This window comes from Chiloscyllium plagiosum, unplaced genomic scaffold (genome assembly GCF_037043375.1).
Source record: "Chiloscyllium plagiosum isolate Xiang-an unplaced genomic scaffold, Cpla_swu_hap1 HiC_scaffold_8, whole genome shotgun sequence".
NCBI lineage: Eukaryota > Metazoa > Chordata > Chondrichthyes > Orectolobiformes > Hemiscylliidae > Chiloscyllium > Chiloscyllium plagiosum.
Genome location: NW_028270146.1, coordinates 27,875,951 through 27,948,039, shown reverse-complemented (window position 1 = coordinate 27,948,039; position 72,089 = coordinate 27,875,951). Strand labels below are relative to the sequence as shown.

At 42.4% G+C, this 72,089-nt stretch overlaps 1 long non-coding RNA gene across 3 annotated transcripts; it reads right to left on the bottom strand.

The window, feature by feature from the left end:
• Positions 1–39,141: 39,141 nt before the first annotated feature.
• LOC122553417 (uncharacterized) lies at positions 39,142–67,746 on the bottom strand. Of its 3 annotated transcripts, none has more exons than XR_015757847.1 (6): positions 67,312–67,746; positions 49,540–49,630; positions 46,591–46,654; positions 45,647–45,723; positions 41,708–41,779; positions 39,142–41,127 (listed from the first exon to the last, which is right to left on the bottom strand). It is a non-coding gene; the product is annotated as an uncharacterized LOC122553417 (long non-coding RNA). The 3 variants fall into 3 exon arrangements; XR_015757849.1 differs by having other exon boundaries at positions 67,681–67,713; XR_015757848.1 differs by lacking the exon at positions 49,540–49,630.
• Between the last annotated feature and the right edge of the window lie 4,343 nt (positions 67,747–72,089).

The window sequence follows — 72,089 nt, the reverse complement described above, 5'->3', positions numbered from 1 at the left end:
CGGTGAAGGAAAAATGGCAACCCTATTTTGTCTGGTTTATATGTGACTCCAGTCCTGCATGATAAATGGCTGACTTTAATATTCTCTAAGGTAGTCCGTCAAGCTGCTTTTTTGTTAAATATTTGCTGCAGAATCTCAGCTTTTGATAAGAACCTAAATATTGCATGTAAATGACTTGCCTTAATTGAACCTAAAATTCCCTCCAGTCTAATATCTGACCTTAGGTCGGATAACTGTTTCACATGGTAATCAAATGTTGAACTTCACTTGTGTTTTGGAAGCAGAAATTTTTAACATTTTGCAAGTTACTATTGTGAAAACTTATTTGATAATGAAGTATGAAGAACACTAGCAAGAGTTTTATAAAGAAGCTGAAATTTGGAGATAGAATCAGGAAAATGCTGAAAATATTTAGGAGCATTTTCAGAGAGAAAAACAAAGTTAACGCTTCCGGCTTCAACAGATCTTTTTGAAAAATTTAATGAATGATTTAACTATTTTACAAGTGTACATGGAACACAATTAGCTAAAGTATTTGATAATTTCTAGAGCAGAACTTCCTAAAGAAGGCATAGCTCTATTTTCAAACCATGTATAATTCTGGCAGGGTGCTTAGTATTGGCTATTGACCTGTTTTCCAACCTTACTGCATTTCTTTTGTTTCCTCAACATTGCATCTAACATGATCATGAGTCCGACTATGGAAAACATATTATAGATTGGTTTGTATTCTCATGAGAATCAAATATTGAGAAAGTGATCTAATTCACCTGCTTAAAATGTTAAAATATTAATAGGGCAGGTATTACTAAGATCAACAATATAGGATGTTAATTTAAAGTTCGAGCTAAGTTATTTATGAGGAAAATCAGGAGCGTTTTTGAACAAAACAAACTTGGAATTTTCCCTCTCTCAGAAATAAATGCTACACACACTGGGATAATTTAACCTGTCAAAGTCGAATTCAAAGGTTGTTTTTTGGGTGTATGGCTATCAAAGAATATGAAGCTAAGGTAGAAAAACTGATTTGAGGTGTAGATCTAATGGAATCAAAACAGGCTTAAGGGGTTTCCATTCCTACTCCTTTTCTGTCTAGCTATAACACAGCACACCAGAGCTGTTATTGACACACTTCAACATTCAGAAATAGTCCAATGGGAATATCACTGCTGAAGCCTGATACATTGAAACTGGCTGCGAAGCTCAGAACATTTCCCCTAAGTCACAGTTTCAATCCTGAACTCTAACACAAGTGTACAGAAGTTCAATGTGGACAGTTAATAACTTGCTGATGCACAAATTGCTGCAGAATGATACATCATGAGAAATCCTATGATTTGTAATCAGGCCTCAAGAAGAAATTGTGTTCATTCTTTCCTGTGTTTTTTTATACTCACCAGTTTCAAAACACAGCAGCTTGTCTTGTCCATTCTGATTGTACTTTTTGCTGACATTGTTTTGTTATGCTATCTAACAAATATAAAGTGATATAATTATTCTGAAAAAATAGATTACAGCAGGAATTCTTGGAAGTGTAATGCATTATATAAAGTGTTGAATACTCGGTAGGTAAGTAAGATGCATAAAGCTAATACAGCGAACAAATTTAGCAATGTACGAATGCAAGCACTACAGTAAATAGTAAAAGTCTGCCTTGTGAATTAAATAATAATATTTATTCCATAAGTTCCCCCCTGACTACTGATCTTCATAGAACTGGAATTACATGATTCAATTCCTTCCTATCCAAAGACATTCATAGCATTTCCAGCCAGATAATGTTGCCATCACTCCCAGGACCTCCCTGTATAGCTGCCACTGTGATCCCGAAAGATCAAAGCTTGCTCTCTCCTACTTTTTTATCAATATGCCATCCACGAGGAGACTGAGGTCAGTAAACTGGTAGAATAAAAGAAATGAAGTATTACTGGTTCTGATTACCAAAAGCAGATTTAAAAAAAAATACAAGTAACATCTGGACCATGGAATTTGAAATTGAGTCCTGTCATAAAATCATAGAATCCTTACAGTATGGAAGCAGGCAATGTGGCCCATCCAGTCCACATCAAACATAACAGCATAAGACATAGGAGCAGAAGTTAGACCATTCAGACCATCAAGTGTGTTCTGCCATTCAATCATGGCTGATAAGTTTCTCAACTCCATTCCCCCGCTTCCTCCCTGTAACCCCTGATCCCTTTGATACTCAAGAACCTATCTATCTCAGTCTTAAATGTACTCAATGACCTGGCCTCCACAGCCTTCTGTGGCAATGAATTCCATAGATTCACCATTCTCTGACTGAAAAAGTCTCTCCTTATTTCCGTTCTAAAAGGTATTCCTTTACTCTAAGGCTGTGCCCTTGGGTCCTACTCTCTCCTACCAATGAAAACATGTTTCCAACATCTACTCTGTTCAGGCCATTCAGTATTTTGTAGGTTTCAGTTAGGTCCCGCTCTTCCTTCTAAACTCCATTGCATATAGACCCAAAGTCTTCCCACCAAAGTGCATGACCTCAGACTTTCCCACCTTGTACTCCATCTGCCACTTCTTTGCCCGCTCTCCTAACCTGTCCAAATCCTTCTGCAGAGAGAAAGAGAGCACTGCAGATGCTGGAGATGAAAGTCAAAAAGTGTGATGCTAGAAAAGCACAGCCGGTCAGGCAGCATCTAAGGAGCAGGAGAGCTTATGCTCGAAACGCCGACTCTCCTGTTCCTCAGATGCTGCCTGACCGGCTGTGCTTTTCCAGCACCACATCTTTTCACTCAAATCCTTCTGGAGCCTCCCCAATGTTACCTGTCCCTCCGCTTATTTTTGTATCATATGCAAATTTAACTAGAATGCTCTCAGTTCCTTCATCTAGATAATTACTGTATAAAGTGAAAAGTTGTGGTCCCAACACTGACCCTTGTAGATCACTTGTCACTGGCTGCCATCCTGAGAAGGACCCTTTTATCCCTACTCTCTGCTTTCTGCCAGACAACCAAACCTCTATCCACTTGTCACGTTAACGATTTTCCAGTTCTCTGGGACCCTCCCTGATTCTAGTGATTCCTAAAACGATCACCACTAACGCCTCCACCATCTCTTCAGCTATCTCACTTAGAACTCCTGGATGTAGTCCATCTGGCCCAGGTGATTTATCCACCTTCAGACCATTCAGTTTTTCTAGCACCTTCTCCTTGGTGATGGCCACCATACTCAGCTCATCCCTCTGACTCTCTCGAATTTTTGGAATATTACTTGTGTCTTCCACTAAGAAGGCCAACGCGAAGTAATTATTCACTTCCTCAGCCATTTCTTTGTTCCCCACTAGTATCTCTTCAGTGTCATTTTCCAGCTGTCCAATATCTACTTTTGCCTCTCTTTTGCCCTATATATATCGAAAGAAACTCTTACAGTCTTCCTTTATATTATTGGCTAGCTTTCCCTCATGTTTAATCTTCTCCTTCCTTGTAATTTTTGTTGCCCTCTGTTGGTCTTTGTAAGCTTTGTAATCCTCTGGTTTCCCACGGTCATTTGCCACACTATGTGCTTTCTCTTTTGCTTTTATGCTATCCTTGACTTCCTGTGTCAGCCATGGTTGCCTCATCCTCCCTGTACCATGCTTCTTTCCCCTTGGGATGAATCCCTGCTATGTTTCCTGAATTACTCCCAGATACTCCTTTCATTGCTGTTCCACTGTCTGTCCTGCTAGGATCATTTCCCAGTCAACTCTGCCCAGGTCTTCCCTCATGCCTCTGTAGTTGCCTTTATTCAGTAGTAATACTATTACCTTTGATTCTATCTTCTCCCTCTCAGATTACAGAGTAAATTCAATCATATTATGATCACTGCCTCCAAAGAGTTCCTTCCCCTGAAGCTCCCTTATCAAGTCTGCCTCACTGCACAATACTAAATCCAGAATTGCCTGTTCCCTCACTGTAACTTTGCCTTTCCTACACATCTTTTCTATCTCCTGGTGTATCTTGTGCCCCAGATCCTGACTACTGTTTGGAGGCCTGTACATAACTCCAACAATGGCTTTTTTTTAACCTTTGCGGTTCCTCAATTCTACTCACACAGATTCTACACCATTTGACTCTACTTTGTTTCTTACCATTGATTTAATTTCTTATTAATAAGGTAACCCCACCCCCCTCTGCCCACCTGCCTACCTTTTTGATAGGATGTATGCCCTTGAATATTCAGCTCCCAATCCTGATCCCCTTGCAGCCACGTCTCCGTGACGCCCACCACGTCATACCTAGCAATTTTGATCTGGGCCACAGGCTCATTTACCTTGTTCCTTATATGGCATGCATTCAGATGATACCTTCAGTCCTGTATTAACCGTCCGTCTTTTCATCATCATTCATTGGTCTAGCACTCTTGAAGTTTGACTGCTAACCCTTTCCATACACTCTGTCCTATTTGTGTCTGTGCTGGGGATTTTAATAATCTTTCCTGAGTTCTGCACTCTTACCTCCTATTTTAACTCGGGTTGTCTAATTTCCCATAGATGCCCCCCTTACCTCCGTCCAAGGCCCCAAAGGATCCTTCGACATCGGACAGAGATTTACCTGCACTTTTGCACACATCATCTACTGAGTCTCTTGTTCCTGATGTGGTCTGCACTACATTGGGTAGGCAGGATGCCAACTTGAGGAACGTTTCAGAGAACATCTCTGGGACACATGCATGAAACAACCCCACCGCCCCATGGCCGAACACTTTAACTTCCCATCCCACTTCCCCAAGGACATGAAAGTCTTGGACCTCCTCAACCGCTAAACCCTAACCACCTGATGCCTGGAGAAAGAATGCCTCATCTTCTGTCTTGGGACCCTCCAACCACATGGGATCAACATGGATTTCACCAGTTTCATTTCCGCTCCCCCCACCTTACCCCAGATCCAAACGTCCAACTCAGCACCGCCCTCTTAAACTGTCCTACCTGTCCATCTTCCTTCCCACCTATCCACTCCAACCTCCTCTTTGACCTATCACCTTTACCCTCATCTTCATCTACCTGTCGCATTCCCAGCTACCTTCGCTCCACCCCCACCCTCCTCCCATTTATCTCTCAGACATCTTGGCCCACAAGCCTCATTCCTGCTGAAGGGCTTATGTCCGAAATGTCGATTCTCCTGCTCCTCGGATGTTGCCTGACCAGCACCACACTCTTCGACTCTGATCTCCAGCATCTGCAGTCCTCACTTTCTCCTTATGCAAGTTGTAACTAATAAATACTTTGTAGCCAATAAATTAACAAGTTTCTTGCTTGTTATCTTCTCACTGCCCCAGATTGTTGTCTGCCATGGGGATCTGCTCACTCTTTGAAGATGAGTGGCTAATTGAACCAAGTTAAGACTGCTTTTCACCTCTGCTGGCATTTTACTGTCATTGAGAGGGACTGCTGCTATCGCTAAAGCTGATAACCTCTCTGACTTTATAGCCACTTCATGACCCACGAAGGGCACCCCCATAGTGGCAAAGGCTGTCCTCTCCACTTGAGGGTGCACAAACTCTAATGGTTCCTGCCTACCTGCCTGTCTGGCCCCAGCACAACAAGCTCGGGCTTCACAGACACTTCAAAGTGGTGGGAGTGAGCTGCTTCTGAGAGTAACTGGTGGGAGTGACTGGTGGAAGTGAACTGGTGCCCTCAATTGGACAGCGTCACTTGTTTAATTAGCAATTGCCAGTAAGCATTTGGCAAGGCTTTTCTGCATTCAGGATGCATTTTATGTCCCAGTTGTGGAAACATGTGAGCTTTTGTTAAATCCCAGTCTCTATCGACTGTAGACATTTCAGCTCACCTTATTCTGCAGCTAGTCTTACTTGGCTGTCAGAAGATAATCAACATATTTCAATTTTTTTAAAAATGAGATTTCTTTATAAGTCTTTTTAATATACTACACTATGAGCATGTAAAGATAACAAAGTGCAGAACAGCAATTTTAAATATTTAGTATCAAGCAGAGACTTTTTTTGATTATCTTTTCAAAGAAATAATAAGAAAAAAAATCATCTGAAGCTAAATTTGCAACATCTGTTGTGGGAGCTATAACAATGTAGATTTCATGAAGAGATTGTAATCCTTAGAGTGAGAGTTATTTTCTGCAGTGCCAAAACCAAGGAAAAGCTGGAGCTGTAACATTACTGAAGCCTTTTGTTAATTAATCCTAAAAACCTGTGAAAACAAAAAAGTTTCAGCTATCTTGATAACTTTACAGCATGCACATCATAAGACCTAACCTGTTTTTATCCCCCAAATTAATAATCTTCATCAACTGCTGTTACATTCAATTAATTTTTGAATAAACTATAATAGTCTTCGCTTGTGCACAGATCAGGTTGAATCTGGGCATTGGACTATACATTAAAGATTATAATCAATCATATTGATGGTAACCATTGGGGATTATCACGATTGCTCTTTTAGACATTTAAGGAAAGTAGTTTTGAGCCTTCTTAACAGACAGATTTAAAATTCATTCGCCTCTACTAATAGGTTCAGACCAAGTCCCCTGCATTCATCAACAGTATCGGGGCAAGTCTTTTATCTTCATTAACAGCACTGACTCTACTTCTTTGTCTTCATTAACAGGACTGGACCAACTACCTTATCTTCAATAGCAGTACCGGGCTAGTTCCTCCACATTTGTTGATTGTCACAGGAGTGAAGTGGTGGATAAGAGTAACTGAACTGTGTTGTTCATGCAGGTGAAATATTGACAATTGATTAAACTAGCGTGACGTTTAGGTACAATTAGTGGATCGATAACTGCAGCAGGCAAACATACATCTTTATACTTACACTTGCATGAAGAAGTTTAAGCCTCAGACTGAGGGGCTGTGCAGGTAAGGCCAAGGGGATTTCTGATTCTAGCAAAGCTAAGTATAGACCAATAAATATACAGTTACACTCTTTTTGCCATTTCATTCTGATTGTTTCTGTTCTGATGAAAAGTAGTATTACAATCATGTAACTAAAAGCATAGACTATCTTATATTTTTAATACTAATCTGCATATTATAGAAACTTTGAAGAAAAAAATCTTCACTTTGTTGAGCCCATGATTTACAAACACAAAGCTTTACTGAATTGTTGGCTGTTAAGCTGACAGTGATCAAAGCAGACAACCAGTGCTCCTGGAAAATACTCCATTCATGAGCATTCCTCCTGTCAGCTAAGTTGATAATACGCTGAAATTTGAGGTCAGCCAGTTTATTCTATTTAACCAATAACTGGATAACATAAATGTGAAAAGATTCTTTTTCTCAAAAATTCACTTTTCAAAAGTGAGCTGGGAATGTATCATATTAAAGGGATGTTGATTTTACATTTAATTGTATGCATTAAATTGAATGCTCCATAAATTTTATCTTCCCCCTTTTGCTAGGATCAATTAAATATTTCTGAAACACATTTTATCTTTCCTAAATAAAGTGGCTGTAAATTCATTCCTGTCATACCAAAGCCTAAGACTGTTTTAGAGATGCTCAATGCCACAGATAGACTGATGCAGTGTTCTGTGATGTGTGGCAATTCTGGGTAAATGAAAGGACATGGTGCATTGAACAAAATGAGAGATTGGTGCTGAAGTGAGCAGGAGATGGACTCATATAGCATGGAAACAGACCTTTTGGACTAACTTATTGGCGTGACCAGACATCCCAATCTGACCGAGTCCAGTTTGCCAACATTTATCCCTCTAAACCGTTCTTATTCAGATACCCATCCAGATGCCTTTTAAATGTTGTAATTGTACCAGCCTCCACTACTTCCTCTGGCAGCTCGTTCCATACACACACCACCCTCTGCATGAAAAAGTTACCCCTCAGTTCCCTTTAAATCTTTTCCTCTCATCTTAAACTTATGCCCTCTAGTTTGGACTCTCCACGTCAGGAAAAAGACCTTGTATGTTCAACCTATCTATGCCCCTCATGATGTTATAAACCTCTACAAGGTCACCTCTCAGCCTCTAATGCTCCAGGCTAAATAGCCCCAACCTATTCAGCCTCTCCCTATAGGTCAACTTTTCAAGTACTAACTCTTTACTAATATTAATTTCCTTTATTTTCTCATTTACGTAAGTCCTTTAGTTACCTAGTATTTCTGGAAGATTTTATGTATCTTCTTCTGTGAAGACAGGCATAAAATACCTGTATATATTCTCCAATAATTTCCTGTTCTCCATTATAAAGTCTCCTGTTCCCATATGTAATGGACATTTGTCCTTGTTAATTGTTTCCTTTTCACATACCTAAAGAAGCTTTCACAAATCATTTTCTGTTCCTTGCTAATTTTCAATCATATTCCCTTTATCTTTTGTTTGGTTTAATGTCACACAATGAGTTTGAGTTCAAGACAAAGTGTTTGAGGTGAAGGAAAAGTCAAGAACTGTCTTCAGATTCAGACTTCAAAGTTACACTAACTACCATACATAAATACCAAATACTGCCAAACATGATAACCATAGATATAGCAGGCTTTGACTGATAGTTACATTATTAAAGATGGAACTAACTTCATGTGTTCATTTCCAAGTGTTAACGTGTGTCTTACAAAGAAAATATTCTGTCTCTATTACTCTCTGCGGTTTATGCTCAGTGATGTGTAGCTCAGCAAAATTATTGCAAAGTTGAACCAGGATCTTACAGCCCTTACACAGCACATTTATCTTCCTTACCCAGTATCTTAATCCTGCTTTGCTTGGTTCTAAATTGATCACAATCCTCACTTAATCTGGCTACCATCTACTGTAATCTTTAAGATCTCTTGGCAACCACAGTAGATTTACTTTTCAGTTTGAGTGTTTATTGCTGAAAGAAATGCATATCTTTTGTAGACTGTGGAGGATTTTTTAAAAAAACAATTAGCCATTGACTGCCTACTATCAAATTTTTATTGTATTTTTCCAAACCACTCACCAATTCGCCCTTTCTACATTTCTAATTTCCTTTTTTTTAGATCTCAGACACAAATTTCTAAATGTCCTATATCGCATTCAAACTTATTGCAAGATTCTATCATATAATGATCACTATTACCCAAAGTTCCTTTTTACGAGAGCAAACTTAATAATTAGCTCTTTCTCAACTCAGTCCACCGTTATGATTGGATTCTCCACATTATGCATCTCTCATGTCCAACTGAGCTACTCCAGTTTGTTGATGCATAAATAATTCCCACAATATTTGATGTGCCTTGTGTTGTTTCAAACTGATTCCACTTCTTGATCTTTGATAATCTAATATTCTCTTACCACACTGATCTCATCACTTAGTAAGAGTGCTAAACATCTTTTCTTTTTCCAAATCTCTCCTTAATACTGAATATCCTTGGATAATTAGGGCAGCACATTGGCTCAGTGGTTAGCACTGCTGCCTCACAGCACCAGGCACCCGATTTTGAACATAGAACAATACAGTGCAGAACAGGCCCTTCAGCTCTCGATGTTACACCAACCTGTGAACTAATCTATGCATATTACCTTACACTATCCTATCATCATCCATATGCTTATCCAAGGACTGTTTAAATGCCTACATTGGCAAGCAGAGCATTCCATGCCCTTACCACTCTCTGAGTAAAGAACCTGCCTCTGACATCTGTCTTAAATCTATCACCCTTCAATTTCCAGCTATGCGCCCCTCGTATAAGCAGATGTCACCACCCTAGGAAAAAGATTCTCACTGTCCACCCTATCTAATCGTCTGGTCATCTTGTATGTCTCTATTAAATCGCCTCATAGCCTTCTTCTCTTCAATGAGAACAGATCCAGTTTTTCCAAGTTTCTCTGCAACTTGCAATATTCTTCCACACTGTCCACTACTCCACCAACTTTAGTATCATCTGCAAACTTACTAACACATCCACTTATGCCTGCGTCCAAGTCATTTATAAAACTAATAAACGGAACTGGTCCCAAAAGAGATCCTTGTGACACACTACTAGTAACGCAACTCCAGGCTGAATATTTTTCATCAAACACCACTCGTTGCCTTCTTACACAAAGCCAGTTTCTAATCCAAACTGCTAAATCACCTTCAATCCCATGCCTCAGCATTTTCTCCAGTAGTCTACCACGTGGAACCTTATCAAAGGCATTGCTGAAGTCCATGTACACCACATCAACTGCCCTGCCCTCATCCACATGCTTGGCCACCTTCTCAGAAAACTCACTGAGGTTTGTAAGATATGACCTGCCCTTGACGAAACCATGTTGACTGCCTCTAATCAAATTGTTGCTTGCTAGATGATTATAAATCCTATCTCTTGTAAGCTTTTCCAAAACTTTTCCGACAACAGACGTAAGACTCACTAGTCTATAATTACCTGGGTTATCTCTACTGCCCTTCTTGAACAAGGGCACAACATTTGCAATTCTCCAGTCCTCTGGTACTAAACCTGAAGACAATGATGACTCAAAGATCAAAGCCAAAGGCTTGGTCATCTCCTCCTCAACTTCCCAGAGAATCATCAGATAAATCCTATCTGACCCAGGGGCCTTATCTACTTTCACACCTTCTAGAATTGATAACACCTCCTCCTTACTAACCTCAATCCTTTCAGGTCTAATAGCCCGTATCTCAACTCAGTCTTCTCCTCTACAATATTCTCCTTTTCCTAAGTGAAAAGAGATGAGAAATATTCATTTAATGCCTCTCCAATCTCCACGGGGTTCACACATAACTTCTTACTTCCATCTTTGACTGGCCCTATTCCTATCCTCGTCATCCTTTTATTCCTCACATATCTATAGAAAGCTTTTTTTTAGATTACTTACAGTGTGGAAACAGGCTCTTCAGCCCAACAAGTCTGCTCTGACCTCTGAAGAGCAACCCACCCAGACCCATTCCCCTACATTTACCCCTTCACCTAACACTACGGGCAGTTTAGCATGGCCAATTCACCTAACCTACACATTTTTGGACTGTAGGAGGAAACGGAGCACCCGGACAAAACCCACGCAGACACAGGGAGAATGTGCAAACTCCACACAGACAATTGCCTGAGGTGGGATTGAACCTGGATCTCTGGTGCTGTGAGGCAGCAGTGCTAACCACTGTGCCACCGTGCCGCCCCCTTTTTTAAATTACATTTAAGCTTTTGGGTTCTCCTTTATTCCACCTGCTAAAGACTGCTCATGTCCCCTCCTTGCCCTTCTTAACTCTTTCTTTAAATCCTTCCTAGCTCCTTTGTAACTCTCCATCTCCTCATCTGAAGCATCTCGCCTCAACATCACATAAGTCACTTTCTTTTTTAACAAAAGATACAACTTCTTTGGTAAAACCACAGTTCCCTTACCCTCTCACTTCCTCCTTGCCTGACAAGGACATTACTATCAAAGACACATAATATCTGTTCCTTAAACCAGCTCCGTACTGCTATTGTCCCCATCCCCTGCATTTTGCTGCCCCATTCTCTGCCTCTTAAGTCTTGCCTAATTGCATTATAAATGCCCTTTCCCCATCTTTAACTCTTGCCCTGTGGCATGTACCTATCCCTTTCCATTGTTAAACTAAATGTAACCGAATTATGGTCACTCTCTCCAAAGTGCTCACCTACAATTAAATCAAACACCTGGCCTGGTTCATTCCCAGGTACCAGATCCAGTGTGGCCTCCCCTCTTGTCGGCCCCTCGACATACTGTGTCAGGGAACCCTCCTGCACACATTGGACAAAAAGTGATCTGCAATGTACTAGAGTTATATCATTTCCAGTCAATGTTGGGGAAATTAAAGTCACCCATAATGACCACATTGTTCCTTTCACTCCTGCCCAGAATCGATTTGCCAATCCTCTCCTCCACATCCCTGGAACTTTGTGGAGGCCTATAAAAAAACTCCCAGCAGTGTGACTTCTCCTCTCCTGTTTCTAACCTCAGACCATACCACCTCAGTAGACAAGCTCTTGTCAAAAGTTCTTTCGGCCACCTCCCTCTCTTTTACCACATTCCATGATCTTAATGAAAGATCTAAACCCTGGAACCTGCAACATCCATTCCTGACCCTGCTTTGTCCATGTCTCAGTAATGGCCACAACAACGAAGCCCCTGGTACTTATCCATGCTATAAGCTCACCTACCTTATTCCGGATACTCCTAACGTTGAAGTAGACACACTTCAAACAGCTTGCTGTCTGCCAGCACACTCCTGTCACGGTGAAATCCAGTCCATGTCCTCCCTACTTTCATTCTCCTCTGTACTGGAACTACAACACAGGTTCCCATCCCTCTGCTGAGATAGTTTAAACCCCCCTGAATAGCACTAGCAAAGTTCCCCCCCAGGATATTAGTACCCCTCTGGTTCAAGTGAAGACCGTCCTGTTTGTAGAGGTCCCACCTTCCCCAGAATGAGCCCCAATTATTCCAACCTCGGGTGACTGTCTGTGTGAAGTTTGCACATTCTCCCCATTTCTGCAAGGGTTTCCTCCCACAGATCAAAGATATGCAAGTTAGGTGGATTGGCAATGCTAACTTGCACATAGTGTCCAGTGATGTACAGGCCAGGTGAACGAGCCATGGGAAAGGGTAGGGATAGAGTCGGGGGTTGTGCTTCTGGGCGAGATGCTCTTCGGAAGGTCGGTATGGGCTGAATGACCTGCTTCCACAATGTAAGGACTTTATGAATCAGTTTCCAATCTAGTTCATTCTGCCATAGCCATATCTCCATAATGGCAATGAAATCATACTTATTTACTGCACTTTCTGCTTTTAAATCAATATTTTCATGAATTCTACATGCATTCTGATCATGCTTTTCCATTATTACGTTTTTCCATCTGTTATAACCCAAACATAAATATCCTCTCCATTTTTAATATATCCATCACATCATGTGCTCCCTTTGTAATGACAGGTGTCAAATATTTAATTAATGCCTTAACAGTGTCATCTGCCTTTCCATAAAGATTTCTCTCTGGATCTTTAATACACCGAACATTTTCCCTAGCAAAGTAATTACAGTGCACTGTATTTGTTTATAAAGTATTTTGGAGTCTAATGCTCCCTGATAATCTATGCCCTCGAGTCATTGATCCCTCAATTCAAGTTCCTTCCTGTCTCCCCTATCTGTGCCCCTCAAATTTTTTACAGCTCAATCATGACCCCTCATCTGATCCAAGTAAAACAACCCATTAACTAAAACTCTCTAGCCCAGACAACATCAAGTCTCCTTTGCACTCTCCTCAAGTGCAATCACATATATTTGCTCACCGACCTGTTGGGGAGCAGGCCCTCATTTTTCAAGTTTGATTATATACACTCTTAACACAGTAAATAAACTGGGCTGTTTGTGCATGATATTGAAACACTTCACTTCTCTTCTCATTCACCCTTCTGCTCATAAGATGTAGTAGCAGAAGTAAGTCATTCAGGCCTTTGAGTCTGCTCTGCCATTCAATGAGATCATGACTGATCTAATCACCCCCAATTCCATTTTTGTGGCTTTTTCTATAACCCTTGATTCCATTATTGATTAAAATGTGACTACCTCAGCCTTGAATATACTTAACACCCTCGCTGCAAAGTCTTCTGTGGCAAAGAAGTCTGCAGATTAACTACTCTCTGAGAGAAGAAATTCCTTCTCGTCTGCCTTAAATGTATGACCCCTCATTCTGAAATTATGCCCTTTGCTCTAGACTCACCCACAAGAGGAAACAACCTCTCCACATCTTCCCTGTCAAGTGCCCTAAGAACCTCTTATTACCATAAAGTAGTGACTCATACAGAGCTGAGTTCATTTTGAAACTATTCAATACCTTACACAGTAGTGAACAGAGAGTGAGAGAAGGGGATAGGCTGATTGATATTCAGCAGTAGGTTTTAGTCAGGAGCCAGGCAATAAAACTGAAATTAAAAAAACAAAAAATGCTGTGAAATGAAAACAAGTCCATGAACATGTCACTATTTCCAGAATTTTCTGGGTTTTTTTTGGATTTCCAGAATCCATGTTTGAATAAAATGAAACTCCTTGGCTGATTCTCTCCATCACTTGCCTGATGATACTGAACCAGTTGGATTTTTCTTTCTGCTGTTACTTAATTTATGATAGAGCTGTATTCGCATTGGAGGCTAAGGTGAACTCTCCCTTGAAGTTTCGAATTACGCTTGTCTGCTTTTTGGATGGCTATGTCTGTCAAATCTTTTGATGACTGGCATCATTACTTGATGGGTGGAGGAAGGGAACTGCAGAATTTGTAGGCATCACAGAATATCCTGTAATTATGGCTGCCCGGTAAAGGGTTGCAACAGCTATTTATATAGTCATTGCCCTGCACAGTGAGGATGGAAAGAGGGAAGTGGTCACGCGATGTCTGAAAACATATATTAATGCAGTAAAATTAAAAATGTCCAACAGATTGAAAGGAGGATTATGTATTTTGGACTCCGAGGAACTCTCTCCACAGTGTAACGATACTTTACATCTGACAAGGAGCTAAGTGACGGATATGAATCACAGTTTCCATTACATTTCTGTTATGATTTGGAGGAGCCGGTGTTGGACTGGAGTGGACAAAGTTAAAAATCACACAACACCAGGTTATAGGAGAAAGTGAGGACTGCAGATGCTGGAGTGCCAGAGTTGAAAAATGTCATGCTGGAAAAACACAGCAGGCCAGGCCACACCACACTTTTCAACTCTGGTCTCCAGCATCTGCAGTCCTCATTTTCTCCATATTTTAAGAAGCTGCCATGCTAAAGCTGCATATAGTTCCATATACCAGGAATGTGGTTTGCATAGAGCATATAAGCACATATTGGCACTGGAGCGTGTCCAGTGGAGATTCACACAGATGATCCCTGGACTGGTAGGTCTAACATATGAGGAATGGCTGAGGATCCTGAGATTGTATTCATTGGAGTTTAGAAGATTAAGGGGAGATCTAATAGAAACTTACAAGATAATACATGGCTTGGAAAGGGTGGATGCTAGGAAATTGTTCCCGTTAGGTGAGGAGACTAGGACCCGTGGACACAGCCTTAGAATTAGAGGGGGTAAATTCAGAACAGAAATGCAGAGACATTTCTTCAGCCAGAGAGTGGTGGGCCTGTGGAATTCATTGCCACAGAGTGAAGTGGAGGCTGGGACGCTAAATGTCTTCAAGGCAGAAATTGATAAATTCTTGATGTCACAAGGAATTAAGGGCTATGGGGAGAATGCGGGTAAGTGGAGTTGAAATGCCCATCAGCCATGATTGAATGGCGGAGTGGACTCGATGGGCCGAATGGCCTTACTTCCGCTTCTATGTCTTATGGTCTTATGGTCTTAAGTTGATGGGGGCCAGATATTCAGCCAATCAAGTTGACTCAGAAGTCCTTTAAAAATGGTAGCCAGGTCCCCATTTCAGGATTCCCAATGCCATTCCTGGGCTTTCCAATTTTCAGGAGTGTCTTTCTATTCATGCAACTAGGGACAGGCAACAAATACTGGCCGGATTAGCAAAGCCCACTTCCTGGGAGTGAAAAATAACTCACCCACTGTGCACTACATGGAAGTAATGAACTCAATAGAGGTGGTTTGATGCATTAAAAAAAAATTAACTAAGGGATTCAATCTTAACTTTTCATTAAGTTATGTATTCTCAGTTGACCACCCAGACAACCATTACTTTCTTGAAAAATCTGCCTCTGCTGGATTGATAGCTCTGGCAAATTTGATAATGTTTACTTACAGAGGCTGAAAGTGTTCTCAAGTGCCTTGAAGTTTCAGCTATTGGACCATTAATGATTCTAGATGGTTGTCCACAAAAATGACCCTGAACTTCCGGTTGCCTCCTATTTCAACACACCACCATGTTTCCTGTCTCGGGTTTGCTATAGTGCTCCATTAGTAGACAGGTAGGAGGCTGGAAGAAGCCAGGCAGCATCAGGAGGTGGAGAAGCCGACGTTTCAGGTGTAACCCTTCTTCAGGACAGGGGGTGGGTGTGTAGGGGGGGCTGCAGATAAAGGGGGTGGTGGACGTAGGGTGGTGAAGTGGGGATGCTACCTGACTTGCTATGTTCTTCCAACCTTCTGCTTGTCTACTTTGGATTCCAGCATCTGCAGTTTTTTTCCGTCTCTAACCATAGTGCTCCATAAAGCTCGGTGCACACTGGAAGAACAGCTCATCATGTTCTACTTGGAGACTTTGCAACCTTCTGGACTCAATATTGAGTGCAATGATTTTAGAGTCTGAGCACCTTAACCAACCCCCACACACCAGGCCTTGTCATCACATGGACTGCTGTCACACACAACCTATTGTCAGCCACTGGTGATCCCCATTAGCACCTATTCATTGTCCCAAGCTGACCTTTATCCATTCCTTTGTCTGTCCCACTGTCTTTCTCTCTTTCTGGAGGCTCCATCTCTACATATCGTTTACACCCCAAACCCCTTCCAAACACTCCATTCCTTCTCTGGCATGTATACCAACCTCTTCCTAGCTATCAGTTCTGAAGAAAGGTCACTGGACCTAAAACTTTAACACTGCTTTCTCTCCACAGATGCTGCCAGACCTATTGAGATCTTTTCAAGCAATTTTTGATTCTGCTACTGATTTCCAGCATCTGCAGTTCTTTGGTTTTACTCACCATTGAGAGTATATGCTGGGATTCTGAGCACTGTGCCATCTTTGAACACCAGTCATGTACCCAGTCAAGTGTTCTCCTTCACAATGTACCTAGTGGCATGGCATTCATAAGCCTATGCTTCTGATGGCACATGGGTAGCACTGATGACACTTTCTTGCAATACAAATGCATTTACCTTCAATTGTCAGTTTAAATAGCAAGCCAAACAGCTTACCATTCTTTAACCACATCCTACCCAAAATTCCTCTGTAAGTGATAGCTACTCTTGCCCTAATACCAACTGCAGCCCACATATTATGATTGTTCAACATGGGACCATCACATGCAGGAAAGACTTCGAACACTTCAAAATCAGTCACTTTTATTCAACAGTAGCAGAAGCAAACAGAAAACAAACAAACAGAAGCTGCATTAGCCTCAGAACTAAAACCGTCTGTTCACCTTTGGAGTAACAGTCAATTAAAGAGCACTGAACCCCTACGTGCCAGCAACTGATGTCCTGACGTTCCTGGAAAGATATGTGCAGGTCGAGGGTCAAAGCACCGACGTGGTTGACCCTTTCGGGATCTGGACCAGCAAACGACAGGTCAAGGTAACCCTGAGGGTGGATGCCAGCGGGAATATCCTCCACCCACCCTCCAGCTTTGCAATCGGAGGGAGCAGAGGGTACCTGACTTATGCAGGGCAGCCGAAAGTGTGCCGAACCTGTGGGAGGTCAGGCCACATGGCGGTGAACTGCAAGGTCACGATCTGTCGCAATTGCAAGAAGGAGGGCCACCCGACCAAAGAGTGCAAGGAGGAAAAGAACTGCAATCTGTGCGGGGAGGCGGGCCACGTGTACAGGGCCTGCCCAAGACGAGGTGCCGCCACCTACGCGCAGATGGCCGGAGGCGGGCCACAAAAGGACAGCAAGGCACCGCAAACCGGCAAGGGAATGGTGGCAGGAGGCATGCAACAGGAAGGACAGGCCGGAGCAGAGCAGATGACAGCTACTGGAGAGGTACAGCTGCCGAGCGAAGCTCCGACAGGACAGGAGGAGGAGGCGGAGAAGGGAAAGAAGGAGGCAGAGGAATGGACCGTGGTGAAAAACAGGAAGAGGAAAACCCACCCGGTCACCAAGACCTCCCAGAAAAAGGGGAAAAGGCAGCTGCAGGTGGAAGACACGGACAGCTCTTCGGAGAGTGAGGACGGAAGAAAGGAGGGTCGTCACCAAAAGAAGAGGCAGAGCGCTGCGAGGAGAAAGGAGAGCAGCAACTGCCAACCAAGGGACGAGCCTCCTGAGGAAATGGGAAACCACCACCCCCCACCAGGTGAAAGCCAGGAGGGTCCCACCGCCCCACAGCTCCAGGTCACTGGGAGCAGTGACCCTCTGACAGCCCCGCTGTCAGATATAGAAACAGACAGCGTGGACCCTGGTCTCGGCCCGATGACACCGAAGCGGGCAAATGGGCCGAGTGAGGAACTGGACAGCTACCTCAGCCCTGTGAGGGTCCAGCAGTTTGCGTATTGCACGGGGATGCAGACAGCTACCCCAGAGGGGCAGGACCAGCAACAATCGGACATGGGTAACCTTACAACCTGTTAACAAAATGGGGTTTAAAATTGCAACTATCAATGTGCGCAGCATAAAATCTGCTGCGCAATGTGTTTCAACACTGGCCTTCCTGGCCAACGTGAAAGCTGATGTCCTGTTTCTGCAGGAGTGTGGGATACCGCACCTCAGCAGTTACAGGAGATGGTCGAGCTTGTGGGCCCATGGGCCGTCAGTGTGGTCGGGGGCAACGATAACCGCTCCTCGGGCCTGGGTATTCTGTTACGGGGAGGCAACTTCACCATCTCCGAGGTTAAGGAGGTGGTGGGCGGGCACCTCCTCGTTGCTGATGTTACCTACAGAAACGCTCCCGTGAGACTAATTAATGTGTACGCCCCAGCGGGTAAGAGTGAACTGTTGGCCGTCCTGCAACAGCTTCCACTGTTGCTGGCTACGTCCAGGCCGGTCATTCTGGCCGGAGACTTCAACTGTATCATCGATGCAGATGGACGATCCGGCGGGGGGGACAGTAAACTGGACGCCACGTCCAGAGCCCTGATGGACACGGTCAAAGACGCCAAGCTGCACGACGTCTTCAGCACCCCTGCAGACGGAGCGCAGCGTAGATATACATGGTCACGGGCAGACGGGTCTATCCGCTCAAGGATAGATTACCTGTTTGTGTCCCGAACGTTCTCGGTCAGATCCACCGACGTCAAGCCGGTGTTCTTCTCTGACCACTGCCTCCTGCTGGCCGACTGTCACCTACAGGACGAGCAGCGGGCTGGTAAGGGAACGTGGAAACTGAACACCAAGCTGTTGACCCCGGGAAACATTGAGGAGCTCAAGAGTGATTACGCAGGTTGGAGAACCGTGAAGTCCCTCTTTGAGTCTCCAGCAGACTGGTGGGAAACAGTAAAAGGGAACATCAAGAGGTTCTTCATCCTCAAAGGTGTTCAGGAGGCGAGAGAGAGACGGGGAAAACTGTCCCAGCTCCAGGAAAGTATGCAGAACCTGCTCCTGCTGCAGACATTGGGGGTCGATGTCACGGAGGACCTCAAGGAGGTGAAGGGCCAGCAAGCCTCGCTCTTTGCCTCGGAGGCCTCCAAGATAATCTTCCGGTCCAGGGTCCGCTCGGTGGAGCAGGACGAGACGTGCTCACGTTTCTTCTTCCAGAAGGTGCACAAAGAGAGCTCCGTGCTCAGCAGCCTGAAGGAAGAAGATGGCTCGGTAACGTCATCTCAGGCTGACATCATGAGGATCAGCAAATCCTTCTATGCCAGTCTGTATGACCCGAAGCCAACCGACAGCGCGGCCTCCAAGTCGTTCCTGTCCTCTATCACAGAGGTCCTAGACGATGGAACACGAGAGAGGCTGGACCAGCCGCTATCTCTGGATGAGCTGACCAAGGCCCTCGAGTCCTTCGAAAAGAATAAAACTCCCGGAAGCGACGGCTTACCCGTCGAGCTCTATTCCGCTCTTTGGGACTTGATTGGCCGGGACCTGCTGGAGGTGTATGTCAGTATGCTTCGGGCAGGTACCATGAGTGAATCCATGAGGAAAGGCATCATCACCCTCATCTACAAGCAGAAGGGGGACAGGGAAGAAATTAGAAATTGGAGACCGATCTCACTGTTAAACACAGACTACAAAATCTTGTCAAAGGTCATCGCCAACCGGGTCAGGTCTGCTCTGGGATCGGTGATTCACCCTGACCAAACCTGTGCTGTACCGGGCAGAAAGATCGCTGAGAGTCTCGCACTCCTCAGAGATACGATTGCCTACGTGCAGGACAGGGGGGTGGACACCTGGACCAGGAGAAAGCCTTTGACAGGATATCGCATACATATATGAGGGATGTCCTCTCCAAAATGGGCTTCGGGGAGGGAATCGCTAATTGGATCAGACTGCTCTACACCAACATTGTCAGTGCAGTCTCAATCAATGGGTGGGAATCAGATAGCTTCCCAGTCAGATCTGGAGTCAGGCAGGGCTGCCCTCTCTCTCCTGCCTTGTTTGTGTGTTGCATAGAGCCATTTGCCGAGTCCATCAGGAAGGATGCGAGCCAGAAAGGGGTGACTATCCCTGGCAGTGGGGGCCTGCAGGTTAAGGCCTCCCTGTACATGGATGACGTCGCCGTTTTCTGCTCGGATCCGCTGTCCGTGCACAGACTCATGTGCATTTGTGACCAGTTCGAACGGGCCTCGGGGGCCAAGGTAAACCGAGGCAAGAGCGAAGCCATGCTCTTCGGGAACTGGGCCGACCAATCCTCTATCCCCTTCACCGTCAGGACTGACCACCTGAAGGTGCTGGGTATTTGGTTCGGGGGGGCTGGGGCGTGTGCCAAGACCTGGGAGGAGCGGATCAGGAAGGTGAGACAGAAACTGGGCAGATGGGAGCAACGGTCGCTCTCCATCGCGGGTAAGAACCTGGTCATCAGGTGTGAGGTACTCTCAGTATTGTTATACGTGGCACAGGTCTGGCCTATCCCCAGAACCTGTGCCGCCGCAGTCACCCGGGCCATCTTCCACTTCGTGTGGAGATCAAAGATGGACCGGGTCCGAAGAGATGTAATGTACAAAGACCGGTGCAATGGGGGAAAAAACACACCCAATGCCACCCTCACCCTGATGGCCACCTTTGTGTGTGGCTGCATCAAGCTGTGCGTGGATCCCCGGTACGCAAACACCAAGTGTCACTACGTACTGAGGTTCTACCTGTCCCCGGTGTTGCGAAGGATGGGCTTGGCCTCGCTGCCGCGGAACGCTCCGAGTAGTTGGACCATTCCGTACCACCTGTCCTTCGTGGAGAAATTTATCAAGAAAAACACCTTTGACCACAAGTCCATCAGGAAGTGGTCAGCACGTAGTGTCCTTGAGACCCTTCGGGAAAAGGAGAGGGCGGATCCTGTCGAGCGGTTCCCTGAGCAGACTGTCAAAGCCATTTGGCAGAATGCCTCATCGCCAGAACTTTCCAACAAGCACCAAGACATGGCTTGGCTGGTGGTGAGAAGGGCTCTGCCTGTGAGATCCTTTATGCACGCCCGGACTCTCTGCCGCACCGCACGCTGCCCTCGAAACGGCTGCGGGGGGGACGAGACTGTCACACACCTCCTTCTGGAATGTGCCTATGCAGAGGAAGTCTGGAGAGGAATGCAGTGGTGTCTGTCGAGGTTCGTCCTGAGCAGCGCCGTGACGCGGGACTCCCCGTTCCCCGGGACGCACACCGAGACGAACATCAACTGCACCTGGAGGATCATCAACTCGGTGAAGGACGCTCTCTGGGTGGTCCGAAACCTGTTGATCTTCCAGCTGAAGGAGTTGACCCCGACTGAGTGTTGCAGGCTGGCACATTCCAAGGTCCAGGACTACGTGTTGAGGGACGCGCTGAAGCTTGGGGCAGCTGCCGCCAAGGCGCGGTGGGGAAAGACCACCGTCTAACATCTGCCTGCCTAAGAAGAACAGGGGGCCCGCGCAGTCATTTGGGCTCCGCTGGCGCCTCAGCTCAATGTAATCGCACCAACCTGTGAATATGAATGATCACCCTGTTTCGACACGCAAAGAAATGGAATGTTTACAGAATGATGACATGTCCAATTGTATAGATTAAATATATATGAATAAAGTATATTTTTGAAATAAAAAAAAAACAGTCAATTAAAGAGCACTGAACCCAGCTCTCGTCTTCTGGAACTAGGAATCAATTAAGACAGACTCGCTTGTTGGCCTGGACATTGCTGGACTCCATCATGCAGAAGGAGGTGTTTCTCTTGCTGTGTGTCCTCATCTTCCTTGGAAGATTGTACCCATTCTGCCAGATAATCAGCCTCCATCGCATCCTTGCCCTGTACCACTTGAGCAGAACATATCGTGCAAGGATTATATGGCACACACTGTCCGTCCTGCAGCTCATCCCCAAACTGATTAAAGCTTTAGAACCTTACCTTCAGCTTGCCTTTGTCTTCTCCACGGCAGCCCTATTCAAAGAATGGTATCTGTGCTCCGTCTCAGTCAGGGCATTGTGCAATGGAGTCATCAGCCTTGGGTGAGGTGGGTAGCCCTTGACCCCAAGTAACCAAACCTGCAACTCCATAAGATCTCCAAATGAAACTCTATCTGCTATCATGTCAACTTCCAGGGTATCTGGTACAGACTCCTGAGATGTGATACTATTGATGATAAATAACTTAAACGGAATGCTTTTATATTGATGAAATTAGCTGCTTTATGATATGGATCTTTCAACATGACAAGTTTACAGTATATTGTGTCCAATATCTGAGGGAAGCCAACCACATTGCCAAAGTCATCTGCCTGGGTTGCAGCACTGACTTCATCTCAGGGAAATAAGATTCCCGATTAGCAAGAGAACCAAAGGTTACTGAGGTGAATGGGAATGTTGAATTTGAAACATAGACAGCCACGATCTTGTTGAATAGCGTGGCAGGCTCCGGGGGGTGGGGATGGGGGTGGGGCAGGAATGGTCTACATTGCTTCTATTTTGTGTGTTTTTATAAACAATTTACACCATCCTGAAGGGGATTGCCAAAATGGAAACTTGGAAGATGAAGTCATATAGAGACTGCTTGTACTGGGGTGTACAGGATGTAATGTCTGACCTCTTACTGTCCAAAGCAGGTCTTACTTTACAAAATATAGTGCAGTGTGTCAGTCAGGCTGAACTTCCCGAGAAAGATAGAATTTGTTTTTTAACCTGGGAAGCCAGAGAATGTGCCTGTAGTCAAACTATTGACTCTATTCAGTTCATTGATCAAAAATTTACTGTTGGGTTGGCATGACAACAAGACAACGTTGTTTCCATCATTGATTCATCTCTGCACTGTGGTGGGCAAAGCCATAACATAATACCCTGCCCAGCCACAACTGCAGAAGAACATAGGATGAGCTGTATTCAAGTGGCTTGCTGAAGCAATAGGACATTTCAACCTGTAGCTTGAAACTTTAAAAAAAGACCCTACTTCAGCCTGTCACTGTGCAAGAGGAAGATACGTTCTTCTTTGATGAAGGGAGGTGAAGTTTGACATGCAGCAATTAAAGAATATGGCTGAGAAACTAGCTTTAAATTGGATACAGAAGGAGATGAATCAATCCTTTTTCTTACATTCATTCCATGCATCTGAATTTTGACTCATTGCCCATTCCTAAATGAGCTATCTTCTTGAACTGCTGCAATCCATGGATTGTTGTTATACTTACAGTACTGAGTGAGCACGGTGGCTCAGTGCTGCTGCTGCAGCACTGGGGGTTCGATTCCAAACTCGGATGACCGTCTGTGTGCAGTTTTCACATTGTCTGCGTGGGTTTCTTGCAGGTGCTCAGGTTTCCTCCCACAATCCAACAATGTGCAGGTTGGGTGAATTGGCTAAATTGCCCGTAGTGTTCAGGGAGGTGTAGGTTAGGTGCATTAGTCAGGGGTAAATATAGGATAATAAAGTAGGGGAATGGGTCTGGGTGGGTTAATCTTAGGAGGGTCGGTATGGACTTGTTGGGCCAAAGGGACTGTTTCCATACTGTAGGGATTCTAAGTTGTTGAGTAGGGTGTGTGTTTTGTAGATGATGCACACCCAGTCACAAATCATCAAATGTCAAAGGGAGTAAATGCTGAAGGTGTGACGGGGATGTGAATCAAGCCATCTGCTGTGTCGTGGATAATATTGAGCTTCTCTGTCAGAGTTGTACTCATCCAGGAAAATGGAGAGTATTTTGTCACATTCCTGACTTATAGATGGTGTTCAGGCGTATGGGTGTGAGGAAGCTAGGTCTTTTGTACAGACTTCCAAGCCTCTGACCTGTTCTTGCAGCCAGAGTATTTACATGGCTGTTCCAGATCAATGTCCGGTCAACAGTAACCCCAGGATGTTGATAGTGGGGGATTCAGTGATGACGCCATAGAACACCAAAGGATGTTGGTGCCATTTTCACCAGCTACTGAGATGAAACCTGTGAGTTTTTCTGTTTTTAATTGGAGCTTGTATGATTGAGTATTTTCTCCAAGTCTGCAGCTTAATTGTTTGTGTGTGTGTGTGTGTGTGCAGAGAGGAGACAAATCCCTCCAAAAAGATTCATGTCGTTTTTTCCATTGCATTATCCTGATCGAAAGTGAACATTTCTTTGGTTTACAAACAGAACTTGAAGTGGACGAGCATGGCTCCTTTTTGCTGCTCCTGCTTGCAGACTCCCTCTGCTGGTATACTTCTGTATGACAATTTCAAGCAAACGAAACAGTGCATTGCCTCTGCCTGGGCTTATCTATAGCTGAAACTCACATCGATGTTTCTATAGACTCAACTATTTCAGTACTCTCCTGGCCAGTCTTCTGACTTGCACTCCTCTTAAACGCGAACTCATCTGAGCTCATGTATTCTAACCCTCGAATATATTAAGTCATCCGTGACCTCCGTGCTCTCTAGCTGATGCTGGCCGAGGACAGCACAACTTCCATTTTATAATTCGATTTCTTGTTTTAAAAGTTAACGTATTGTACAACTTTCTTTAATAAAATTCTCCAAAGTGCCTTAGAATGTTTTACCAAGCTAAGGATATTACATATGTACAAGTTGTGTTATTGCTCAGGGAGTGAGTAAATACATAACAGTTCAATATCAATGCATAAAAAGTCACATTTTACAATAGAAGAGCGTACATGGATATATGTACACATATATATTAAAAGATAAAATTCTCGAGGTTGAGGCAAAGTAAAATAAAGAAAGGGCACTGATGGATTCAAAATAAATTTGCAAATGAATTTTTAAAATTGCATTTCTTACAGCCTGGTACAGTAAATAACTACATTAATATTACCCTATTCTTACCTACTAACTGTAACAATGGTTCTAATAGTAAACGCTATATTTTTTCTACTTTTGCCTTAGATCTAAACGGAATACCGACCAATTAAAAAAAGAGCAAAATCAGATTTCAATAACCATACTCAAACACGTTCTCAAACGACTGAAACTGAACAAAACCTTTGTCGAATTAAGCACTTTGTGCAGAGTATGTGGAAGTTTGACCCATTACTTGTTTACATAACACGTGTACACTAAACAGTGCAAAAATTAAATTGACCGAAATGTTGATTAAAGATATCAGAGAGAAATGCATATTTGCCATAATTGTAAAGGTCAACTCTATATACCAAGAATTTATTTTAAATCATCTCACGTTTTCCACAACACGAGATAATCACAGAAATCAATTGGGAACAAATCCCTTTTCTTGTACTACAGCGCCATCAACTGGCTTGAATTTATTAACTTAATTGTACCAAAATGCTCGAAATTCTCGACAACTTTCAGTTAATATAAATAAGCTGCTGCAAATCCCAATGTTTGGAACTCTGGAAATCGTTTGTACATTGTATCATGTGCTGTGAATACCAAACAGTTTGAATTAACGCAGCAGGTCAGGCAGCATCCAAGGAGCAGGAGAATCGACGTTTCGGGCATAAGCCCTTCTTCAGGAGTTTTCCTTGGATGCTGCCTGACCTGCTATGCTTTTCCAGCAACACATTTTTCAGCTCTGATCTTCAGCATCTGCAGTCCTCACTTTCTCCCAGTTTGAATTAACGACCAGTGCAAATTTTTTGCACTTTCTGACCAACAAATTTATCAATTTGTAGGAAGAAATATTAAATCTTGTCAGGATTAATTTAAAAACTTGAAAGTCGAAATGAATTTGAAATGGATAAATCTTAATATTTTAAATTAGTAAATCTAAACTATTTTGCCAGTAACTAAATGAGCAAAATTTACAAAAATGATATTGCGTGCAATTCTGGTCTCCTTCCTATCGGAAAGATGTGAAACTTGAAAGGGTTCAGAAAAGATTTACAAGGATGTTGCCAGGGTTGGAGAATCTGAGCTACAGGGAGAGGCTGAACAGGCTGGGGCTGTTTTCCCTGGAGCGTCGGAGGCTGAGGGGTGAACTTATAGAGGTTTACAAAATTATGAGGGGCATGGATTGGATAAATAGGCAAAGTCTTTTCCCTGGGGTCGGGGAGTCCAGAAGTAGAGGGCATAGGTTTATGGTGAGAGGGGAAAGATATAAAAGAGACCTAAGGGGCAACTTTGTCGTGCAGAGGGTGGTACGTGTATGGAATGAGCTGCCAGAAGATGTGGTGGAGGCTGGTACAATTGCAACATTTAAGAGGCATTTGGATGGGTATATGATTAGGAAGGGTTTGGAGGGATATGGGCCGGGTGCTGGCAGGTGGGACTAGATTGGATTGGGATATCTGGTGGGCATGGTGGGTTGTTTCCATGCTGTACATCTCTATGACTCTGATTAATTCAATTCTAGCCCAGAGATTAATCCAAAGGAGTTGTGTTTTGATATTAGCCTATTCAAATATTAATCCATGTGCTAAATAATATCCTATTTCTCACATCTGGAAGTTGAATGTGCAGTGTAAAATACTGATCTGAAAGGGTTAATGGCAACAAATGTATTGTGACGATGCTGTCACTTTAAAAAGATCATTTTGTCCTTAGTTTTTTGAAGGGAGGTTGTAAAGGTAGAGGAGCTGAAGCGTCTAAGGTGTTTAAGAGTTTAACAAAGGAAGACGAGTTACGGGATTCCCCCCTGTTCAGGTTTTTCCCATGTTTTTTAGCTGTGACAGTCACGAGATGTTGGCGTCCCAAAATACTGCAAGCTTCAGTAAAGGATTCTTTTGACTTTCTCAGAAATCTCTCTCTGGATGTTGTTCCCTCCTGCTGTAAGAATCTGTGTTTGAATTTACCTTTTTGCCAAGGGGTGTATTTATGGGATGTTACTGAATTGGAACAGTTAATAAGTAATAATTACTGTACCGGGTCAGTTAAGTTTTCCAATGGTCAAGTTATTCCATGCTTCAATTTTGCTTAAAGGCGAGTGGTTTGACCAGTTGTGTCACACCTGGAACACCCACTTCACATCTACCTTTAAAATAAGAAAATATAGTGTCTAGGCTACTGTCCTGAAAATTTTGAGGGGGGGGTTCTGACCTAGTCCACAACATTATTAAGCTCTATTCAATCTGATTATATCATAAGCATTTGAGTGGGTGAAGGCAGAATATTTTAAGATTTCAGATGAGACAAACTGGCTTTCCTAGGTCTTCCAATAGTCTTAGTAATAATACCTACCATAATAATATAACTTTTATCTGATTGCAATAAACTACTCCTAGTTAAAGGCAGGAGCTTCTTCTCATTTGAACAACAGTTGAAGCAATCTATCATTCCACATTTTGGCAGTGATTGGCATTTTATACTCAGGACATAATGTACTCTTTATTATAAGGACTGGAGGCCTAGGCCATGAATTGTGTTGCCCCAGTTTACTTTCTATAACTTAATATCCCTTTCACTGTCACATCTTCTGAAAGCACAAGTGTTTATTTCCACATGAACACTGATTGAATTGAATTGAATTGAATTTATTGTCACGTGTACCAAAGCACAGTGAAAAGCTTTGTCTTGCGAGCAATATAGGCAGATCACAGAGTTAAGTAGCATAGACAAGTAAACGATAGGTAAACAGCAGCAAAAACAAAAACACAGGTACAAGCAAATGTTAAGAGTTTGAGAGTCCATTCAGTAATCTAACAACAGTAGGGTAGAAACTTTTACGAAACCGGCTGGTGCGTGTGTTCAGGCTTCTGTACCTTTTCCCCCAATGGTAGAGGTTGTAGAAAAACATTGCCAGGGTGGGATGGATCTTTGAGAATGCTGGCGGCCTTTACTTGACAGCAGGCCTGGTAGATGGCACTTAACACCATCATTCATTGTCTGTGAGATTTCTTAGTAAGTAGCTGAATCAAAGGTAACTTGATTTACCCACAAAGTGCAAATAACAAGTGGATACCCTGAACTGTTGAATGGTTATGAAACAAAGGTTTTAGGAGATGAGCTCAGAGAGATTGAAGTAAGTGCTCTTTGATTGACCTTGAAAGATTGGAATCAAGACAATTTTGAGTAGCAGCTGCATGCTAGATGCAACACATTTATTTAGGTACCTAGCAACTCTCTCATGACAGTTCTCCCAGTGAATCAGACATTATTGTATTTTAAGGCTGCATATCATGTTATTTCTACTCTCCTGGTCTTTTCCTCTTTCAAATGTTTTGGAGGTTACTTTGAAATCTGCTTCAATCACCATTTTGGACAATACTTTCCACATCACAACAATTGGCTTCTGCTGGTGCAATCGGTGGATCTGATTTTCCAAGCTCTTTGAGACAGCAGGGAGGTGGATAGGCTGGTAAGATGTCAGGAAAAGGGCATCAGAAGGGGGGGTACTGAGGCCTCTTCACCTGCCATGGCGTATCATCAGTGGTGGGAAGCTGAAACAAAAGCTGAATAGGATACATAATGCTCAATGTATCCAATAAGCTAAACAAACTTCAAGTCTGTATTGATCAGCATGATATGGAATTTCCATTAGGCTTTGAAGACTGCTTATAGTCTTCCCACATACATCTACTCTTGGGAAATAAGGCAGGGCAGGTGACTGAGGTGTCAGTGGGGAGCACTTTGGGGCCAGCGACCATAATTCTATTAGTTTTAAAATAGTTATGGAAAAAGATAGACTGGACCTAAAAGTTGAAGTTCTAAATTGGAGGAAGACCAATTTTGACAGTATTAGGCAAGAACTTTCAAAAGCTGATTGGGGCAGCTGTTTGCAGATAAAACGATGACTGGAAAGTGGGAAGCTTTCAAAAATGAGATAACGCAAGTCCAGAGACAGTATATTCCTGTTAGGGTGAAAGGAAAGGCTAGTAGGTATAGGGAATGCTAGAAATTGAGGTTTTAGTTAAGAAAAAGAAGGAAGCATATGTCAGGTATAGACAGGAGAGATCAAGTGAATCCTTATACGAGTATAAAAGGTAGTAGGAGCATACTTAAGTGGGAAATCTGAAGGGCAAAAAAGGGGTCATGAGATAGCTTTGGTATATAGGGTTAAGGAGAATCCAAAGGCATTTTATAAGTACATTAAGGACAAGAAGAAAACTAGGGAGAGAATGGGGCCCCTCAAAGATCAACAAGGCAGTCTATGTGCGGAGCCGCTGGAAATAGCAGAGAAACGAAATGAGTATTTTGCATCAGTGTTTACTGTGAAGAAGGACATGGAAGATATAGAAATGTAGGGAAATAGATGGTGACATCTTGAAAAATGTTCACGTTACTGAGGAGGAAGTGCTGGATGTCTTGAAATGCATAAGAGTGGATAAGTACCCAGGACCTGATCAGGTGTATCCTAGAACTCTGTGTGAAGCTAGAGAAATGATTGCTAGGCCCTTTGCTGAGAACTTTGTATCATCGATAGTCACAGGTGAGCTGCCGGAAGACTGGAGGTTAGCTAAGGTGGTGGCACTACGTAGGAAAGGCCAGGGAACTATAGACCAGTGAGCCTGACATCGGTGATAGGAAAGTTGTTTGACAGAATCCAGACGGACAGGATTAACATGTATTTAGAAAGGCAAGAACTGATTAGGGATAGTCAGCATGGCTTTGTGTGTGGGAAGTCATGTCTCACAAATTTGATTGAGGTATTTGAAGAAGTAACAAAGAGGATTGTGAGGGCAGAGCAGTAGATGTGATCCATATGGACTTCAGTGAGGCGTTCAACAAGATTCCCCACGGGAGACTGATGAGCAAGGTTAGACCTCATGGAATACAGGGAGAACTCGCTATTGGATACAGAACTGGCTCGAAGGTAGGAGACAGAGGGTGGTGGTGGAGGGTTGTTTTTCAGACTGGAGGCCTGTGATCAGTGGAGTGCCCCTTAGGTTCCACTAATTTTCATAGTTAATAAGTCTGCAGATGACACCAAAATTAGAGGTGTAGTGGATAGCAAAGAAGATTACCTGAGTACAACAGGATCTTGATCAGATGGGCCAATGGGTTGAGGAGTGGCAGATAGAGTTTAATTTAGAGAAATGCGAGGTGCTACATTTTGGTAAAGCAAATCAGAGCAGGACTTATATATTTAATGGTAAGATCCTGGAGAGTGTTGCTGAACAAAGAGACCTTGGAGTACAGGTTCTTTGAAAGTAGAGTCGCAGGTAGATAGGATAGTGAAGAAGGTGTTTGGTATGCTTTCCTTTATTGGTCAGAGCATTGAGTACAGGGGCTGGGAGGTCATGTTGCGGCTGTACAGATGACTTTTGGAATATGACGTGCATTTCTGGTCTCCTTCCTATGGAAGGATGTTGTGAAACTTGAAAGAGTTCAGAAAAGATTTATATGGATGTTGCCAGGGTTGGAGGATTTGAGCTATGGGGAGAAGCTGAATAGGCTGGGGCTGTTTTCCCTGGAGCATCGGAGGCTGAAGAGTGACCTTATAGAGGTTTATAAAATCCTGAGGGGCATGGATAGGGTAAATAGACAAGGTCTTTTCCCTGGGGTGGGAGAATAGGTTTAGGGTGAGAGGGAAAATACATAAAAGGAACCTAAGGGGCAACTTTTTCATGCAAAGGTTGGTGCGTGTATGGAATGACTGCCAGTGGAGGCTGGTACAATTACAGTATTTAAAAGTCATCTGGATAGGTATACGAATAGGAAAGGTTTAAATGGATATGGGCCATGTGCTGGTAAATGGAACTAGATTAGGCTAGGATATCTTGTTGGCATGGACAAGTTGGACCGAAGGGTCTGATTCTGTGCTGTACATCTCTATGACTCTATAACTCTAACTACTCATTAGTTCTGAGTGCTGACAGGGAATTTATTCTCTTGGACATCCAAGTTATCAAATAGTGCTGGGCTGAGCACTTTATGGATGTGTTTACTTGTCTATCCAGTGGGACTGCTATAGGCAGGCATCCAGATTGGCACAGGAGTGAAAATCTGGACAGCAAACCCTCTGTTGTGAAGATTGATAAAGCCATCAGATCCTGAACCTCAAGGAAAGCACCAGGCTTAGACAGGATCCCTGGAAAAAATGTGTGGATCTGAGAATGCCAACCAAACATCAAATTCACAAAAGTATGTCACAAAATATGGGATCAAGAGTCCCTAAGATGTCATGATTGCTCAGATGTGTAAAGGAAAAGGGCAAAAGTCTAGATGTCACAATCATAAAGGATTCCTACTGCTTGTAAGACTCCAGCAAAAGTAAGCCACATAGCAGAATGTGATCAATCAAAAATTAAAAGTGGGTTCAGGAAAAGCAGGTATGCTTGTGACATAACCTTGACCCTTCAATAAATAGAAAGGAAATGTCACAAACAACAGATGGGATTTTAGTATATCTCAGTTGACCTAAGGAGGGCTTTCAACATATTAAATAGTATTGTCTTACAAAAGTATTAGCGAAACTTGAAGGTCCTGACAGAGCTGCTATAAATCTCTCACTGGCTTATTCCCCTTTACACTCACACTCTCTCACAGACACTCAAACACACACACCCACATGCGCACACACACACACATAAATTTGTACTTGAAGAATTACATCTTATTTTGCTCAAAAACTGTATGTATCTATGTAAGATTCTGTAAATCCATTTTTTTAGATTAGAATCAGTCTGACCCATTGTGGCACAGACAGTCTCACACAGGGCACCTCACACCTTCAATGCATTATCTGGGCCGACACGACGTCAATTGCTAAAATTCACTTGAGAATCTAACTTTAAAAAAGGTTATGTGATTTATATATGAAAGAACTGAAACCAGCATGTTCATTTTAAAAGATGAGAGACTTAACAAACAATCCAGGTCTTTTTCAATATATAATTTCAGTTACATCACACAGTAAACATTTGCGATAAATTATGTGTCTTATGATCGTATTCTCCATAACCACCTAATGAAGGAGCAGTACTCTGAAAACTAGTGCTTCCAAATAAACCTGTTGGACTATAGCCTCGTGTTGCATAAATTTTAACTCAGTCTGATTCAGCAGTTTCATCATGAAATATAGCCTCAGTCACTGTCAGAGATAACTATCCTGACATCTTTGATATTACAGGGGCCCCAGCACTATTCTTTGTGGCCATACTGTATGGGGCATTTGATAGAAATATTGATGGAATATCCATGCAATTCAGACGAGACAGCAATTTCTTCAACCTGAGAAAACTGAAATCCTAAGTTATCAGAGATGAGGGTATGAATATTGTTGTTTGCCGATGACTGTATACTGTGTGATAACCTGAGCATGGCTTACAATGGATTGTGGACTGTTTTTCAAAGTGATAGAAAAACATCAGCTCAGTGTCTACCTATCTGTTTCTTCAAAGCACCTCATCATGTTCGACACTCATATAAGTCTCTCAAATATCTTCTGCACGAGGAAGAAAAATGTTTGTGAGGGAACTCCGCAGAGACAGTGAAGAACGTGTTTTTTTATTTGTTTCTGGAAAATAATTGAAGAATTTCTCATCCAAACAAAAAAACAAGTATCTGTTATTTAAATAAACCTGGTCATATGAACAATTATTTCAACAGTACTGTCGGAGTAAGTAAAACACTAGGCAACTCATGGACACATTAAAAATAAATCACCGTTAAATTTAATGTTGTTTAGCCTGCTCACTTGCTCTATGAGTGTTGTTTTATTGTCAATCACAAAATTCAGGAAAATATTAATACAGGTATTGTGGTCCTGTATGTTGAGTCCTGGGAATTGGTTAGCTCAGTTGGCTGGATAGCTGGCTTGCAACGCATAGCAATTCCTACAGCACAGGTTTAATTCCCACACTGGTTAAGGTCACCATAAAAACCCTGCCTTTTCACCCTCACACATGGCATGGTGACGCTCAGGTTAAACCACCACCAGTAATCTTTCTTTGAGAGAGAGTACAGCCATTTGGGAGTTTGGCAACTTTAACCTTCCTACTTTTTGATTAAAAAGCAATCTTGATCAATATAGGAGCAAAGGGTTACTGGAGAAAATAAGTAGTTTAATTTACTAATGACAAATAAATATATTTAATAAACATTACATAAATAAATTCCATATGAATTCATCATAACTAATTTGGTTCATGACTTTACTTATGATTTGTAACTTTTTAAAAATTCCTACAAGATCAGGTCCTCCTTATCCTTATTATCCTTACACAATAGACATGAAGAGAAATAAAACCAGATGCCCATGTTGAATAGTGCCGAACCTTGTTTTTCAATTCCAGTCTACAATCTCTCTCCAGATTGATGAGATAAACTTGAAATTGTAATAAATTGCTTCTCATAAAGCTTATCATTGGCAATAGATTGTTCTGACAAGTATTATTGCTAGCAAGATCCACCAGAAAGGATCTATTTCCAACAGAATAGATGTCAATTTGTTTTCTTTCTGTGCTCAATGTTCCAATAAATATTTCCAAACATGGCCGGAGAAACAAGCTTTGCTCAGGAAGCTTATATACTTCTCTTCACAGCAAAATGTCAACTAACATTGTACCTTGACAATTTAAATCCTACGTCAAGATTAGAGTGGTGCTGGAAATGCACAGCAGGTCAGGCAGCATCCGAGGAGCAGGAAAACCGACATTTCGGGCAGGAGCCCTTCATCAGGAATAAGGCTGAAAGCCTCGGGGGTGGAGAGACAAATGGGAGGGGGTGGGGGTTTGGTGAAGGTAGCTGGGAGTGGATGGAAGAAGGTGTAAAGGTGATAGGTCGGCGAGGAGGGTGGAGCGGAAAGGTGGAAGGAAGATTGACAGGTGGGATAGGTCATGAGGATGCTGCTGAACTGGCAGGTTGGAACTGGGGTAAAGTAGGGGGGAGGGGAAATATGGAAACTGGTGAAGTCCACATTGATGCCCTGGGGTTGAAGTGTTCTGAGGTGGAAGATGAGGCGTTGGGTGGTGAGGGAGTGGCAATGGAGGAGGCCCAGGACCTGCATGTCCTCAGCAGAGTGAGAGGGTGAGTTGAAACATTCAGCCACGGGGTGGTGGGGTTGATTGGTGCGGGTGTTATGGAGACGTTCCCTGAAGGAGTCTGCAAGAAGGCGCCCAGTCGTTCTTGACCATCTTATCGACTTGTGTTGCCACTTTTAAGGGAACTGCGGACCTGAATGCCTAGATCCCTCTGAATGTTGATATTACTCAGGGATGTGCCATTTGCTGTATTTACTTCCCTTCTGTATTAGATCTCCCAAAATGCATCACTTCGCATTAGTCCAGATTAAACTGTTTCTGCCATTTCTCCACGTAAGTCTTTGGCCTATCATGCTGTATCATTTGGCAATCCTCTTCAGTATCTGCAGCTCCCCAATCTTTGTGACATTTACAACCTTACCAATCAGGCCTCTTTCATTGTCCACAAAATCTTGATCTCCAATTTGTAAAACACCCTTCCACTGCTACTCTGTTTTCTCTGACTAAGCCATTCTATATTCATCTTACCAGCTCACCATGGATCCCATGTGACTGTAAACAGAGGGAGTCTGCACTTAGTTAAAAATCTCTCCATTAAAGAGATAACACCATTTCTTAATTCAGCAAAAGCTTCATGTGAGATGATAAAAATATAAGATGTTATAAAATAAATTGGCACAACATTTATCACTGTAAGTTTCTTATTGTCTTGCATTATGCTTCACTGTAAAAACAAACTTCTGATTATAACCATCACTAGATGTCTTACAAGTCAATTCCCAAAACTGATGTTTATTGACTATAATTTAAATAAAGCACTTCCAGGATTGCAGCAATTACTCCTACCAAAAGTAAACACCAACAGTAATGCATTATTTTATCTGTTTAACATTACGATCCTACTGTAAATTAGGAAGTTGCTTTACAAAATATTTAATCAGTGTTTTGTTAAACATGTACTTGCTAATTATAAAAAAATTCCTAAAATCTAAAACGAAAAATATTTGTGACAGAAAAAGAACAAAACTAAAATGGATTATATTTTTTACACACGAACCCGCGATTCATAGCAGTAACATTTATTAAAACATGGTCAAACAACACCACTTGTAAAACTCCATTTGTTAGTGATCTTGCTCATCGCTGATCCTCTCTGTTGTTTACAGACACAGTAAAACTGTTTCTTTTTTTAGCTATCACATTGTCAATAATGTGAGAAGCAGGAAAATCAACGTTTCGGGCAAAAGCCCTTCATCTTGATGAAGGGCTTTTGCCCAAAACGTCGATTTTCCTGCTCCTTGGATGCTGCCTGACCTGCTGTGCTTTTCCAGCACCATTCTGATCTAAACTCTGGGTTCCAGCATCTGCAGTCCTCACTTTTACCTACATTGTCAATATGTGTCATCCTGCAGATATGATTCCAACATCCATATACTGCTTCAATCAGTCTATCTCAAAATGTCCCACTCGGTGCTGTCTTCTGGGGTCTTCTTGTTGCTTCTTTTCTATGATCGGATCTTGATATCTGAACATAAGTGGTTTCAGCCACGTCACCTTACTAGCAGTTCAAACACAAGATTTAACCAAGTAAGACAAAAGACTCTTTGGATCATTAATTAAAGAAACTTTATTGAAGGAAGAAGGTTGAGTAATTTTTTATACTTCATCTGGGCATCATGTCCAATGAATTGCAATATTTTCCCAGAACTCCCTCTTTGATACAACAGTACTTGGAAATTCTTGCCTTAGGAGTCTTCAATACTTGGCTAGCTCTGAATCCTTGTAGAATCACAGAATTGCATGGTTCAGACTCAATGCACTGGCAAAAATACACTAAATTTAAACTACTCCCACCTTCCAGCAGTAGGCCCATTGCCTTGGGTGTTATGAAACTTTAACTGCTCATCCAAGTACTTCATAAAAATTACCCCCCTCAACTATCCTCCCAAACAGTGAATTCCAGATCCCACCACACACTGAGTGAAAAAGATTTTCTCAAATCCCCTCTAAACACCTGGTCTTTCATCTTAAAATTATGCCCCCTCATTATTGACCCTTTAACAAAGGGGAACAGCTACTTTCTGTCTACACTATCCCCAAACTTCTCATAATCTTTGGACCTGTGACCAGTGGAGTGCCACAAGGATCGGTGCTGGATCCTCTACTTTTTGTCATTTACATAAGTGATTTGGATGCGAGCATAAGAGGTACAGTTAGTAAGTTTGCAGATAACACCAAAATTGGAGGTGTAACGGACAGCGAAGAGGGTTACCTCAGACTACAACAGGATCTTGACCAGATAGGCCAATGGGCTGGGAAGTGGCAGATGGAGTTTAATTCAGATTAATGCAAGGTGCTGCATTTTGGGAAAGCAAATCTTAGCAGGATAGGATAATGAAGAAGGTGTTTGGTGTGCTTTCTTTTATTGGTCAGAGTATTGAGTACAGGAGTTGGGAGGTCATGTTGCAGCTGTATAGGACATTGGTTAGGCCTATTGTTGGAATATTGCGCGCAGTTCTGATCTCCTTCCTATCGAAAAGATATTGTGAAACTTGAAAGGGTTCAGAAAAGATTTACAAGGATGTTGCCAGGGTTAGAGGATTTGAGCTATGGGGAGAAGCTGAGAAGGCTGGGGCTGTTTTCTGTGGAGCGTTGAAGGCTGAGGGGAGACCTTATAGACGTTTACAAAATTATGAGGGGCTTGGATAGGATAAATAGACAAAGTTTTTTCCCTGGGGTCAGGGAGTCCAGAACTAGAGGTCATAGGTTTAGGGTGAGAGGAGAAAGATATAAAAAAGACCTAAGGGGCAACTTTTTCACACAGAGGGTGGTACTTGTATGGAATGAGCTGCCAGAGGAAGTGGTGGAGGTTGGTACAATTGCAACATTTAAAAGGCATTTGGATGGGTATAGGAATAGGAAGGGTTTGGAGGGATATGGGCTGGATGCTGACAGGTGGGACTAGATAGGGTTGGGATATCTGGTCAGCATGGACGGGTTGGACCGAAGGGTCTGTTTCCATGCTGTACATCTCAATGACTCTATGATTCTATGACTTTATCAGGTCCCTCCTCAAGCTTCTCTATTTTATAAAAAAAACTCTGAGATTATTAGTAACTAAGATGTTCCATTCCAGACAACATCTTGGTGAATCTCCTCTTCGAGTACAATCGCATCCCTTCTAAAGTGTGGTGGTCAAAACTGTGCACACTACGCCATGCCCTGTTTTTCACTTCTAGGTGATCAACGTATGCCACACATGGTGTTTTTTTCTACTCAATATTTGGTTCTTGCTATTGCTGGGTTAATTTGGTTGAGTTTTCAATCACTATTATTTCAGTTAATACAATAGACTATCTCACACTCTCTTTCTATCTGACTTTAAACAAATGGCTGTTTCTAAATTTTCAATAACAATCTCATAAAATCTGATTCCTTTAAGGTTGCAGCTTACTTTTCACAGACTCAGAGGATGGAATATCATAGGATGTGAGCAACGTGGGTTATAGGGAAACATCTGGCAGAATCAGATGATAAGTCCAGCAAGACCTACCTCAATGTTGGGAGTATCATGTCATTTATTTCATATTTTAGACAAGCAGCACAGTGAGTTTCCCACTATGCAGCAGTGAGTTTCCAATGAAGGGAGCTTGTTACATGGCTAGATAATGGCCAAACTCAACTCTTTGATACTACAAACATATAAACAAGGAACAAGAGGAGATCACACAGCCCTTCAAGCCTGCTCCACTGTGGCTGATCGGATTTTAACCTCAACTCTATGTTGCTGTATATCCCTGATCTTTCATCCCCTTGGTAATCAAGAATCTACCTAACTCTGCCTTAAAAATATCTTAAGATTCTGAATCTATTGCCTTTTGAGAAAGGGAATTGCAAAGATTCACAAAGCTTTGAGAAAAAAACCTCATCTCTGTCTTAAATGGGCACCCCCTTATTTTTAAACTAGAAACCCTAGTTCTAGATTCTCCCACAAGAGAAACATCTTTTTCACATCCACCTGGTCAAACCAAATCAGGATCATATATATTTCAATTCAGCCACTTCTGATTCTTCAGGTTCAACTTCCGATCTTACCAAACAAGCTGGCCATTGAGAAAACTCAACAGAGAAGTACCAAAGCAGGTACCAGGCGAATTCACTTGAACTGGCACTGTCCACATACATCCCCCACATCCTCTGGTGTCTGATATATGCGGGTGATGATTTGTCATGTTTTTCTGGGGTCTAACAAATTAAACGTAAAGTCTGCATGGATGGGAGTCTGAAGGCGTATTGTAAAATATATATGGCAACATCAGTTGTGACACTCATTTAAGAAATGAAAGATTCTTTAAGAATGTAATGCCACATGATTCCATCCCATTAATAATCCAAAGGTTTATGTGCAATTATTCCTGGAAAGTTGACTTCGGGAGAACTGTCATGAAATTCAATTAATCTAAAAAAATCATGCACACAATAATGGCAAAATCCGTAGGAGTAACAAGGTACACAAGAAAATAAAATATTAATAAGCTCAATACTTACATACGAATATATAAATTAGGAAAAGAATTAGGCTATTCAGCCCCTCGAGCCTGCTCAGCCATTCAATAAGATCATAGTTAATTTGATTGTGGCTTCAACTCCATATTCACAACTCCCCACAATAACCTTTAATTCCTTTATTAGTCAAGAACTATCTATCTTGACTTTAAAAATATTCAATGACTGCCTCCACCGCTCTCTGAGGAAGAGAGTTCTAGACTTGATCGGAAGTTTTCCTTAATTCTTTCACAATTCATCAAAATTCAGGGGCAGTTAGCCATATAATGTGTTCCGATTTGCCAATTTCACAGCACCATACTAGCTCCAACTGTGGTTAGTTAACAGCAGAACTGGATTTAATCACAACTGCAAAACCAATTTCTATAAATCCGAATCCCAAACAACTCAGCTGTAAAAATGCAGAATACCGAATAGAAAGGTAATTGCAACCTTTCAGTCAGGAAAAATCAAGCTTTTGACTGTCTTTCATCAATAAATATGACAAATTGTAATAGTGTGCGTAAACAATGAAAATCCTGCATGCGCTAATAGAGCATGAGAAACAATGCCCAATGAATGCCAAACTAATAAAAGATATTATTTGGCAAAAGTAAAACTGCAATTACTATAAAATGATAAGAAGAAATAAAACAAAACATGATCATTGCAGTCAGAATATATTTGGATTATTTTATGTTTAAATGCATACAACCTTTACTTAATACAATACCATTATACAATTTGCATTGTAATGTATGTTGCTGGAGTAAGCAATCTTACAGTAGCCTTTTCAGCTTTTACCTATAAAAAAATTAACGTCATAATCTGCTAGAAGTGTGATTTCATAATATTGGGGCAAAAGTAATGGGGCATCTGTGAGTTTAGCAAACTATAGGACTGATAAAGTTTTCCCTTTAACTATTGAGATTTACGTATTGGGTGAGAAATAGAGGAAACATAGTGAATTAGAATCAAATCAAGCAGTGAAAAAGAAATAGAGAGAAGAAAGATCAGAAATAAATAGATGGAAACAAAAAAAGGAAAAAAAAACTATAAGTTAAAAATATTTAAAATCTCTAACATTTAAATCAATACAGGAAAGAGGATTAACAATTTAATGTTTAGAAAAAGTGTCACTGGACTCAAAGTATTAATTCTGTTTTCTGTCCAGAGATGCTGCCAGACTTCTGAGTTTCTTCAGCAATTTCTGTTTTTTGTAAGCATTTTGTAAATTGATTCCTTCCTGACTCAGAGTTGGTGGGTGTTGCATACAAAAATATCATGCAATTAAGCAGGCCAAATAGTCCGTACTGAATTTCAGAGATAATTAATGTGCAATTCTAGCAAGCTTCTAAGAACATCAAGGAGATAAACCACAATATACTGTTTTGTGAAATAAAAGGTAGAAATGTATCAATTGACCAGGAAGTTCTGGAGATCCACAATCCAATGTATGTCTTAAGCTCCTAAATCTGCTGGACAACTTACATATTAATAATGGAATATGATTTTTACCTTCCATTATTTTTCCAGCAAGATTCAGCTAATTGTAAATCCAAAGTCAGCATTAAAATAATTCTGCAACCAGCTGGTGGCATCAGACAACTGCCAAAAATAAACATCCATAATTGATCTATATCTCTGCAGAGACAAAGCATTTTGAAAAAAAAAAATTGTGGCCCACTGGCAAAGTACAAAATGAAGCATCTTTTATGCAACTGGGTGGTAATATATGAAATGAGCTTTATTCAACGCCTTGGTAGGATGTGGTAGCATTGTGATAATGTCATTGATAGGGAGATTTAAACAATCCTTAGATAAGCACATGGATGATTTTGGCATAGTGTAGGGGACAAGCTAAGAATAGTTCACAGGTCAGATCAACATCAAGGGCCGAAGGGCCTGTTCTGCGCTGTATTGTTCTGTGTTCTATGTTCTATGGTGTCATTGAGTTAGCATACTGTAAATGGAATCCTACTATTCCTAGAATCATATCAAGTGTTAGTTTTTTAAGGTGTGCACAGTACCCCAATTTACCTAATTTTTCAGATCAATATTGACAGAAAGTACAGTATTGGTACTAAACAAGAATTATTATTTTTTTAAGCCTATAGCCACAAGTAAACAGATACAAACAATTACCATATAATACTAATTGTTCCCCTTATAATCTCCCTAACCCTCTTAAAAATCCCCTCTTTCCACAGACACATACAAACAAATAGGAAAATAAATTATTGACAGAGTTGAGAAAAACAGAAAAGTCAGTCCAGTCAGCTTTCCTCCCCAGTTTTGATGTTGAGATGAAAGCTCTTGGTGTTCAAATTGTATTTTTTTCTCGAAGCTTCGACTTGTTTCTAAGAAGTACAGCACAAAATGTCTCTGATATATCAATTCAAAAGTCACAGTTTACAGCAACAGATGCAAAGAAGATAACGTTTTCATCAAGTTTTCACTGAGATTTTCTTACTGCAGAGAATAGGCAGCTTCTGCTGGGGAAAACAGGAAGACATGCGTCTGTATCTTTTCCTTTCTTAGTGTCTGAGTCTCTGCCAGTTGTTTTCAGTTGAAATCTGCTCAGTTAGTTGAAAAGCAATCAGCTTCATTTGTAAACAACCCCTTGGCTCCTGATCATCTGCACATTGCAGGAACCTACAGTCATAAAAAAAGTTCATAATAGGTATCAAACACCTTGTTGCAAAATTATGCTGCCATCCTGGTAACTCCCTGTGTTTTTGGTTAAAAAAAAAGTTCTTTCTCCTTGCAGTCAACAGTTTTTAAAAAGCACAAAAATTAAGAAGACACCTGCTTAGCAATCCAGGACGATAGGCTAATGTTTTGGGGATATACATTAAATCCCACCAAAACAGATATTGACATTTTAATTCAACACACACTTGAAATAAAAACATTAACCTAATGGTAACCATGTAGCCACTGTTGATTGACTTAACAACTAATCTAGTTCATTAATATCCTTTAGGGAAGGAAATCTGCTATACTTACCTAGGATAGCCTATATGTGACTCTAGATCCTGTGGTTGGCTTTTAGCTGACCCATCATGCTTTCTATCAACCTTGGTCTGAAAGTTAGGTAAATTGGTGTTCTGTGCATCACTTAATTTGGGATGAGCAATGAATGCTGGCCTAATTCTGAGTCTGGATTCTAATGCATCAGTACCTTCACAGTTTTGACTGCACTTTCCACCTCTTATTCAATAAAAATAGTCACCTGGTTACTGCCTCCATCCAAGGTGAAATTTCTAGAAATCTTCATTCATAAGTTGAAGTCCATTGTCCAATCCTAAGAAAATATGCATTGAAAAGATATTTTTCAGTGCTCTGATCACTGAGTTCTCTGTGGTCAAATGAACTCCTGAAACTGCAATCCATTTTGAATATTAGTTGACTAGAACTAAATAGAAATGACCTTGAAAGTTTAACAAATCCATTGTCAGCCTTTCCCATGGCCTTTCCAGAAAACCTTATGAAATCATTATTACTATAGGGACTTGCAAAATGTGTACTATACACAGCTATGACAAAATGTGATCTTTCATATCTTGTGAATTGCCTGGCTGTTGCCACACTGGTTGTTCCTCTATACTTTGTAATATCTAGATGTCCCCTGAGGAGTTTCTGTCAGATTTATCTATGGCCAGACACTAATAAATCTTCCACTATTGTCAAGTGTTGATTCTGCTCATTGTATGTTTTTAGCATTTAGTTTATTGGACTATATTTTCATCACGCTTGCAGAGAGAGTTGTTTCACGTTTGTGAACTCCTTGTCATATTTTTGAGCTGCATGAATTTGTCTGATTTTTCTCCTGGTTGCTGGCACAGTATATTTACTGTCACAGAATAATACTACATTTCTCCATCTCCTCTTCTTTTACTGCTTGATCCACTGTCATTCTCTGTGGAATTTATCTGATTGCCACTGATAGCACCTTGTGGTATCTACATCTGTAATAGTACGCAGCATAAGTTAAGGGTAATTTGAGGTTAACTGGCAGTTTTCTGGTGTCTATACTGCATCCACAGCCAATCCAATAAACTGTAGCAGAGATTAGAGTGTTGGTGAGTCTAAATAGAAGAGGTACTCGTCTTAGTTAGCAATAGTAATGTTATCAATATTAATCAGGCAGAATTAATACAGTCTCTTGCGACCCATGCAAAAAATGTCTGCTTCATTTGAAGGCTAGTAACTCCATTTTCACTCAAAGACCTCATCATTTAGAAACCATACAATCCCAGGTTATAGTCCAACAGGTTTTTTGGAAGTACAGCTTCAGGAGTGCTGCTCCTTCATCAGGTAGCTAGTGGGGCAGGATCATAGGACACAGAATTTATGATAAAAGATCAGTGTCATACAACTGATGCGATGTATTTAAAAAAACCTAGATTGCTGTTAAATATGAATCACTTACAATGGGTTGCAGGTTTCAATTCATTAATATGCAAATCACACACACGCTCTCTTTTTTTTCACACACACACACACACACACACACACACACACACACACACACACACACACACACACACACACACACACACACACTGAATTTGCATTTGTGGATACATTCTATTTTCTTCAAAAAGCATACAATCTGTTGGCAGTCAGTCCATGTGAAATTTTATAAATTCCTACTTTGGAAATAGAACCAGTCTGACAAGGTTAGAATACAGACAGACTCTGACCTCACATTTTTAATGAATTGTCTGAGCTGAGATGTCACCTTTTCTTTGTATGAAACTCAAGTTATCTCGGGAATGTGACTTGAAAGAAGCTCTGAGATTTACACATTAATGAATCGAAATCTGCAACCCACTCTAAGCAATCCAGGTTTGTTCAATACATCACATCAGTTGTATGATACTTTGATCTATTACTATAAATTCTGTGTCCTATGATCCTGCCCCACTAGCTACCTGACAAAACAATAGCACTCCGAAAGCTTGTACTTCCAAATAAACCTGTTGGATTATATCCTGGTGTTGTGTGATTACTAACTTTGTCCATCCCAGTCCAACACCAGCACCTCCATATCATCATCGGTCAGGATAGATTTAATGTAATTTTAATATTAGGTCTTTCAGAATCATTACCTTATGTAACATCTTCCACAAGCTTTTGCCCATAGTTAACTCATTATACAATCATATATATAACCAATTATTTTTACCAATACCCCATCTCATTATCATTCCTCCAGAGGTCACCAGCATCTCAAATACCTGTCTTCAGCCAACTCAATTCATTCCACGTGATATCAAAAAATGGCTGGAGACACAGGATATTCCAAAGTTTGTGGGCCCTGACAACCTCTGGCAAAAGTACTGAAGACTTGTGCTCCAGAACATGCCGCACCCTGAGACAAGCTGTTCCAGTACAGTTACAACAATGGCATCCATCCAATAATGTAAAAACTTGCTCAGATTTGTACTGCACACAAATGCAACCTGACCATAGCCACCTCTACACTCGATTGTTAGGAAAATGATGAAAATGTCATCAACAGTGCCATCAAGCAGCACTTAGTTCGCAAATCATCTGTTTACTGATGCTCGGCTTGGATTCTCCCAGAGCCATTCAGTTGCCTGACCTCATTGAAACCTTAGTTCGAACACGAACAGAAGTGTTCCAAAGGTGTGGTGAAAGTAAATGCCTTTGACATCAAGACAGCATTTGACCACCTGTGGCACCAAAGAGCTCCAGTAAAACTCGCATCAGTACGAATCAAGGGAAAACTCTCCACTAGTTGGAGTTACATCTAACACAAAGATGGTTGTGATTATTGGAGATCAATCATCTGACCTCCAGAAAACTTCTGCAGGAGTTCCTCAGGATAGTCTCCCAGGTCCAAACAGCTTTACCTGATTCATCAATAAACTTCCCTCAATCTTAAAGTCAGATGTGGGGATATTTGCTGATGGTTGTACAATATTCAGCAAAAGTTGCAACTCCTGAAGTAGGGCATGTCCAATGACCTGGACAATATGCAGGTTTGAGTTGAGAAGTGCCAAAATAACATTTGTGGTACACACCTGTCAGGCAATGATCATCTCCAACAAGACAGAAGCTAACCATGTATCCTAAACATTCACAGAACACAGAACAGCACAGCAGAGGAACAGGCTCTTTGGCTCACCATGTCTGTGATGATTATAATGCCATTCTAACCTAATCCCACCTGCTCATACATGACTCATAAGCCTCTATTCCCGGACTGTTCATGTTCGGTCTGATTGCTTTTAAACATTGTTACAATCTCCGCTTCTACCACCTTCCCTGGCAACGTGTCCCAGGCACTTACCAGCCTCTGTGTAAAAACTTGCCTCTCACATATTTAAACTTTTCCCCTCTCATCTTAAACCTATGCCCCCTAGTATTTGACATTTCCACCCTAGAAAAAGCTTCAACTGTCAATCCTATCCACGCCTCTCATAATTTTACATATCAGGTCATCTCTCAGCCTCCGGCCCTCGAGCGGAAACAATCTAAGTTTGTCCAACCTTTCCTTATACACTCCAATCTAGCCAACATCCTGGCAAAATCCTTTTGCACCCTCTCCAAAACCTCCACTTCCTTCCTGCAATGTAGTGACCAAATCTTGTGTTGTTATTTTCAGGGAGCTTTGAATCACACCTCAACACCTCTCTGTATATCAATGATCTGAAGGGGCCTATCTTTTGATGTATATTTTCCTTTTGCATTTGATCTCCCAAAATGCACTAATTGTTTGGATTGAACGCCACCTACCATTTCCGTGCTCAATTTTCTAACTGATCGATAGTCTGCTGAAGCCTTTGGCAACCTTCCTCACTATTACAATTCCACCAACTTCCATGTCATCTGCAAGCTACTAATCACACTACCTACAATTTCATCCAAATCATTTATATATAGTACAAACAACTGAGGTCCCAGCAATGATCCTTGCAGAACACCACTGGCCACAGACTTCCAGTAAGAAAAATGGCCCTCCACAATTATGCATCTAGTTTGCCAATTTACAGTGGATCCTACGTGACCTAATCTTCTCAACCAGCCTACCATCGAGGACCTTGTCAATTCCACACAGCAGGGCAAGTTCAATCTTCATCATCCGCCCCCAGGTGGAACACTCAGCAACCTTAGCCGCAGTTGGGGTGGTGAGAATTACCTGGAAGGGTCCTTCCCAATGAGATTGGAGGTCGCGGAGTGTCCACTGTATTAAAGTATAAACCATTTCCCCCTTGCCTAAGTGTATACAAAATAATCAATTAAAATAGGCAGCAGCAAAGAACAAACACAAACTTGTCCAGTAGGGGGTCATCCACATTTTGGTTTGAGTAATGAGGGAGTGGCCTATTTGAGGCCACAGTTTGTGCTCTTCAGTAGGGGCTTCTACCATGATTTCTGTACCGTACCCAGGTCTGGCATACCCGTCTTTATACAGTGTCTAATTAGGTTTTTGCTGGGGGACCAGAAGTTTGGAATGTAAGGCTGCCTGCTTGGCAGCTGCATCTATTTGCCTACTTTAGAAACAGTATCAGTGTCCGCGGCATGAGCCGACAACTTGATAATTGCCAGATTGATTGGACAAAACAGCTTTACTATAATGCTGCCTCTTGGGGTTTAAAAATATTCAATGTTCCCACAAAGCTCCAAAATCGTGGATCATATTAAAAGCACAATGAAGAGTCAGCGTACATTAGTAGATTTACCTTTTGCTAGGACGAAAGCATGTTGATTCCCCACGTCAGCTGCAAGGTAACATTAAAGAAACATCACTCCCCAGTGGCCACATTTCAATGGTTAAAACAAGGGCCAGCCTTTTGTCCCTGGGGGTTTTGGTGTCTTGTTCCCAGTCTCAAAAGTCAAATGCTGGGGCCAGCCTGTCCCCATTTTCGGGGTCCCCTCGGGAAAAGGTTGCCCAGCAGTGGTCGTCGGGTGGGCACCTGAGGTAGGTTCTGTCCCCAGTGGGTATCCTGGAGTTCCAATCAACCCTATCATGGTTGGCATATAGGATCTGGGATTACGAGGGCGCCTGATATAATTGGTTTTACCTGTAACTTGCATCGTGGTTCAGTCCGGTTCTGGCCTCCCAAGAGAACCACCACTCACCTCATTTGCGACTGGAACTTCCTGGACTGGTTCATACTATTGGTCTGGATCACGTCAGTGACTCCTGGCGGAAAACATTGCAAAAGCATAGGGTTAAACAAAGGTAATTGAGCTTCTTGATTATTGTTCAGTTGTATATTCATCAGACAGATAGCCACATATATCAGTCTTGTAACACAAACCATTCTTATTCAGGCTACTCCCAGAATTTTACTGCATTTACATATGCATCAACCTTGGATATATTGAGCAAATTTGGCCGGTTGGTCTTGCAGTCAGGGGCATGCTTCATTAATATAACTCTAATTCTCAGGATGGGACCTTGTTTAGGATGGCGCAGGTCACTCGTCCCCATGATATCGGCTATGCAAACTGGATGCTTCATTTTCAAAAGAAGGAAAGGTTTGTAACAAGTGGTTGGTTTAAATTAAGGCTTGGGACAATCAGGAGATGTTAGGGGCTCAGTGGGTATCTAGGAACAAAATCCCTATCCTCAAAAAGGGTCGGTATGCCAGATATAGATTCTACCAGAAATTCTGAGCCTCAGTTCATTATTTTACAGTATTTAGCTTTAACCCTGTTCATATTTTCGTCAACCTTAGTGACCTTACACTGTTTCTTATGTCCCTTTTATTTTTCATATACCCATTCACAGTCACCTCCCAGCTTTTGGGAGTTCCATCTGCTATATATAGGTCTATCCCCCAGTCACATGCAGAATTTCTTCAAATGGCCAGTAAGGTATCTTTCCATTTTTTAGTTAACAATGAATTAATGCAGCCATGTTTCAAATTAATCATGAGGCAATGAGACAAATCACTGACAATGTGCAAAGGAATAAAAACCAAGCGATCCTGCCAATTAATTTTGATTTTGTGATTCGGGCTAATACAATTGACTATTAAAATAATCAATAAAATAATCATTATCTGTAAATCAGAGGTGGAAACTGAATAAGTGGCTATGACATTTTGAAAGTCATCAATATAAATTGGAAATTCATTTATTCGATATTCAATATTTAAAATGAAAAATGTGTACAGTTTCCAACTTTGAAACCCACTGTAATTACCCGATTCTAGTCCCTTAATTTAAATCCAAGATTGGGTTCCTTAAGTGGTCCTGACCAGTCATTGCTCATTTACAACGCTATAGATCGAAATGGCTGCAGCTGCCTTAAAAGGTCTTGTCTACTCAAATGATAAAACAAAATTTTCTCATGTACGAATAATGGCCGAATCCAAAGACAGAGATATTAACCATAGGATGTTAATTTTGTTACATGATTTACCACAACCTGATTGAATTAAAATTTCAATCGTCATTGAGGGAGTGGACTCCCTCAATAAAACTAATCACCAATGAAACACAGTAGTCTTAAAGTTAAGTGGAAATAAACGAGTCTGAAATTAAAATAAGGCTATCATGTTGTCTTCCTCCGTATTAAACTGATTTGAAATTGACTAAGGTTGGCTTTCATGTAAGAATAAAAGAGATTAGTTAGAAACTGACAGTAGGGCAGTCTTGGCCTATAAGAAGAACAGGAGTTAATACTTCATTTCATAATCACTGAAGGATCCTTAACCTTAAAAGAAATCATGTTAAATTTCCAAATTGTAGATCAGATTCAAAACAGTCCTGGATCTCGAGCTCCAGGGAACAAAACACCAGCATTCAATCACCAACAAACAAATGTGCATTCAAACCAAATCACAAAGGGTTAAACTTTTTATAAGCTGTAGGGCTTCCTCTCGCTCTCTCTCTCTCTCACACACACACACACACAAATATTTTCCAGCCTTCTTCATATCTCAGTTTTTAGTTTTTTGTTTATTCCTTTCTGAGGCCCTCACATTGCAGAACAGTCAACATTAGGGAGTTTGGTCTCATAAATCCTGGCGGTGGCACATAAGTGCTTAACCAAGTGTGCAAAATCTAAATACCTCTCAGCTGTTCCATTTGCAATTCTAACAATATTTTCAAGACCAGTTTTTCGTGCCTCTGCATTCACCTACAACCCAGGGGAAATACAACGGAGTCTTTAATAGTTGACCAATGTGTCCTGTATGCCAAATTCATTAAAGTCTGGACATCCTGAAGCAAGCAACTATAATTACAGCAGATTTGTACTAGCCAATTAAAACTAATGTTGGGCACTCGAATGGATGGGGGGACATCTTGAAGCATGACGTGGACCTCAGCATGGGTCCAGGGCTTATCTAATGGGGTTTCACCTGTCATAACCCTGGAGCAAGCAAATTCTCTATTACTAATTTTTTAAATCTTAAGGTGCTTTCAGCAGAACTTTCTGTCCGGACACTGGGACCCTGTTAAGTACTCACACTAGTACCTTATCTTGTGGCTGAGTAGCAAGAATTGTATCAGCAGTTCTAACAGCGTTTTTGTCCCTAGCCAGCTTTCTATTTTTTTAGCACGATGAAGGCATCAACCACCCTCCATATTTCATAAACAAAGAACAAACACCAAAACGAACAGAAAAAAAAAGCAGCAAAGCAAGACTAGCCAAGCCGAACAGATATGACAGAAATAAACTCGACATAAAACTCCCACTAACCAACAGCCTGACAACGAGCAACAAGACTAATGATTTCTGCAGAACATTCTCGACATTCTAAAACGATGATTGTTTTGTTATATCGTGATACTTCTTTCTTTCACAGGACAGTTTAAGGATCAATTTAAACAATGCCAATCCGTCAGAATTTTATTGCTCTATCTCTTTTTCTCATAGCACCCTGCCAGATCCTATTTATGTCTTTTTCTTATTTTACTGAGACCGATCCTTTACGGGCTGGACTGAGATGATAGACAGTGAGGGGTCAGGTCAATCATGACTTGAATGAGACGAAAACCAGATGGATATGAAAAATCTCACATCTGGGTGGCCAATTCCTCAACACTCAATAGTGAAGGACTCAAGGCTCTTACACTGTTATCCACAATCCATCTGCGCCGTATCCAAGTCACAGGCACCATATGAAGATCTAGACCCCTGGGAGGGGCCTCTCAGTTCCGAGATCTGTCAAAAGAATCAAGCAAGGTTTACTGGTTTATTACATTGCCGGACACAAGTGTGTTCAGCAACACAGAAGTTAACAGTTTCTGTGTTCCTTGGAGAAACTGTGCAATAGTATTTGAACAATAAGCAATTTTACATATTTCTTAAAAGACAGTAGGTCCTTAATTACAAAGGAAAACCAGTTGGGTGACACGGTGGCTCAGTGGTTAGCACTGTTGCCTCACAGGACCAGGGTCCCAGGTTTGATTCCATCCTCGGTCGACTGTCTGTATGAAGTTTACATGTTCTCCCCGTATCTGCGTGGGTTTTCTCCGGGTGCTCCAGTTTCCTCCCACAGTCCAAAAATGCGCAGGCCAGGTGAATTGGCCATGCTAAATTGCCCATAGTGTGAGGTGCATTAGTCAGAGTGAAATGGGTCTGGGTGGATTACTCTTCGGAGGGTCGATGTGGACCTTTTGAGCCAAAGGGCCTGTTTCCACACTGTAGGGAATCTAATCTAATCTGAAGTGTACAGAGAAAATTACCCGGATTAAGCTAGCAAGGTTGACTACCAAGTTTAAAACAGACAAAAAATTTATTCACAGAATGACACAATGAAACACGAAGAACAGAATAAAGAACCCCTATAGAATTCAATCTGTCGAAACTAGACTTAAGTATACTGTTCTGAATATTCACAACAGTCCCAATAAGCAAACCCACTATGAACATGCAGGGAGTTACACTCTTAAAAATTAAAGAGCTGCAGATCCTGGAGATCTGAAACAAAACAGAAACTGCTGGTGAAAACTTAATAGGTTTGGAAGAATTTGTGGGAAGAAAGCACAGTAAATATTTTGAGTCCAGTGACTGTTCATCACAACAATATTCACTAGCATCTAAAAAGCCAAGATTTTCATCAGCAATTTTTGATTCTGATCCCGCGAGTTATAATTAACCAGATACTGTACTGGATTAGCCATGTAAGTACAGTGGCTGCAAAAACATATCAGAGGCTAGAAATCCTGCAGCAAACAACTCACTCCTGATCCTTCCGAGCCTGTTCAGCATCTACAAGGCACACTTCAGGAGTCTGATTAAATATTCCCTACTTGAATGGGTGAATGCAACCCCAAAACTCAAGAATCCAAGCTACTGAAGTAGCTTGTTGGATTGGCAAAAAAAAAATTATTCTCTCCATCACAGGCACTCGTAGCAGCAGTGTGAACAATCTATAAGATATACGGCAAACATTCACCAGTGCTCCTGAAACAAAACTTCAAGATCCACACCCAATAGCATCCAGAAAGACAAATGCATCAAACAGCTTTAACTTCCACTCCAAGCCATTTACCATCCTGACTAAGAAATATACCATTGTGAAGACTTTAGTGAGGGTGCAGTAGAGGTTTACCAGGATGCTGCCTGGATTAGAGGGTGGTGAGCAATAAGAAGTGGTTAGAAAAACTCAGGTTGCTTTCTTTTCAGCAGTGGAGGCAGAGGGGAGACTTGATAGAAGTCTATAAAATTACGAGATGCATAGATAGGGTTGACAGTCAGAATCTTTTTCCCAGAGTTGAAATGTCTAATAGTAGGGGCATGCATATAAGGTGAGAGGGGTAAAGTTTGTAAGGAAATGTGAAGGGCAGGTGTTTTCCATAGAACATGGTAGGAGTCTGGAATGCAGTGCCAGGGATTGTGGTGCAGGCAGATCTGATAAGGGGATTTACAGGACCTTTAAATAAGCTCATGAATATGCAGGGAATGGAGGGATATAGACCAAGGGCATGCAGAAGGGATTAGTTTCATTGGCATCACATTCAGCACGACATCATGGATCGAAAGGCCTGCCCCAAGCTGTACAGTTCTATGATCAATGCCTCTTCAGTGTCACTGGGTCAAAGTCCTTGAACTCTATTCCTAATGGCATTGTGGGTGCCCCTATTCCAATTGGATTGCAGCAGTTCAAGAAGGCAGCTCCACGCCACCTTCTCAAGATCAACAACAAATGCTGGCTCAGTCAGAAATACCTACATGCCATGAGTGACTTATTGAAGTATCTGACTTCACAAACACAAGTGGTCGGGACATTTTACAACTTTCTCAGTATGAATTTCTTCTGACTTGGAATGCTGGTTGATCCTCTGCTTGTGGATTACTAATTTTGGTTCTACTCTGTAAATCATTTCTTCACTGGGAATTTTTATTTCTCTCAAATATCCTTTTGCAGAGGGCATTGCTCCTTGTGGACTTTGCCATTTATATGTTTCTTTATCTGTAGGAGACTTAATTGCTTGAATTTTCTTCCTGGGCAATCTGAGTTCAATTGTGCACCATTCTGGGCCAAAGGTGTTGGCCATTGTCCTTTTCATGAGCTTGTATGAAATACAGCACAGGATGATTTGATCAGGATTGCCATCATCACACAAAAAAGTTTTGATAAACACTATCTCAATGTCAAGCTTACACAGTGTGCAGGTAGCTACGGCCCTATTCATGATGTGGCCAATAAAACTGATTTTGTATTTTTTAAATACATGGGAGCATCAAGGAACCCTATCAAAACTAGAATCAGGGCAAACTCTGTGCTGGTTGGAGTCATACCTGACAGATAAGCAAATAGTTGTGGTGTTGGATGTCGGTCAGCTCCAGAACATCTCTGCAGGAGCTCCTCAGATAGGCTAAATCAACTTCATCAATGACCTTCCCTTCATCATAAGGTCAGAAGTGGGGATGTTCACTGATGATTGCACAATATTTAACACCATTTGCAACTGCTCAAATACTGAATCGCTCAATGTTCGAATGCAACAAATCCAGACAATAACCAGCTTTAGGCTGACAATTGGCAAGCAACAATCATACCCCACAAATGCCAGGCAATGAACATCTCTAATGAGAGTCAATCTATCCACCATCCCTTGACATTCAACATTCTGGAGGTTACCATTGACCAGAAACTCATGTGGACTTGCCATAGAAATACCTTGGCTTCACGAGGCAGGTCAGAAGCTAAGAATACTGCAGCGAGTAACTTACCTCCTATCTCCACAAATCCTGTACAGCAATTACAAGGCACAAGTTGGGAGTAGTAAGGAATACTCCCCACTTTCCTGGATGAGTGCTGCTCCAACAACACTTTAGAAGCTTGACACCATCCAGAACAAAGCAGCTCCTTGACTGCCAACATATTGCTCCACCACCAATGCTCAGTAGCAGCAGTGCGCACCCACCTACCAGACACACTGCAGAAATGTGCCAAAGATCCTTAGACAGCACCTTCCAAACCCACCAACACTTCCCCCTAGAAGGACAAGGGCAACAGATACTTGGGAACAATGCCACATGCAAGTTCCCCATCAAGCCATTGTTACGCACCAGCCTAATATACATAGGAAGTAACCTGGATGCTGACTTTTATCTTATTTAAAGGCACTATGTTATGTTCCAGACGTAATTGGATTGGTTACACTACTCAGCTTTAAACAAAACATATTTTATTCTTATCCTACAGTTAAAATATAAACAAAAGAAAGTCAAACAGGTATAACTTTAACTCTGTTGATAAACTTAACACAATAATAAATTACATAACAACTGTTCCAGTAAAGTAACGTCCCATAAACACACCCTCGGCAAAGGCAAAGTCAGTAAAACATTGTCTCACAACAGCAGTGAGAGAACTCAAACTTGTAGATGTAGTCAAGAGATGTACAGCTGCTTCCACAATAAATTTCAAAACTCCAACAATTTCTGAAAGCTAAACTAAAATCTTGGTTCTGTAGGAGCCTGACCATGCCCATTCATGCTGCTTCTATTGTTCCAACTTTAAAAAAAAGTCCTTACAAGCTATTTACTTTATTGGCTCGGGAGAGACAGCTTGGCACCCATGGCTCAAAACTTCTCTTCAAAAAAAAAGCTAGCACAAAGTACACCTCTTGAAACCATAGCATTATCACATCGCTCATCGTCCTGACTTGAAAATATATTGTCATTCCTTCACGGCCACTGGTCAAAATCCTAGAATTCATTCCTCAACAGCAATATGGGTCTACCTACAGCACGTGAACTGCAACGGTTCGAGGAGGCAGCTCGCCACCACCTTCTCAAGGGCAACTGGGGATAGGCAGTAAATGCTGGCCTAGCCAAGGATGCTCATGTTCCATGATAGAATTTAAAAAATCATGATTCATATGAATCTCATTGAGGCACATTAACACCATCTCATCTGATGGCCATCTTTGTTCATGGTTGCATGAAGTTCCACTTATCCCCAGATGGGTGCAAGTCATGGATGGATCTGGCTACAATGCTATTGAATTATTTATCCTGGCAGATTATGTCATAGTACTTTGCCCTCATGAAAACACGGCTGCAGAAAGACACCTTTGATTACAATAGATTCAACAGTGGTCCATGTTTATTATCCCCACATTCCTGTGGGAAGAAAGATGATAGATCCTGTCAGACAGTCCCTGAATAGACTGTCAAAGTCATTAGATGTGGCTTAGTTATTGGTGAGATCCTTCCTCAATGCCCACCATCTCAATCCCTCTGCACACTGCCATCTAGGTGGTGCTGGTGACAAAGAGACTATTGTCCATCTTCATGTGGAATGTGTCTTTGCAATAAAGGTTCTGGAAAGTTGGGCAATGTTTCATTTGTTAAGATTTATCCCAAACACCTTTGTGATGCTAAATTCTGCACTCTACAGGGATGTACAGTGTAAAGAATAACTGTAACCAATAGACAAGCAACTCTGTGAACAATAGTTAATAGTTGTCAATGACCAAGTATTTCACACTGGCACTTTCAAGATCCAGGAATTACTAAGGAAAAATCTAAAAGCTTTGGGCAGCCACAACAGTGGCTTGAAAGACTGTGGGCTTTCCCTCTTCTAAATATAATAAAGCCCCTCAGGCAATATGTTTGACATGTTATGAATATTGTGAATATTAACGTCGTGTGCTTTTGTAATTTTGTAAATTTTATGAAAAAAAGTATATTTTTGCAAAACAGGAAAATGCACTATTAAATGTATACTATTAAATGAACTACGATAGAGGTTCCAATCTTCTTTCCAGCTCATGGCTAACCAGGGGTCCCACCTGCTCTTACCAACTGCCATTGATGTAAGTTGCAGATTGATACCCAAGCTGCTTGGCCATGTCACGAAATCATCTTCTTTGGCCATCAAGTCCTGGGATGGAACTCAAACCCAGAGAGTCTGGCTCAGAGACAGGGATTCTACTCCTTCACCTTCTAGATATACTGATATAGATAACAAGAAAAAGTGACCATAACCAAGAGAGTGAGAAGTTGATTAAGATAGATGGTTTACATTGTGCAAGCATTTACAAGGGCATTTCATTAGCCTTGAAACAGGGGTGGAGAAACAGTCATACCATAGACAGGGTCACAGAATATTCTTCCTTTTACTGCAATTTCAGTGAATGCAGGGAGGTGGAGATATTGAAATGTAAGTAAAGATTTCAGCCAAATGCAACAAAAACATCAACATATTTTCTATTAAAAATTAACAACTAAGGTGTGAATGATTTATTTTAGGTCATTGCCTGTCACCAATCTGATTAATTCACCATACAAGGAGCAAAACACACTGTCAACATGATATTTCTCTAAAAAGAATTTCCACTAGCAAAACAACTAGGGTGTTTTGATGGTTTTGTTGAGTTGTTGCAACTCCAGTTCATTTTCCAAGAAGCAAGATAGGAAAGTAGGGAGAGGATGGGGAGGAGGCAGCAGGTTTACTTGCCCTCATGCAGAGAATAAACCATTAAAATGTTTAAAGGCCTACTAAGCCCTAATGGGAATGACTGGCTAAAAGTTTTCAGTAGGTCTCCTGGCAGTGAGTGTTATGAGTCAGCCATGTGATAGCAGACCAGGTCCATTCCTCCAAACGGAGCCAACCATGTCACCCTGCAGGCACAGGTTGTCGTGTGGAGGGTTTGAAAGGGCCTTTTAATTGTAGAATTTAAAAAGTTGGCACTCTCTGTCTCTGAATCAGCCTCAGATTTACGAAAGCAGCTGCTTTCTTCAGCACTGAACAGCCTTTAAATGGCCATCCAAATGCGAGAGACTACCGACTTCTTGATGTATGGACAATTGAGCTAAAGAATGAATATGTAAACATGACGTTGTTTACATTTCTTGCTGGCTTTAAACCTGCATTTGTTGGCCATCCCTAAGGCAATTGGATGATCAACAAATGCTGGCTTCATTGGTCCCATCCTGTGAAAAGCCAATTTAGAGTTATATAGTCATAGAGATGTACAGCATGGAAACAGACTCTTCGGTCCAACCCGTCCAGATATTCCAACCCATTCTAGTCTCATCTGCCAGCACCCGGCCCATATCCCTCCAAACCCTTCCTATTCATTTACCCATCCAAATGCCTCTTAAATGTTACAATTGTACCAGCCTCCACCACATCCTCTGGCAGTTCATTCCATAAACGTACCACCTCTCCGTGAAAAAGTTCCTTAAACATTGAATTAACTTGAGTCTGTCCACTGCTATAAGAACACACAGCCCTCAGAAATCATGCTGTAGTTTGAGAAATGTGCATTCTCTATCTGCTGAATTTCTCAGGGCCAGACAACATCACTATAAAACAGCCAAATTCAATGAGCAATTTTGCAATGAAGCCAGTGTGAGATTTCTCCCATAGCTGAAATCACTCAAGCAAAGAGGGATATTGCTCAAAGAGATTCTAGGCTGATGAAAATTCTTGTAAGAACATTTTAAAAAATGCTTTTTTAAAAACTGCACTAGAACATTTTCTGAAGTGAAACTGCAAGGTGTTGCTCTGTAGAACAATCTCCAAAAGAACATATTTGATTCTGGATCAGGATTGAACTCTTTCACTCCAACAATAACCTTACAGACACCCAAACCTCAGTGAAGCATCACCGTTATCTCCTTGCTCAGCTGGAATAACTGTAATTAACTTCCCTCTCAGTAAATTTATGGGCATTGATTTGATGCAAATTTTATTCAAGTAATGTCTCTCCCCAAGGTCTGTAAACAAGCTCTAATTCAGTTCAATATTACAATTGAATATAAACTTATCCTTAGGCTTAGTTGGCGAGATAGAGTTACACCGATAACGGAGGTTCAATTTCCACACTGATTTATTGATTGATTTATTGTCACGTGCACTGAAGCACAGTGGAAAGCTTTGTTTTTGAGCAGTACAAGCAGAACATTGTAAGCAAAGATGTACAGGTCAAAAAGACTTACATGGGGCAATAACGGTTACATTACATACAGTGTGTGCAAGGTTAGATGAACGTTAGCAAGATCAGCATTATTTGAGGCTGGAGAGTCCACTCATCAGTCTAATAATGGCCAGGAAGCTGTTCCTGAACCTGCTGGTGCATGTGCTTAGGCTTCTGTATCTGACGGAAAAGGTTGTAGGAGGAGATCATTACTGGGGTGCGATGAGTCTTTGATGATGTTGGCAGGCTTTCCACGACAGCAAACCATGTAAATGGAGTCTATGGATGGACAGTTGGTTTCCATGGTGGTCTGGGCTGTGCATACACCTACTGTATTTTCTTTCAGTCCTAGGTAGGGCAGTTGCCATATCAGGCCATTATGCAGCCAGCCATGAAGGACCCTCCTTGTCAACCTCTTCTGTTCCCTGAGACCTACTGCCTCTCAGATGAAAGTACCGCCAGTTGACTTTCAGTGACAGAACAGCCTAAGGCCTGGTATTTACCTTTATTTAAACGTATGTCTTCAGTAGCCTTTTAAGTTGTCTTCTTCTTTGAAACCTTCATGGTATTCTGCATTTGGAGGTTTATTCCAAGCAATTCAGAACTTATACCCAGCCCTGCCTTGTCCAAAAGTCCTAAACCTATGTCAACAAACACCTCAGTAATTATCTTGCAGGTGACTTGCTAAGCATCTAGCTAAAATCACATGATTTATTGAAAATGCTGTTTTTCACTCACAGTTCCCACGAATTAAGAAAACAAGATAAGATCTAGGCCATTAATTCAGACAAACGTTGAATAGTGTCAGCTGAACTCTTGGCACCTGTATACTCAATTGGTATAATAACCAGTTGAAAGCCACTTTCAGGCTTAGCCGTATTGAAAAGGACCCAACAGTACTGAAAACAAATAGCTTGTGAAAATTAAATGGCCAACAAAGGGGAAAACTGGAATGTACTGAATAAAAATCACCACATCTGTTATATGACACTGTATTAAGACAAATTACTTAGTATAATGATGTCCTTTTAAATAAGGAAGGGTCATTTTTACTTTTAAAGTGCTTTCTTCCATCATTATCAGTAGCTGTAACAAAACATATGTACAGTATCTAATTGTTTCTTTTGCTTCCTCATGCAAACTTAATTTCCCTTCTGCAAACATTGCAGTTCTTTCATATCAAAGTATCAAATACATAGTATAAATGTATGAGGAAGATTTTCTTCTAATTGTTACAAAAATTTGTATTAATATGGTGCAGTAAAAGCAATAAATTGTTTTCAGATGCTGCACAGCAAGATTGGCAGCAGACAGTGACACAGAGCCACATGATATGAGGACAGGTGATTACAACTTGATAAACGAGCAAAATTTTAAAGGAACTAGGCATAAGCTATAAAACTCCAGTAAGTCAAGAACTGAATGACACCCAAGACAATTCATTTTTAAAATATTTACCTTTTAGATATAACAATACTGGATAAGCCACATTTATTGCCTACCCCTAAATGCTCTGTTGGTGGTAGCTGTCTCCTCAAACCATTCCAATCATTACAGTCCACATGTAGCCATGGCAATGTAAGGTCAAGAATCCCCAAATGGCTGAGATGTTGGGCAACACCACAACTAGGTGGAGCAGTGCAATTCCCCAATGCAAAAGGCAATAGAGATGTGCTTGAGTGAATATAGCACAATGATCATATCTGTTGCACTGAAATTCAATTCAAGCAGACCACAACAATTCCTTGTTGTGGTTAGCACTGCTGCCTCACAGCGCCAGAGACCCGGGTTCAATTCCCGCCTCAGGCGACTGACTGTGTGGAGTTTGCACGTTCTCCCCGTGTCTGCGTGGGTTTCCTCCGGGTGCTCCGGTTTCCTCCCACATCACAAAGATGTGCAGGGTCAGGTGAATTGGCCATACTAAATTGCCCGTAGTGCTAGGTAAGGGGTAAATGTAGGGGTATGGGTGGGTTTCGCTTCGGCGGGTCGGTGTGGACTTGTTGGGCCGAAGGGCCTGTTTCCACACTGTAATCTAATCTAATCTAATCTAATCTTGTATAAAATTTTAAACTAATTGCAGGATCAGGGTAAATAAATAGCACAAATTATAATCAATCAGTCTAAAGATTTATTTTCAGCTCAGTACTTCTAGTGACTGTTCACTAGAGCCATGTGCAGTTTGATGTTGCCTGACAATTAATTAGCTTTCTTTTTTATTATATTCTACCAAAGAAATTTATAGATTGGTTATGGTAGTTGTTGTTTTCCTGTATCATACAACTACCTTAAAATTTAATGTTCTGCTTGGCATGATGCCACGCTTACAGATGGATCTCAGAGGCTATTTTTTCAGTGAAAACATATACTCTGGGAAAATAACACATGGTAATGATGAAGGAACATGTTATATACCACAAATCCTGACGTTGTGGGACAGGAACAGTAAGTGGTAAACAATAATGTTCCCTTGAAACATTAATCGTGAGTGCTGGATCTAGGTTGAACATATTAGTACTGAGGAATGCCATAAATACCACCCACTAAGTCATATGGACTTGTGGGCAGAACAGCTTAGGATCTCAAAGGATGTGGAGGTGCTGATGTTGGACTGGGATGGACCAAGTCAGAAGCCACACAACACAAGGTTATAGTCCAACAGCTTTATTTGAAATAACAAGCTTTCAGAGCGCTGTTCCTGTGTCAGGTGAAGCCTGACCGAAACGATTGAGATCTAACATCTGGTCATCTTCAAAACCTCTGCAGCCATTGTGCACAGTGGCAGGAAGAATAGATTTGAGGCCAAAATGCCAAATCAAGTGGACTGCTTTCCTGAGTGCTGCTGAGCTCCTTGAATGTTGTTGCATTGACGCAGGTGGTGGGGATTGATTGTGCACCAGGAGAACTCTCTACTCTTTTATGATTCAAGCCTTGCGATATTTTATGTCCACCTGGGATGGTAAATGAGGCCTTGATTTAAAGCTGCATCTGACCGATGGATAGTCCATGCAGCGAACCCGAGTTACTCTTCTGACTTGGGGAGATATTGAAGTAAAGGGGAATCACCTTACAACAATACAGATTGCACTGATAATTAATCCGCCTGCTCAAAGTCCATAAAATCACATGGATGTCTATTTATATTTGAGTTACCACTAAAAACACCCATTTTCACCCTCACAGGGTTGCGTGATTTTGCTCCTGTCATAACTTGCTATTGTTGAAATCCTTACTCATGCATTTGCCATCTTTCACTTTGATTATTCCACCACTCTCCTGGCTGGTCTCCAGTCTATGAGGACTGAGGTCATTCAAAGTTCTGAAATCCATGTCTTAACTCGAAGCAAGTCTTCTTTCTCTTCCACTGGTCTAAATTGGATCATGGTTGAGCAACTTTTTGATATTAAGAAGTTTTGTTTTAAATGATCCTGTGAAATGCCTGAGGATGTTTTATTATATTAAAGATACTATACAAACACAAGCTGCTATTGTTGTTATTGGCTTCGAGATCTGCCTTCATTATATTTCCCTATGTAGAGTTTTCCAGTATTTACTTTCATTTTTGAAGTCTGCAGCTACACTTTTCAAATAACTCCTTTGTCGGCATGTTAAGAACTGAACCCAGGAAAAATCAGAAAGACCTCAAGAGGACCACCATTACAATCAAGAAATAATGACTGACCAGCTGAGACAATATCCATTAAGAGCAATTCAGTGCTAAATTAAGACTAAAAGATGCTTTAAGAAACTTGCATTGCCGTTAAAAAAAAATTCAGATGGCAGGCCTTCCAGTATGCAGGAACATGGCCATAGTCACCATTCAAGGTATCATCAAGACAACAGTCTGCACCATTCACTACAAGGAACATCACTGAAAATTCTATACTTGCACTGGGAGAAGACCATCTAACTACAATATAGACCAGCAGCCTACATGGCACTATTGACACCAATGTATGTACTTCCATTTCATACTTGCAAACATTGCACCAGTATTCAGCAAAAAAATACAGACAATTGCCTCCCATATTCATTATTTGTTGATAGTCTCAGGTTTATGTGATGTATTATTTCAAAACAGGAGATGACGAAAGATGCCCATGACCAGATTGTTTGTATCAACATCCAATTGAACATCCAACAGAAAATATGGGCTAAGTTGCAAAACAAACAAAGCATTCTAACTGATATTCAGAAAATATAAAGCAGACTACAACAAAGAATACCATAATAAGTCTGGATAGATAGACAAACCACCAATGCATCACAGACAAAGATAAAGGTATTCCTCTATGTTAAAGTATATGTAGATGTCTTTTGTTTTAAGTAGCTTGACATTGCAGATAAGCTTTTAGTGAGCAAAAATGGGATGCTGTGATAGGATTACATGTTGTCATTGTCAGCTCTGCCTCTATTCAAAGATAACATCCGTTCACGATCATGAGTTTCTGCTGCATGTACTCAGTTGTCTGAACATGCTGAATACTGACAATAGATATTTGGGCACATCAGGCAGAGCATCTACTAGGAAATGGGATCCAAAGTGCAGGATTTACTTTCCTTTTCTTTCCTTCTCTGCCAATACTCTGTTATCATTAAGGCATTAGAATAGAACTATTGTGTTACACAGCGCGGAAACAGACCCTTCGGTCCAACTCATCCGCACATACCAGATATCCAAAACTGAACTTCTCTCATTTGCCAGCATTTGACTCATTTCCCTCCAAACCTTTGCTATTCATGTCACACTTTGTTTTGAAATGGTCCTGTGAAATGCTTTAAGATGTTTTATTACATTAAAGGCACTTATACAAATGTACCCATCCAGATGCCTTTTAAATGCTATAAGTGCACCCACCTGCTCTGGCAGCTCATTCCATACACATACTACCCTCTGCGTGAAAATGTTCCCCCTCAGGTTCTTTTTAAATCATTCCCCTCTCACCTTAAACCAATGCCCTCTAAATTTGGAGACCGCTACCCTGGGAAAAAGACCTTGGCTATTCACACTATCCACACCCCTCCTGATGTTATAAATCACTATAAGGTCACCCGTCAGCCTCTGGTGCTCCAGGGGCAAAAAACCCCAGCCTTTCCCTACAGTTCAAATCCTGCAATCTTAATAACAATGTCTGATGTTACTGGAAGGACAAGTTTGGACATGCTGCCATTTTTGAATGTTTGATAGTAAGTTCCTCTCAGTCATTAATGTCAGGTGACTCTCTGTGTGGAGTTTGCACATTCTCCCCGTGTCTATGTGGGTTTCCTCCGGGTGCTCCAGTTTCCTCCCACAGTCCAACAATGTGCAGGTTAAGTGAATTGGCCATGCTAAATTTCCTGTAGTGTTAGGTGAAGGGGTAAATGGAGGGGAATGGGTCTGGGTGGGTTGCGCTTCGGCGGGTCAGTGTGGACTTGTTGAGCCGAAGGGCCTCTTTCCACACTGTAAGTAATCTAATCTGATCTAAGTAATCTAATCTAATCTAATCTATGATATCCCATTTCAAAGAAAGCTTCAGAATGTCCTTGTCTTTTGGAAATTTGGACAGAGTGAGGACTGCAAATGTTGGAAAATCAGAGTCGATAAAAGGAGGAGCTGGAAAAAGCACAGAAGGTCAAGCAGCATCAGAGGTGCAGGCGAATCAACGTTTCGGGCATGACCCTTCATTAGGACTTGTCTTTTGAAACATTGGCCATTTGAGAATTGAGAAAACAGAAGCTGACAGTGGAGAGACTGAACAACTATCCGGACTCGAGTATCATTGAAGTTAGTTTTGCAGGTTTTTTTGCCCGATTCCAGAGATTCTTAGTGATTCCAAAGAATGCAGTGAAGGCATTGTTCTAGTGGAATTTCCCTCATACTATTGGTGTGGCTGACATATAGTCCAAATCCGAGCTAACAATAAAGACAGAGAAAATAAATGAGAAAGATAAACTAGCGAGGAATATAAAAGCTGATAATAGGAACTTCTTTAAATAAATAAAAAGAGATAAAATTGAACACAGAGTTCTTAGAAAATGAATCTAGGGAGACGGTTTTGAGAAACCAGGCAATATTAGAGGAATAAAGCAGATATTTTTCATCAGTCTTTATGGTGGAAGACTCTTCAAACATCCCACTAATAATAAAGAATGCGGGGAGGAATTAAGCATCATCACCATCGGTAAAGAAGTAACATGAGACAAACTTATGAACCTGAAGGCAAATAAGTCTCCAGGTCCTAATGACTTGTATCCTCGGATCCTAAAATAGGTAGCTGCAGAATTAGTGGACATTGATTGTAACTTTCCAAAAGTTGTTGGAATCTGGAGAAGTGTCACCCCTATTCAAAAACAGAATGGGAAGTAGAGGAGGTAATTATAGATTGATTTATTGTTGGAAACTATTGGAACCGGCTATTAAGGAATAAAAATCTCTACAATATGGAAACATACTTTTCGATCCAACAGGTCCACATCAATCTTCCGAAGAGTATCCCATCCCCCAACATTTACCCCGACTAATGCACCTAACATAAACACCTCTGAACAATTTAGCATGGCCAATTCATCTAACCTGCACATCTTTGATTAAATTATGATTTTCCAAATGTATGCTTTCATGGTGGCTCAGTGGTACGATTCCAACCTTGGGCAACTGTCTGTGTGGAGTTTGCACGATCTCCCTGTGTCTCCATGGGTTTTCTCTGGGTGCTCCGGTTTCCTCCCACAATCCAAAGAGAGTCAGTGTGGCTTCATGAAAGAGAAATCATGTCCTACTAAATTATTGAAGTTTTTTTTACGAAAACCTCAACCAGAATGGTTAGAGGGGAATCAGTAGGTGTCTTGTATGTGGACTTCCAAAAGTTGTTTGATAAGGTAACTCACAAAGCATTAAGTCAAAAGATAGAAGCTCACAGAGCTGAAGATAGTATATTGGCATGAATAGAGAATTGGCTCATGGGAAGGAAACAATGAATGGAGATAAGGGATTTCTTTCAAGTTGGTGACTCATAACCAGTGGCTTTCCACAAGTATCAGTCTGGGACCACAAGAGGATTGATGAGGGCAGAGTGGTAGATGTGATCTATATGGACTTCAGTAAGGCGTTCGACAAGGTTCCCCATGGGAAACTGATTAGCAAGGTTAGATCTCACGGAATACAGGGAGAACTAGCCATTTGGATACAGAACTGGCTCAAACGTAGAAGACAGAGGGTGGTGGTGGAGGGTTGTTTTTCAGACTGGAGGCCTGTGACCAGTGGAGTGCCACAAGGATCAGTGCTGGGTCCTCTATTTTTTGTCATTTACATAAATGATTTGGATGTAAGCATAAGAAGTACGGTTAATAAGTTTGCAGATGACACCAAAATTGGAGGTGTAGTGGACAGCGAAGAGGGTTACCCCAGACTGCAACAGGATCTTGACCAGATGCGCCAATGGGCTGAGAAGTGGCTGATGGAGTTTAATTCAGATAAATGCGAGGTGCTGCACTTTGGGAAAGCAAATCTTAGCAGGACTTGTACACTTAATGGTAAGGTCCTAGGGAGTGTTGCTGAACAAAGAGACCTTGGAGTGCAGGTGCATAGCTCCTTGAAAGTGGAGTCGCAGGTAGATGGGATAGTGAAGAAGGCGTTTGGTATGCTTTCCTTTATTGTCAGAGTATTGCACAGAGGAGTTGGGAGGTCATGTTGCGGCTGTACAGGACATTGGTTAGGCCACTGTTGGAATATTGTGCACAATTCTGGTCTCCTTCCTATCGGAAAGATGTTGTGAAACTTGAAAGGTTTCAGAAAATATTTACAAGGATGTTGCCAGAGTTGGTGGATTTGAACTATAGGGAGAGGTTGAATAGGCTGGGGCAGTGATCCCTGGAGCGTCAGAGGCTGAGGGGTGACCTTTTAGAGGTTAACAAAATTATGAGGGGCATGGATAGGATAAATAGGCAAAGTCTTTTCCCTGGGGTCAGGGAGTCCAGAACTAGAGGGCATAGGTTTAGGGTGAGAGGGGAAAGATCTAAAAGAGACCTAAGGGGCAACTTTTTCATGCAGAGGGTGGTACATGTATGGAATGAACTGCCAGAGGAAATGATGGAGGCTGGTACGATTGCAACATTTAAGAGGCAGTTGGATGGGTATATGAATAGGAAGAGTTAGGAGAGATATGGGCTGGATGCTGGTAAAGATATGGGACTAGATTGGGTTGGGATATCTGGTCGGCATGGACGAGTTGGACCGGAGGGTCTGTTTCCATGCTGTACGTCTCTATGACTCTATAACTGTTAATAGAAGTGTTCTGTAGCCAAATATGCAGACAACACAAAATAGGTGGAAAGGCAGGTTGAGAGAGGGATACAAACAGTTTATAGAGAGTTACAGATATGTTAAGTAAGTGGACAAAAAGGTAGCAAATGGAATATAATGTAGGAAAACGCAACATTGCTCATTTTGGAAGAGAGGACAGAAGAACACTATTATTTCAATGGAGAAAAACTGCAGAAAGCTGCAATACAAAGTGACTTTGGGGGTACTTGTGCACAAAGTACAAAGCTAGCATATTAGCACAGGTTGGCCCTTACAGTCGGTTCTGATAGAATGCGATAATTCCGTTATGTAATCCTGCGTTACAAGAAAATTGCGCAATAGCCGCTCAATTTAAACTATTGGGGCCAGAATTGGATTATAACCAATACAGATAAGGAAAGCACACATTCAACAAGTAACGGTCTAAATTCTTCAATCACGTTAAGCCAATTCGTGTTGAAGGAACATGCATTATAGAAGAACCAACTGCATTTCAAGGAGATTGGAATATAAGAGAAGGGAAGTCTTATTGCAACAAGGTGCTGGTGATACCACATCTGGAGAACTGAGAGCAATTTTGATCCCTTTATTTAAGGAAAGACATAATTGCATTGGAGGTATTTCAAAGAAGGTTCACCAGGATGATCCCTGGTATGGAGGGAAAGTCTTATAAGCAAAGCTAAACAGGTAGATCCTCTACTCACTGTAGTTTAGAAGAATGAAAGATGGTCTCATTGAAACTTATAGGATTCTTAAAGGGCTTAACAGAGTCAATGCTGAGAGAATGCTTCCCCTCATGGGAGAGTTTAGGACTAGATGGCATCATCTCAGAATAACACTGAGATGAGGAATATCTTCTCTCAGAGAGTTAAGAGTTTTTGGAACTCCTTACTACAGACAGCTGTGAAGGTAGAGCCTTGGTGTATTTTTAAGGCTGACAATGATAGATTCTTATCAGAGGGGGAATCAAAGGTTCCAGGGAAAGGGCAAGAAAGTGGATGTGAGGAATGTTGGATCAGCAGTGATCATACTGAATGGTACAGCACAAGGGGCCACATGGCCTACTCATGGTCCTTTTTCTTATGGTTTCACTGCAGTATAATCATGTCATAATCATAACTGCACTGTACACTAGTTTTGTTGACCTACAGAAGCCTGTTGTCAAACACTTCATGACGACATGTCAATCATTATTAGCTTGGCAGAATATGATTATCAGTTCCATAATTTTACATCAGTCTAAAAGCAGAGGAATAAGATATAGTCTTCCAGTAAACAATACTTGTCTTATTGCCAAGTAAATATTGAGTGCTCACCAATCCTTGTATATGATTGGCTCATAGTCAAATATAAAACATAAAAAGAAAATTTCAAAATGCAAATGGCATGAAATTTGTACCACAATAATTAGGGATAATAAGATGCCTGCGCAGGAATTGTATGTTGGTCCTAAAAAGGGTAATGCTAAAAAAAATTAAGCTTGACCCAAACTGATGATGTTGTAAGAATTTAGGTTGGGAAAGGCAGAATGGCGGTTTAGGATTTTATACAGGAGACATGTATCCAAAGTGTCTTTGCAGTCTTAATAACAACGTCTATCTTATAAATGATGTGGAGGTGCCAGTGTTGGACTGAGGTGGACAAAGTTAAAAATCACCTTCCTGGTGAAGGCCTTTTGCCGGAAACATTGATTCTCCTGCTCCTCCGAGGGTGCCTGACCTGCTGTGCTTTTCCAGCACCACACTCTCGACAAAGTTAAAAATCACACCAGGTTATAGTCCAACAGGTTTATATGAAAGTACAAGCTTTTGGAGTGTTGCTCCTCTTCGAAATCTTGTACTTTCAAATAAACCCATTGCACTGTAACCTGGTGTTGTTCGCTTTTTTAACTTTATCATACAAATGTAATTTGTACCTGTTTGCTATCATGCAACAAACAATATTTTGTTTAAATCGAGCTTCTTTTTAAAATCTGGGATGAATGCACTGTGTCTCGAGTGAAGTGGGAATGCAGTCATAGAGATGTACACAGCTTTCAAAACGGAATGGTATTGAAAGGAAAAATCAGTAACGGCACAGTGGAAAATACATGAGCCTTTAGATGCAGAAAAGACACTCAATGAACGACTTCTTTCCCTCCCTCCGAGCAGCCCAGCAGAGACAAAAAAACAGGCCAAAATAGTCACCTTCTTTGCCGTCCTATTGTTGGAAGGGTCTGTGAAATTTTGTTCTCTCCCACATTAAAAATCACATAACACCAGGTTACAGTCCAACAGGTTTATCTGGAAGTATAAGCTTTCGGAGCAGCTCCTTCATCAGGTGATTGTGGAGTATAAGATCTTAAGACACAGAATTTACAGCCAACGTTTACAGTGCAATGCAACCGAAATTATATGTTGAAAAAGTCCTGGATTGTTTGTTAAGTCTTTTAGAATGAACGTGCTTTCATATATAAATCACACAACTTTTAAAAAGTTACATTCTCGAGTACACTTTAACAACTGGTGTTCTCTACCACCATTGATTGAGGAGGGACACCCGATTTCAACACATACCGGCCTCCCTCCCTCCTCAAAAGACAACGATTGAATGACGAATAAAATTCTCGAGGAGAAAGTGAGGTCTGCAGATGCTGGAGATCAAAGTTGAAACTTTATTGCTGGAACAGCACAGCAGGTCAGGCAGCATCCAGGGAACAGGAGATTCGACGTTTCGGGCACAGGCCCTTCTTCAGGAATGAGCAGAGAGTGTTCAGCAGGAGAAGATAAAAGGTAGGGAGGAGGGACTTGGAGGAGGGGCGTTGGAAATGTGATAGGTGGAAAGAGGTCAAGGTGAGGGTGATAGGTCGGAGTAGGATGGAGGCGGAGAGGTCAAGAAGAAGACTGCAGGTCAGGAAGGCGGTGCCGGGCTGGAGGGATTCGGCTGAGACAAGGTGGGGGGAGGGGGGATGAAGAAACTGGTGAAGTCCAAGTTCATCCCCTGCGGTTGGAGGGTTCCCAGTCGGAAGATAAGACGCTCCTCCTCCGACCGTCGGGTTGTTGTGGTTTGGCGGTGGATGAGTCCAATGACCTGCATATCCTCGGTGGAGTGGGAGGGGGAGTTGAAATGCTGTGCTACAGGTTGGTTGGGTTGGTTCGTCCGGGTGGCCCAGAGGTGCTCTCTGAATCGCTCCGCAAGTAGGCGGCCTGTCTCCCCAATATAGAGGAGGCCACACCGGCTGCAGCGGATGCAGTAGATGATGTGGGTGGAGGTGCAGGTGAATCTGTGGCGGATATGGAAGTTTCCTTTGGGGCCTTGGAGAGAAGTGAGGGGGGAGGTGTGGGCGCAAGTGTTGCACCTCCTGCAGTTGCAAGGGAAGGTGCCGGGAGTGGAGGTTGGGTCGGTGGGGGGTGTGGATCTGACAAGGGAGTCGCGGAGGGAGTGGTCTCTACGGAAAGCTGATAGGGGAGGGGAGGGAAATATATCCTTGGTGCTGGGGTCTGTTTGGAGGTGGCGGAAGTGACGGCAGATGATGCGCTGTACATGGAGATTGGTGGGGTGGTAGGTGAGGACCAGTGGGGTTCTGTCCTGGTGGCGGTTGGAGGGGCGGGGCTCAAGGGCGGAGGAGCGGGAAGTGGAGGAGATGCGGTGGAGGGCACCGTCGACCACGTCGGTGGGGAAATTGCGGTCCTTGAAGAAGGAGGCCATCTGTGTTGTACGTATTTTGATCTGGTCCTCCTGGGAGCAGATGCGGCGGAGACGAAGGAATTGGGAGAATGGGATGGCGTTTTTACAGGGGGCAGGATGGGAGGAGGTGTAGTCCAGGTAGCTGTGGGAGTCGGTTGGTTTGTAGTAGATGTCCGTGTTGATTCGGTTGCCTGAGATAGAAACAGAAAGGTCTAGGAAGGGGAGGGAGGAGTCCGAGACTGTCCAGGTGAATTTGAGGTCGGGGTGGAAGGTGTTAGTGTAGTGGATGAACTGTTCAACCTCCTCGTGGGAGCACGAGGTAGCGCCGATACAGTCATCTATGTAGCGAAGGAAAAGATGGGGGGTGGGGCCAGTGTAGTTGCGGAAGATGGATTGTTCCACATACCCTACGAAGAGGCAGGCATAGCTGGGGCCCATGCGGGTGCCCATGGCGACTCCTTTTGTTTGGAGAAAGTGGGAGGATTGGAAAGAAAAGTTGTTCAGGGTGAGGACCAGTTCGGTCAGTCGAAGGAGGGTGTCGGTGGAAGGGTACTGGGTGGTACGGCGGGAAAGGAAGAAGCGGAGTGCTTTGAGTCCTTCGCGATGGGGGATGGAGGTGTACAGGGACTGGATGTCCATGGTGAAGATGAGGCGTTGGGGACCGGGGAAGCGGAAATCCTGGAGGAGGTGGAGGGCGTGGGTGGTGTCACGAACGTAGGTGGGGCGTTCTTGGACTAATGGGGACAGGACCGTGTCGAGGTATGCCGAGATGAGTTCGGTTGGGCAGGAGCAGGCTGAGACGATGGGTCGTCCGGGGCAGTCAGGTTTGTGGATTTTGGGCAGGAGGTAGAAACGGGCGGTGCGGGGTTGTGGGACTATGAGGTTGGAGGCGGTGAATGGGAGGTCCCCTGAGGTGATGAGGTTATGGATGGTCTGGGAGATGATGGTCCTCCTGGGAGCAGATGCGGCGGAGACCCACTCCAACCTCTCACCCTTGGAACGCGCAGCCCTCCACTCCCTCCGTTCCAACCCCAACCTCACCATCAAACCAGCTGACAAGGGAGGCGCAGTAGTAGTGTGGCGCACTGACCTTTACACCGCTGAGGCCAAACGCCAGCTCGCAGATATCTCCTCCTACCGTCCCTTTGACCATGACCCCACCCCCCATCACCAAACCATCATCTCCCAGACCATCCATAACCTCATTCGGTGGGACCTCCCATTCACCGCCTCCAACCTCATAGTCCCACAACCCCGCACCGCCCGTTTCTACCTCCTGCCCAAAATCCACAAACCTGACTGCCCCGGACGACCCATCGTCTCAGCCTGCTCCTGCCCAACCGAACTCATCTCGGCATACCTCGACACGGTCCTGTCCCCATTAGTCCAAGAACTCCCCACCTATGTTCGTGACACCACCCACGCCCTCCACCTCCTCCAGGATTTCCGCTTCCCCGGTCCCCAACGCCTCATCTTCACCATGGACATCCAGTCCCTGTACACCTCCATCCCCCATCGCGAAGGACTCAAAGCACTCCGCTTCTTCCTTTCCCGCCGTACCACCCAGTACCCTTCCACCGACACCCTCCTTCGACTGACCGAACTGGTCCTCACCCTGAACAACTTTTCTTTCCAATCCTCCCACTTTCTCCAAACAAAAGGAGTCGCCATGGGCACCCGCATGGGCCCCAGCTATGCCTGCCTCTTCGTAGGGTATGTGGAACAATCCATCTTCCGCAACTACACTGGCCCCACCCCCCATCTTTTCCTTCGCTTCATAGATGACTGTATCGGCGCTACCTCGTGCTCCCACGAGGAGGTTGAACAGTTCATCCACTACACTAACACCTTCCACCCCGACCTCAAATTCACCTGGACAGTCTCGGACTCCTCCCTCCCCTTCCTAGACCTTTCTGTTTCTATCTCAGGCAACCGAATCAACACGGACATCTACTACAAACCAACCGACTCCCACAGCTACCTGGACTACACCTCCTCCCATCCTGCCCCCTGTAAAAACGCCATCCCATTCTCCCAATTCCTTCGTCTCCGCCGCATCTGCTCCCAGGAGGACCAGTTCAAAATACGTACAACACAGATGGTCTCCTTCTTCAAGGACCGCAATTTCCCCCCCGACGTGGTCGACGGTGCCCTCCACCGCATCTCCTCCACTTCCCGCTCCTCCGCCCTTGAGCCCCGCCCCTCCAACCGCCACCAGGACAGAACCCCACTGGTCCTCACCTACCACCCCACCAATCTCCATGTACAGCGCATCATCCGCCGTCACTTCCGCCACCTCCAAACAGACCCCAGCACCAAGGATATATTTCCCTCCCCTATCAGCTTTCCGTAGAGACCACTCCCTCCGCGACTCCCTTGTCAGATCCACACCCCCCACCGACCCAACCTCCACTCCCGGCACCTTCCCTTGCAACTGCAGGAGGTGCAACACTTGCGCCCACACCTCCCCCCTCACTTCTCTCCAAGGCCCCAAAGGAAACTTCCATATCCGCCACAGATTCACCTGCACCTCCACCCACATCATCTACTGCATCCGCTGCAGCCGGTGTGGCCTCCTCTATATTGGGGAGACAGGCCGCCTACTTGCGGAGCGATTCAGAGAGCACCTCTGGGCCACCCGGACGAACCAACCCAACCACCCTGTAGCACAGCATTTCAACTCCCCCTCCCACTCCACCGAGGATATGCAGGTCATTGGACTCATCCACCGCCAAACCACAACAACCCGACGGTCGGAGGAGGAGCGTCTTATCTTCCGACTGGGAACCCTCCAACCGCAGGGGATGAACTTGGACTTCACCAGTTTCTTCATCCCCCCTCCCCCCACCTTGTCTCAGCCGAATCCCTCCAGCCCGGCACCGCCTTCCTGACCTGCAGTCTTCTTCTTGACCTCTCCGCCTCCATCCTACTCCGACCTATCACCCTCACCTTGACCTCTTTCCACCTATCACATTTCCAACGCCCCTCCTCCAAGTCCCTCCTCCCTACCTTTTATCTTCTCCTGCTGAACACTCTCTGCTCATTCCTGAAGAAGGGCCTGTGCCCGAAACGTCGAATCTCCTGTTCCCTGGATGCTGCCTGACCTGCTGTGCTGTTCCAGCAATAAAGTTTCGAATAAAATTCTCGAACAGCTCCCTGTGTTGGTCAACTCTAATAGTATGCGCAGGCGCACGCTCAACATCTCCCCTCCCGATTCCTGAGGAAGGGCTTATGCCCGAAACGCCGATTCTCCTGCTCCTCGGATGCTGCCTGACCTGCTGTGGTTTTCCAGCACATT